The sequence below is a fragment of the Helianthus annuus genome, chromosome 15 (assembly GCF_002127325.2).
Source record: "Helianthus annuus cultivar XRQ/B chromosome 15, HanXRQr2.0-SUNRISE, whole genome shotgun sequence".
Lineage (NCBI taxonomy): Eukaryota > Viridiplantae > Streptophyta > Magnoliopsida > Asterales > Asteraceae > Helianthus > Helianthus annuus.
In genome coordinates, this window is record NC_035447.2 from 1514923 (window position 1) to 1587011 (window position 72089).

General features: G+C 36.0%; 6 protein-coding genes across 6 annotated transcripts; 2 read left to right on the forward strand and 4 right to left on the reverse strand.

The window, feature by feature from the left end:
• The first annotated feature begins 348 nt into the window (after positions 1-348).
• Positions 349-3641, forward strand: LOC110909849 (protein LURP-one-related 10). Its single transcript, XM_022154593.1, has 3 exons — positions 349-612; positions 1904-2146; positions 3240-3641. The coding sequence occupies exons 1-3, from the start codon at positions 364-366 to the stop codon at positions 3396-3398; spliced, it is 651 nt and encodes a 216-aa protein (XP_022010285.1). The 5' UTR covers positions 349-363; the 3' UTR covers positions 3399-3641.
• A 2567-nt stretch (positions 3642-6208) lies between these two features.
• LOC118487332 lies at positions 6209-8007 on the reverse strand. The gene is made up of 3 exons (XM_035984070.1): positions 7719-8007; positions 7278-7527; positions 6209-7191 (listed from the first exon to the last, which is right to left on the reverse strand). Exons 1-3 carry the CDS (start codon positions 7927-7929, stop codon positions 6441-6443), a joined length of 1212 nt encoding a protein of 403 aa, XP_035839963.1. The 5' UTR covers positions 7930-8007; the 3' UTR covers positions 6209-6440.
• A 1757-nt stretch (positions 8008-9764) lies between these two features.
• On the reverse strand, positions 9765-11253 carry LOC110909847. Its single transcript, XM_022154591.2, has 2 exons — positions 11068-11253; positions 9765-10979 (listed from the first exon to the last, which is right to left on the reverse strand). Exons 1-2 carry the CDS (start codon positions 11237-11239, stop codon positions 9814-9816), a joined length of 1338 nt encoding a protein of 445 aa, XP_022010283.1. The 5' UTR covers positions 11240-11253; the 3' UTR covers positions 9765-9813.
• Positions 11254-14075: 2822 nt separating this feature from the next.
• Positions 14076-15524, reverse strand: LOC110911182. The gene is made up of 2 exons (XM_022155785.1): positions 14994-15524; positions 14076-14192 (listed from the first exon to the last, which is right to left on the reverse strand). The coding sequence occupies exons 1-2, from the start codon at positions 15522-15524 to the stop codon at positions 14076-14078; spliced, it is 648 nt and encodes a 215-aa protein (XP_022011477.1).
• Positions 15525-28010: 12486 nt separating this feature from the next.
• On the forward strand, positions 28011-32493 carry LOC110909854 (TOM1-like protein 6). Its single transcript, XM_022154597.2, has 9 exons — positions 28011-28153; positions 28948-29026; positions 29131-29229; positions 30262-30378; positions 30477-30601; positions 30798-30879; positions 31143-31228; positions 31309-31545; positions 31923-32493. The coding sequence occupies exons 1-9, from the start codon at positions 28011-28013 to the stop codon at positions 32491-32493; spliced, it is 1539 nt and encodes a 512-aa protein (XP_022010289.1).
• A 1007-nt stretch (positions 32494-33500) lies between these two features.
• Positions 33501-45757, reverse strand: LOC110909855 (regulatory-associated protein of TOR 1). The gene is made up of 22 exons (XM_022154598.2): positions 44966-45757; positions 42944-43046; positions 42772-42854; positions 42517-42675; positions 42297-42413; positions 42064-42224; positions 41827-41981; positions 41588-41732; positions 41406-41484; positions 40792-40893; positions 40588-40671; positions 39953-40063; positions 39493-39849; positions 38215-38995; positions 36722-37045; positions 36506-36629; positions 35889-36013; positions 35654-35799; positions 35466-35567; positions 34772-34857; positions 34557-34659; positions 33501-34135 (listed from the first exon to the last, which is right to left on the reverse strand). The coding sequence occupies exons 1-22, from the start codon at positions 45407-45409 to the stop codon at positions 33797-33799; spliced, it is 4230 nt and encodes a 1409-aa protein (XP_022010290.1). The 5' UTR covers positions 45410-45757; the 3' UTR covers positions 33501-33796.
• Between the last annotated feature and the right edge of the window lie 26332 nt (positions 45758-72089).

The window sequence follows — 72089 nt, forward strand, 5'->3', positions numbered from 1 at the left end:
ACTACTAAAATAAGTTAATGATATATCTTAAGGAATTGTAACATATGTTTTTAAAACTCCTAAAATTATATAAATTACTTATTTGAGTTATCCATCCGAATCTTGTAATTATGATTCAAACAACCTATCCGAATTCAAATATTGAACTCTTACATAATTTGAAATTCGAATTCAATTCAAAGTCTAATTTATCCAATTAGAATTATGTATTTCTATCCTTCTATCCATAATGATCATATTATCAACTATGATTTATGATGACTATGGGCCGTATACTAGGCCCAAATATGTTAACCTCCCTCTTTCTATATAAATATTAACAAACATGTATCCATCTACTCACATAAACTGCAAACAACACCAATGGCTGAATCAACCAGCCCTCCGGTACGAGAGAGGACTGATCCCATTGCGGTCGTGAGCCGCAACTTGCATTCTCGGTATCCGAAAATGCTAATCATCTCCAACACAGAGCTTTCTCTAAACGATGGCGGCTACGAAGTGTACGCCAAGGACAATGTTATCTTCAACTTCAAATTCAAGAGTTCATTCTTTGGTCCAAGAGTTTTGCTCGACGCGGATGGAAACACGATCCTAACGTTCGTGCAAAAGGTTTTGGTTTCATGCTTAAGTTGCCTGTTATGATCATATGTGTGTGTGTGTGTTTTTTTTTTTTTTTTTTTTTTTTTTTTTTTTTTTGTGGTTATTGTTCTAAATTCTAATCATATGATTATATGAATAGATATATATGGGAGGGTTTTAGGGGAAACGCAGTTTTTATTAATAGAGACAGTTTATAGTTTTCATGGTTTTCTTGTGGTGTTACATAGAAAATATATAACACTTAAATATTAGAAAGAAAAAAAAAACATATGGACACATTAGTTTTAATGAATTTTTATGTGCATAACAATAACAATGATAACATACATATAACAAGTAAAATTTTAATAATGTGCACTATTACTATAAAATTAGACAATTTATGTTTATTCATATCGCTTTAACTTAGTGTTTTGTAATGAACCTGGCCCTATGATTAATACATTAATAGTTGATGTCCAATGCTGGTGAAAACCAGTGTGAGTTTCTGACACAAAATTTGTGGGTTTGGGTTAGTTTGGCCGGTTTTAAGTTGAGCAGTTGACCACAATCAGCAAAGTGGGTCGTGTTGGGGTTGCGGGTTGAACCGTTTAACCCATTTTTTATATTTTGAGTTAATTATTGTTTTCGTCTCTGTGGTTTGTCAAAAATTACTATTTCAGTCCATTAGTTTAAAATTTGCGATTTCAGTCCCTGTGGTTTCACTTTCGTAACCATTTCAGTCCCTGTAGTTTCACTTTCGTAACCATTTCAATCCATTATTTTGTTAAGTACAGGGACTGAAATGGTTACGAGGTGGACTGAAATGGTTACGAAAGTGAAACCACAGGGACTGAAATCGCAATTTTTAAACTAATGGACTGAAATAGTGATTTTTGACAAACCACAGGGACGAAAACAGTAATTAACTCTTATATTTTTAAATGGTACGTTTTATTTATCACTTAAAGTGTAAAGGTTTATGCTAAACCTTTAAATTAAAAAAAAAAAACAAATTGAATATTTTAAACATAAATATTGCATAAAATAAAAATAAACATAAGATGAAAATTTTGATTTTCAAAGTAACAAGTAAAAAAAAATCCAGGTAAACAAGTTGTGCTTCTGTTCAGGTTTGTGTAAAATTTTCGAATTCATGTTCGGGTTCCACCTACAAACATGATCCGTTAAGTTGCCCTAGTGAAAACTAATTTTTTTCAACTCTTTTGTCTATTTTGCTGGTTGGTTATGTAATTTTCGAAGGCAAGTTCTAACAAAACAAGTATATGTTTGTTTGTTTGTTAATTGATGTAATGTACAGAAGCTAACTTTTGGAACTAAATGGATAGTGTTCAGAGGTAACAGCACAAAGTCAAACGACATAATCTTCTGCACCAAAAGATCTTCAGATATCTATCCAGAACAACTTGATGTCTTCATGGGGGATGAAGAAACAGAAGATTATTGTGACTTCAAAATCAAAGGCAACTGGTTTGACCAATCATGTACCATTTATGGTACAGATGGCTTCACTAGCATTCCTGGCAACCCCGACATTGCTAAGGTAACCCTTGTTCTTGATCGTGATCTTGAAACTCACTGGCGTCGCTTTTGACTCGTTAAACCTTTCAGAGACCTAACTAGACTACCGCGTGTCGGGTCTCAATGTCTTGGTATTGCACTACAAGAAAACGGGGCAATAGATGCGACACCAATAGCAGCGACAAGCCATATGCCGCCGTTATTGGTCGATCTGGAATACGGTGTCCCAGATTAAACCCCAACCATCCATTTCTTATCTTGATCTAACGGCTGGGGTTTAACCTAGTCAATACAGCCGTCCCCTCTATTGCCCCGTTTTCTTGTAGTGTTGGAATGTAAATTTCATTTCTTATGTTGTTCGTTTCAATAAAAGAAGTAGGGCTGACAATTTTACACGAATACACGATACAAACCTACACGACGTTAACAGGTATCGTGTATGGCCTTAACAGGTATCGTGTACAAAACAGGTAGACACGAGATACCTGTTAATTTTCATGTATAAACAGGTTAAATACTTGTTTACCTGTTAATACCCGTTAGTACACGATAAGAAATTAAATAAAATAAAACTCATTAGCCATGTGCGTGGGTTCCTTAATTCCTTTCTATTTTCATTCCTCATTCAATTAAAAAAAATAAAACCCTAAACTCCCTCTGTAACTCTCAGATAGCATGTCGTGTTCGTGTCAACAGTATTAACAGGTAATTTACGTGTATAACAGTCGAACAGTCGTGTTAACAGGTAATTTTCGTGGATATCGTGTCGTGTTCGTGTTTGAAAAAAAAGGACACGATAAGTTATCGTATCGTGTCCGTGTGTGGGATTTCGTGTATCATGTCTTATCGTGTCGTGTTGTGTCGTGTCTTATCGTGTACGGGTATACATGATATGTCAGCCCTAAAAAGAAGTAATCGAAATTGAATAATAACATAAGGAACGAAATCTACATTCCATTTCCGTCTAGATTTCTTTCCATTATGTGAAACAAAGACATCTAAATTCCAAATCAAATTTCAGTTCCTGCGCAAATTCCAATTCCATTCCATCACATTTCACGGAACGATCGCTACCTTAGTTGATAGATAGTAACTAACATATGGATAAAATGCAGATGATAATGATGAATCCCAAGCATCTATCAATTGGACAAGAAAAGTTTGGTGTGTTGATTTACCCTGAAGTTGACCACGCTTTCATTGTTGCACTTGTTTTGATCATGAAATTGACTAGAGATATTGATTTAAGAAAGCATTGTTCCCATGGATGGTGAAGGGAGACAATGAAATTAGTTGACATGGAGAGGACTGTTGATATGTTTGTTTCAAAACATCTATTTATTATGTTTGAGAAATAATTGTTTTTTATTGGTGTATCAAAACTTGTTACAACATTGTATGAAGTTTGGTTCCTAGATTCAAACCCCTTTTGTGAATCATTAGAATTTGGTCTATAGACTACAATTCATGTCACATGTAAAACAATAATTGATATAACAATTTAACGTATTTTTTCATTGATGCTTATAGAAAACATTCATTTTCATTCCTAAACAAAACATATTAATACGTGAGAATCCATATTTAGGTTTTGACAAAGGAAGAAATAGAATTCAATATGCATTTTCATTGAACTCCAACAAATAAAAATGCCTAATATTTTCAAAACTAACAATAGTGAAAACTTTATACATGTATTATTAGACTATCCATTGTCACAACCTAACCCAACCCAACCCAACTAACCCAATCTTTCATTGAGATATTAATTTCTCTCTCTTTCACCTACACAATCCAACCCGATCCAATTTTTCACCCACATTCACAACTCAACCTAAACTAATATTTTATTATATAAATTTGATTTATAATTATTCTTTATAGTTAAAAAAATATTAGAAATAATAAAAGAATTATAAATTATATGTATCTTGATTGCAAACGTTGGTTGCCATCACAACCTGGTCGTCCAATTTGATTAATTATTTGATTAAAAAATTAATTCTATTTTTGTTTTATTGTCCATGTTGCAACCGTTTGAGCATATTAGTCACCATAGTGACTAGTCTTACAAAAGGTTATTAATACGATGAAATTAAATTACTTTTTTTTTATAATCTGTAACATAAAAGATAGGAAACTAAAATTTAGTTTTGTCATTTCTTATATATTTATTAATTCTAATACATTTATTGTTAAAAGTTATATATAAGTACCTAGAAGAATGTGAATGATTGTCTGTTTTGTTAATTTCTAATATTTATATGATCCAATGGACGAATATAATGAACTATCAATGGACAAATAAGTTGGTTCCAGTAAAGTGTAATGTTTTCATGTGAAAAGTCGAGATGGATAAAATTCCCACTGTTTTAGCGCTAAAAAACCGCAATATTGACATTAAAGACGTTTCTTGCCATATGTGTGATACTGGAGAAGAGAGCGTTGACCATCTGTTTGCTAGATGCATTTTTGCAGCCCGTGTTTGGCAGGCAATCTTGAGATGGTGTAATATCTCGCCCTTTATCGCTAGTTCAGTTAGGTAGCGTTCGTTTCATGGAATGAAATGGAATGGAATTAGGAAATTTTTCTTTGTAAAATTGATCTTGGTTGGGGGAGGGAGGAATTTGAAATCCCATGAATTTCTTTAATCAATGAAATTTGTGACTATTTCAACATTCCTTAGAAATCCTTCACTCTAATGAAGGGATGGAATGGAATGTTGAAATAGTCACAAATTTCATTCATTAAAGAAATTCATGGGATTTCAAATTCCTCCCTCTCTCAATCAAGATCAATTTTACAAAGAAAAACTTCCTAATTCCATTCCATTCCATGAAACGAACGCTACCTTAGAGAATTGCTTGAAATTCATAATGTGGTGGGCTTTCCAATTTAGCGAGAGCTATCCTCTGTGGGATTGTGAGGGTGGAGTGTTGGAGTATTTGGTGTACGCGTAATAAGGTACGTTTTGAGATCAAGTAAGTCAGAGTCAACGACATCATCAACGAGATAAAATCTTTAGGGTATTTATGGATTAGTAGTAGATGTAAATCGAGATCCTTGTGTTAGACCGATTGATGTAACTTCGTGAATATGTAATTTGTGTTTTGTTTGGCCGCCCCATTTCGTGGGTTGGCTGGTTTCTTAATGAAGATACTACCCATAAAGATATGATCTTAAAAGCAATAGTAAGACCATGGGGTATGGTGGGGTTTGGGTTGGGCTTGGGTTGGGGCATTTGTTGACACGTGGAATGGGAGCCCCCCACCGCCTGGTTACGTGTCCCCGGGGTATGGCGGGGCGTGGGTTGAGCTTGGGTTGGGTGTAGCAGATTGTTAAAAAAAATAATACAAAAAGAGCAAGCCAATAAGAGCAAGCCAGCTAGCATGTCCCCCCGCCCCACGCCCGGCTTGAAAGCCAAGCCCCAAGGGCCACGCCCCAACCCAAGCCCACCCGGAATGATGCCTTGGGCGTTTTCCCCCAACCCACGCCCAAACCCCCTCCCCATACCCGGCCTAAAGTGGTCAAATCAGATATCAAACCCAAATGATAAAACAAATTTATATGGCTCCGCCTATCCGGACACCCACTGCGCCTAAATCCACACTTTTGCAAACCTAGACGCCTCGTATAGACCTATACGAGGCGTCCATGCACTGAATTCGATGGGTGTACAGAGGGTGTCAGGCACGTTGTTTAAGGAACCCTATACGCAGGGTATGGGGCTATACGAGGCGTCTCTGTTTGGTATTTTTTTTTGGCTGAAATGAGGGGTGTTTTGGTGGGTTTTGGGTTGGTTTTTTGGATGGTTTTTGAAGATGTGTTTTTTTGATGAAATTTTTTTAGGTTTTAAAAAAAGTTTTTTTTTTCTTTTTTACACTATAAAAAGTTGTTGTTTTTTAAAAATTAACTATTTGCCTTTAAAAATCGTTTTTTTTTATTTTTAAAAAAGTTTTGTTTTTTTTTGTTTTTTACACTATAAAAAGTTTAAAAAAATTTTTTGTTTCAGCGTCGATTAAATCAACTATTTTAAAAATCGGCTCTTTAAATATATTATATTGTTTTTAACATTTTACTTTTTTAAATATTATTCTTTCGATTAAAATTTTATTTCTTTCAAATATTGTTTCCGTATTATATTCAGGGGTTATATTGTTTCCGTATTATCTAAATTTAAGAGAACAATCATTGAGTAACCGAATAACTGAAAACAAACATAAATATGACATATATAAGATAACTGTTTACATCCATAACAAAAATATAGAAGATAAGTTTGTACATCCACAATAACAATAAAAACAACAACAGGTCTATGCATCCAAATCCGAATCTGAATCCTGATGCTGCTGCTGCGGCTGGTGCTGCTGCTGCGGCTGCTGCTGCTGATGTGGTGCTCGAACCGGTGGAAGCGGTATCGGGGGTAATCCCTCTCTCTCTCGTCTATCCTGCTCCGCCCGTACCAACCAACCTACCAAATCGTCGAGCCTGTCAAGCCTGGCTAGTACATCCGGATGTAGTGCAGCTCCTGGGGCACCACCTCGAATAGCGTGACGTGGAAACTGAGGTGCCCCGGCAGGTGGCGGTGGCTGTGGCCCCGCTGCACCGTCTAGATCCTCCGGAGGGTCCTCCACGGGCACTACATCAGCAGGATCTGCAGGAGGATGAACGTCCTCGAAATGCTCTGGTAGGTCCTCCTCTCTCCATACGCCCCCCTCGCGGTTTTTAAACCGCGGGCCAACCGGGAACCTCTTGATAACCCTCATCCCCCATAGCGACGGCATACCCATCCGCGTCGGCATGATGGCCGGCGTCCGTAGATGTGGGTCCTGATGTGGTACGAGGCCAAATGAACGGGCAATGACGGTCACGTACGCCCCGCCATACAAAAATCCGCGCTCCTGCCGGTGATGGCCGGAGGCGAAGTACTGGGCTAGACCGTGTGCTAGCGCGCACGGCCTCCTATACAACAAACAATATAGGAAAAAAAGATCTGTGGTCGTACACCACTCACGGCTGTAGCCGCGCGCTGATATAGAAGTGGCGAGCAAATGGTGCAGATACCTGCAGATAGTGTTAGCGAAATACAAAAACAGAGATTAATAAACAGTGCATATAATCACAATAATTGCAATAATAAACGTACATACCTGTATAGTGGGTCGCTAACAAACGACACCCTCCCCTTCGACTTGTCATGCTCCCAATGATCCGCCCCCGCAATCACCTGCCAAAACCCAACAAGAGTGGGTTTTTCAACCACCACTAGCCCCGCTGTGTAGATCTCAGTCTCGATCTCCTCCTGCATGTATAAACCAGAGCGCACCGCAAACTCTGCTAGCGTCATCGAACGCTGAACGCCAGCAAGCCTGAAAGAAACCTCAGGCGGAGGGGGAGCACCTGGGTACGGAATCATAAATAAAACAATATAATAATAAATAATAAATAATAAATAATAATAATAATATTAATAACAATAACAATAATTAATAATAATAATAATAATAATATAAAGAAATAAATAAATAAATAAATAAATAAATAAATAAATAATATTAATAAATAAATAAATAAATATCAATAACATTCACCTGGGTACGGAATCGGCACTGGCTCCCCAGGAGGGTGAAATGTGAATGACGAAATGAACTCGACCAGCAGCTCCCTGTAGGTCGGCGTGTGCGCCAAATCAAAAAGACGATGCCACGGGGAATCGATAGGTATAAACCGACGCACTCTCGGCGTCTCAGCAATCTCCTCCATCGCATCCCAGTCGATCGATGCATGCGATCCAACGTGCATCCTCCTAAGCTTCTGGCAATGACGGGCGGCGTCAGTGCCGTCGGGAAACTCTAGATAGGGATGCCCCTGCAACGTATCCACAGGTGGTCGCTGTCTCCGTCGTGGACCCTGCTGAACCGGCTCTATGTGAATGTCATCGCCCGGCATCAGATCGTCCTCCATAATAAATACTGTATACGTATACAATAATAATAATATTAATAAATAATAAATAATAAATAATAAATAATAAATAATAATATTAATAACAATAACAATAATTAATAATAATAAATAATAAATAATAAATAATAATATTAATAACAATAACAATAATTAATAATAATAAATAATAAATAATAAATAATAATATTAATAACAATAACAATAATTAATAATAATAATAATATAAATAAATAAATAATAAATAATAAATAATAATATTAATAACAATAACAATAATTAATAATAATAATAATAATATAAATAAATAAATAAATAAATAAATAAATAATAATAATATTAATAATAATGTTTTTAATAATAATAATTAATAAATAATAATAATAATAATAATAATATTTAATAATATAATTAATAAATAATAATAATATTTAATAATAATTAATAAATAATAATAATAATATAATTAATAAAAAAAAAAAAAAAAAACAGACCCTCGTATAGCCCTCGTATAGGGCTATACTCAGCGTCCTGTTCCACAAGTTCTTCATCATCATCAACATCAAACCCCCAAAACCCAACCAAATTCAACTTTTAGGGCAAACCTACGGTCTAAAGGCATAAACGAGACAAAAATACTTAACTACGGGATGAAATACGTACCGGTGATGCTTCGATTCTTCAAAAATACGGTTGAAATACGTACGAGGCGTATAGATCCGAATGCACCGTATATGTGTGTGTTTTTGTTTGTGTGTGTGATCTGTGTCGTCTAGGCCCCCCCCCCTGTGTTATACGAAGCCTAGACGCCTCGTATAGAGCTATACGAGGCGTCTATGCTTTTTGCTAAATGACATTTTTGCCCCTGTTTTACCCTTAGTATAGCCTTTTATCAGGGGCAAAATGGTAATTAACCATTCCAAAAAGATATTTCTGGAATGGTTAATTACCATTTTGCCCCTGAAAAAAGGCTATACTAAGGGGTAAACAGGGGCATAATGGTAATTTAATAATACATTTTATTAATTAAAAAAAGAAATGGCAAAAAGTAACCGCCTCAACTGTACTCCTCGTACAGGTCTGTACGAGTCGTACAATTTTGAAATTACCTTTTAGCCCCTGCTAAGTGGCTATACTGGGGGCATATCAGGGGTAAAATAGTAATTAACTAAAATGATTTTCAAAATTCAAATTCAAAATTCAAATTTAAACCGCTCAAAGAGACGCCCCGTACAGGTCTGTACGAAGCGTCTACTTTCAAAAAATTCAAATTTTGAATTTCAGAAATTCAAAAATTGAATTTTCAAAATCCCGCTCAAATAGACGCCCCGTACAGGTCTGTACGAGGCGTCTGGTTGGTGTAAAATTACCTTTGAGCCCCTGGAATAAGCCTCTATTGGGGGCCTATCAGGGGCTAAATGGTCTTTTGTGCAATATTATACGAGGAGTCTAGTTCTATACGAAGCGTATAGTTTTTTTTTTGTAGAAAAATTTAAAAAAATACTATTAATTCCAAAAAAATATTATTCATTACAAAAAAAATACTATTAATTACAAAGTTACACTATTAATTCCAAAAAAAATACTATTAATTACAAAAAAAATACTAATAATTATAAAAAAATACTAATAATTACAAAAAAATTCTATTAATTACAAAAAAATACTAATAATTACAAAAAAATTCTATTAATTCCAAAAAAATACTATTAATTACAAAAATCATTCTTCCGTGTAACTATCTATGTAATTAAGACTGGGGTTTGATCTTGGTCGAGGATTCATTATCGATGTATACCATTCTAGACGTGGCAAGTACATATCTTCCCATTGTTCTGTGTGGGGTCTTCGGTGGGTCAACCATAGCCCGTGTGCTGGTGGCATAGGATAATCCCCTTCCAGCTTAACATGTATGAAGTGGTTCTCGTTAACATGTGTAAGCGTTATGAATAATGGTTGTTGATTAGCCGGAGGACTTAGTATTGGGAAGTAAGTGGAACTCGCACCCATGGTTGTCGTTAACAGGTGCACCCCGATACCGTACGTTTGTGCAATAAGAAGTCCTGCAAAGGGGAAGTCCATCCAGTGATTCTCCCCACAACCGGCCACTGAATCCCAAATTAGGCCCTGACGATGCGTGTAAAAATAACCTGCAGCCCATGCTTCAAATATTGGGAACCAGATCGATTCGTTCTGATCCATTTCTTGGACAAGGTCCCTTCTAATACGCCCCCATGAACTCTGATCCATCCCTAAGCCCACAGCCACAGACCGAAACCCACAATGACCGTCCGGCATCACATCTCGTATGCACGAGACGTACGGATGGAACACTGGCGGAATGTCAGACTTAAACCGTTCGATGATTCCCACGTACTCGTCCCCAATGATTAAAGGAAAACCGTGATCATCTCGTGTCTCTTTCTTCTTAGAACTCTTTGAACGGCTTAGGGTCGCTTTGGGTTTTTGGGACCTTATAACCGACTGTTGTGAGGCTTGAGACGGAACGTACGAGCTGTGGCGAGGTTTATCGTACTTACTTTGTCGTGAACCTTCAAAGCACGTGTTTGCATCACCGAAGGAGCTTCTCCTCAATTCTTCATCTATACGAGAGGCCTCGTCCAACCTTTCTTGTACCTGCTTTGTTGTTGGTCGGCCACGAGTATTTTGTTGGACAACCGGTGGTTTCTTGGTAGATTTCGTTGGAGTCAACACCGCTTTAATCTTTGAAAGCAGGCTTTTTTGCTGAGCTGGAGGGTGCGACTGTAATTGTTGTCTAACAACATCTAGCTCTTCGACCACGTCAAGGGAGTCGTCTATCAATTTACAACTTTGGAAGTTAAGTTTCCGCCAGAAGACGTCTATGTCTTCGAGTTGAATCGGACGCTCTGCACGGTTAAAAACAATATTGTTTAGGTAAAATGAAGGAAAGGAAATATATCACACAAGTGTTGTACGACGTTCAATAATTATTACCTTCACGCATGTACTTTTCTATCCTACAAGCACAGGGCAACCCACAGCTGTGCCACATTTGGCAACCACATGATGAATTAAAGCGCTCCAAGACATCTAGCCTCCTAATTGCCTCTCCATGCAACAAGTCAAGGGCTTTGTGGGATACTTTTCCAAGTAGGTGTTGAAACATCGGGTGTTTGTGGTGTTTCATTGTTTTTTCGATGCTTTCTCGAAAAGTCTTCCTTATTTCACCGAACTGTGTCTCAACTATATCCCGGACACAACCAACTATACGGTCCAGCGAGCTCCTATCTTCGACGTATCTCTTTAAGTTGGCATGTTGGCTCTCAACTCTGTTTGTAGTACGATTACCAAAGTTGCGCCTCTTATCAGTCCACGCAAAGACAAACATCTCCTTATAGTCTTTTAGCCAGTTATCGTACACGTATTTGAAGACTCCTAAAAAGTAAAAATAATTTAATAAAATTTGCATAGGTGAGTCGTATGTTATTAGAAAAACTTACTAGAACGTTTGCACTCCACAAGTCGCTTTCGCATGTTGCGCAAGTGGTAGTCGTAGATGGGTATGGATGGAGACTCAATCAATGAACCCCAGAATGACAAAAATTTCTTCCAGTCGTCGTCTGTGAAGGCACCCTTGCAGTGCTTCATAACATTCTGTTGTATGTGCCACCTGCAAAGAAGCCTGGAGGCGTCTGGAAATACTTTAGCACACGCGCCCATAAGGGCTAGGTCTCTATCCGTTAAAATCACACGTGGCTCCATACATTCATCCAACATTGCCTTAACCCTCTCAAGCACCCACACAAAGTTATCACCCCGTTCTTTACTAACAATGGCATGCGCGATAATAAACGATTTGTTGGTAGGCGTCATACCAACAATCTGGATAAAGGGCATATTGTATATGTTTGTCTTGTACGTTGCATCGATCATCATGACGTGGGGGAATGCACGCCACAAGACTCTCGAGTCCCGATGAAGAAAGAAGATCTCTGTTACGATCTCTGTTCCGGGTTCTTCCCGGATCTCGTAAATAAAGTCGTTCTTCATCAGCACATTTTCTAGTGACTGCATGGGAGTCAATCCTTGTCTTTGTTCGGCTCTAATCTTCGCTACAACGTTTTGAACGTCTTTCTGAACATGAAACCTGTCGGGGTCCTGCTTCCTTATCGTTTGAAATATTTTGCGCGGCTCCATGTTTTGAGCTGTCAGCTGCTCGATCAGTTTCATTTCGCTTGGAGTAAACCTTCGCACAAACGCGTGGGCCGACAGGTCCTCACAAAGTTCGTGGTTATGTTCAATTGTTCCGTCTTTTATCTCCCAGGTTTCATACGGGTGGTTTCGGACAGCCAGCAGGTAAAACGGGCAACCGGTTTTTTTGCTTCCAGCTTTTCTAAGTGTTGCTGTACTCTGGTGCTCACCACCACGATCACATTCAAGCCATACCCTCCCGGTTCTTCCCCCGATTTTCTTTGATCGACGGGTGACAATAACGAAACCATCCGCATTTGCTATTTCTTGTATCCGTTTCTTTAGTTCATCTAAGGAGTTGAAAACCTGTAACATCGACAATAATAATAATAATAATAATAATAATAATAATAATAATAATAATAATAATAATAATAATAATAATAATAATAATAATAATAATAATAATATAATAATAATAATAATATAATAAAAATAATAATAATAAAATTAATAATAATAAAATATTAATAATAAAATAGTAATTTATACCGTCTTTTTTAAGTACAGACTGTCCAGAATGGGAGGTGCTTCACTACCATATCTACCATATCCACCATAACCACCATATCCTCCAACGTCCGAATTGTTTTGATGAACATAAGGAGTGCCCGGGGAAATGAATTGCTGATGATCACCGTCTCCTCCGTATCCACCGTATCCCCCGTATCCACCGTATCCACCATATCCACCGTCCCCTCCGTATCCACCGTCTCCTCCGTATCCACCGTCTCCTCCGTATCCACGGTCTCCTCCGTATCCACCGTCTCCTCCGTATCCACCGTCTCCTCCGTATCCACGGTCTCCTCCGTATCCACCGTCTCCTCCGTATCCACCGTCTCCTCCGTATCCACCGTGTCCTCCGTATCCACCGTCTCCTCCGTATCCACCGTCTCCTCCGTATCCACTAGCAGGGTATGAGTCATCTACAGGGGCTGTTTCATCAACAGGAGGATGCTTGTTCAAATCTAGAAACGGGCTGTTTTGTTTTCCTTGTATACTAGACACAACCTCCTCTTGCTCATTAGAATCGGGAATGCCAGACTCCTCCAAAATAGACAACCGTATCATCATTAGTAAATAATAAACGAAAACAACAAGTAATTATAACATTTACGCTAATAACTGTTACCGGAACGCTTTCGTGCCCCCAGTTTTCGCTAGAATATTGCCCGAAGATATAGTTGCCGTTCCAATATGATGACATTTCAACACTCCGGGATGATAATAACGCAAACACAAATAAAAAAACAAACAGAATGTGAGTGGTTTTTTGTTGAAACCTCGGATGTGGACCAAGAACGCACTGTAGGTTGCATTTTATGGGAGCTAAAGACGCCTCGTATAGGTCTTTACTCCCCGTATGCCTTTAAGTCATGTCAGACATAGTCCCTTCATAGTCAAATCGGTCAGTCCAAGACGCCTCGTATAGGTCTATACGAGGCGTCTAAGGGCCTTCGTATTGGCCCCTCGTACAGGCCTAGACTCCCCGTATAAGTTGACTGATGTGACGTTGTACGAGGTGCAGAAGTTGGTCGGGAAAAGCAACCCTATACGCTTCGTATAGCCCTATACGAAGCGTATAGAAGGGTGTGGATTTAGGGAACAAGGTGTCTGAATATGTACACCCATTTATATTCATGACAAAAGTCAAGATTTATGTAAAAACACATGTCCGTCATATGATACTTTGGTCTTTAAACACTAAAAGAAAAACTCACAAGACGTCCTTTTAAGCAATTCCATAACCATCAATTACGAGAACTTTTAGGTCTTTTCATATTCTCATTCAGAATAATCACTTCACCAAGGAAGACATCCGTCAGCACAGTCTTAGAATTCAATGAATGCTTCAATAGTTCCAAGCCCTACATCATTTGAAGACAACTCAAATACTCATGTAAGTTATGAATTATCATCGTAGTTATAACAATTTAATCCACACGAGACTGAATTACCTCATTCATGCTATTAATAAATTTACCTCCCTTTCGGATTGCAAACGAACGGAACAAACATGAACAAGACCTTATTTGTGTTCGTTTGTTAAGAGTGTTCACGGACTGTTTATGAACATTATGGAACGAGAATTTATGTGCGTTTTCATTTGTTAAGGAAATAAACTTGTTCGCGTTTGTTTGTGTTTATTTGTTAATTTTAGACAACAAACGAAACGAACGTTGATGAGTACAAATGAGCACAAACTAATGTTCATGAGCACAAATTGAAAAAAACGAACACAACCAAGCATTCATGAACAATAAATATAATACACCGACGCTTATTAAACATTTTATTTTTCGGAATTTCGAGGTATTTAAATAAAATATAAAAAATAAAAACACTAATGAACCATCAAACACAAACGAACACGTTCACAAACATAAATGAACGAATGTGGACTCTGTTCATGTCCGTTCATTTTACAAAACGAACGAAATTTCTTGTTAGTGTTTGTTTGTTTAATAAATAAACGAACACAAACGAACTTCCCACTGAACTTCTGGTTCGTTTAAACCCCTACCTCCCTCCCTCTTCTACTTAAAAGCTCATGCCATTACTCTACATTTATTCATCAGGGTATCTTTAGTGTTTCGTACACATAGAATCATATATAGAGGGTACATTTAGCCAACTCCGCCGCGAATAACAAATGTAAATATATATACCTCATTCATGCCGATATTAATAACCTTCTCCTCTAGTGCATCCAAATCCTTGATGAACTTGTTTAGCAAAGTGGAGAATGTTGGCATTGGAGACACACCAAGATCATCCATCACCATGTACTTCACCAATCCCATTACGAATCCTCGTTCCCTTGCATTACGTCGAGCGGGATGATAGTAATATCCATCTTCGTAGCTGTCGTCGTCACGCGATGGTTTTGAAAACGCTTCAGCAGGCAAGAGAGGGACTTCATGAGGAGAAAAGAATAGAACCGAAGATGTAGGTTTTAAGATGATGTCCTTATTCTTGTTAGGTTGTATGTAGTCATTGTCAAGATCTGAGACACTTTCGTAAAGCTTAGCTAACCCATCTAACGTGTGTTGATTGCCTGAGAGTTTGATGACAGTGCCCACTGGTAAAACGAGGAGACTAAATAGAAAATCAATGAAATCTTTGCTAGCTTCTGCAAACAACACTCGTTGTTCCTTTTTGTTTATAAAAAGTTTCAAAGTTACCTTTGAAGTCGCCATTGATGATTCGATGTGAATACAAAGAAGATGAAAGACTTGGAGAAGACGATCGATACTCTTTGTAACCCTAGAGAAGATATATAATAGCTAGGGTTTTCTGTTTGACTATTTCTTATTATCTATTCGCTCCATTTAATTTATCAAAGTTTATATTTATCAAATATCTTCTTAATTTAAATAAAAAATTTTAATGTGCGTATATATCAACAAATAATTTAATTTAAATAAAAAATTTTAATGTGTGTATATAATCTCCGAAAATTAGAAAATCCATTAATTTTGTTGGACTACATTTTAAAATGATATTTAACGGCGTTGTTTTTTTTTTTTTTTTTGATAGTTTGCTTGTTCAGATGGTAGAATCAGGGGCGAAGCACACACAAGGGGCGTTGCTCCAGTCCATTGTCCAATCTCCAATGTTCAAACCCGTTACATTGCGCGATACAATCCATACTTTTTAAACTTGGTAAAAAAAATAGGGAGGCTTTTCACTTCCCGCCCAAATCCCGCTGCCCAGATCCAAAATTACATTGGTATTTCCTGTTGCAGTGCTGCCCATCGACCAAAATCCGACCACCCAAGCCACCGTATTCCGACCAAGGTTTAATTTTTTACCCCCATTCTCATGTTTTATACTTTTATTTGTTGTTTGATTTGATGAATCATTTTGGATGGTTTATTTAAATTATTCTATAAAATCTAGAGAAAAATGATATATAGAGAGTGGGATGTGAATGCTCTTAGTTTGTTTTTTTATGGGATTAGAACTAGAATTAAAACATTGTTTGTTCATGTGAATAGAATTCAGATTGAAAACTAAGGTTTGAAAATTGAAAATTGAAACTGAAACAACGTTTAAGTTGGTTAGAAATTAACATGACCTGACTTGATCTGATCCCGCTACGAACTCAAGAAAATAATTATATAACGGATTAGGATTAAATACAAAGGATCCTAATTGTAAGAAGTGTAAGAAGGATTTATAGAGTGACAAGTGTCCAATAACCTAAAAAAACCCACTACACAAAAAAACCTCACTACAAAAAAAAAAAAAAAAAAAAAAAAAAAAAAAAAACCTTAAACATCCACCACCACCAAAAACCTAACCCCCTCCCCCACCACATCACCCACCCTAAAAAAAAAAAAAAAAAAAAAAAAAAAATTCCGAGGGGGTGAAGGGGGGGGGGGGGGGTAGGTTTTTTTAGGTTTTTTGGGGGGTGGGGTGGGGTGGGGGGGTTAGGTTTTTTTTAGGTTTTTGGGGGGTGGGGGTGGAGGGGGGGGGTTTAGGTTTTTTGGTGAGTTATAGTTTTTTTTTTTTTTTTTTTTTTGCCCGGGGGGGGGGGGGGGGGGGTTAGGTTTTTTGGGGGTTTCCTTTTGCTATTAAATAATAAATTAAACTGAAAAAATAATACTAGCTTTAAGATGTTGGATATAGTCAAGTCAAATATTATACCTTGAAAATTAAATAAACAATGCTCGATTTTTTTAACTATCAATATGGATTGTCTAAGTTATCATATCCTTTAAATTTTATTCTGAAAACAATGTATAATTTATTAACTTTCTATAAAGGTAATATATTAATTTTATTAATTTTTTTATTTACTTATATGCGTATTAAATTAGATTAGATTATACAGGATAAGGGATTATACAGTTATTATACCAATAAGCTAGAATATGTATATTATTAGATGATATATAATATATCCATATAATAAAATATAAATGGATCGTTTTGTCATATAGTAGAATCAATATATATTGTTTAGTATAACGGGTTATTTATTAATATCAATTTCAATGATTATTAATATACAATTATTTTCATTTTTCCTCTTATCTCTTATTTATTTAATTTTCTTTTCTGAACTTTTTTTTTTGTTTTTACTTATCAATAACTATTTAAAATTTCATTGATTCGGCTACGTGTAACACTCAAGTTTCTAACCTATTAATAAATAAAAAAACAAAGTAAAATGTTATAACTTATGTAATACACAAGTTTCTAAGCTAATAATAAATAAATAAACAAATTAAAATATAATAAAAATTATATAGCACATCAAAGTTCATTTTCCAAAAACATATATTGACGACTATGTGTGTTAACCGATTACATTATATATATTCAAGCCGTGTAATACACGCGTTTATTAAATTTGTGCAACGCACGTGTTTTTAAAGATGTAACTTTTTATTACTTAATATAAAAAATTAATATTTATTCAACCCGTGTAATACACGGGGTTCTAACCTAGTTTAATTTGATTAGAAACCCATGTATTACACAGGATTGTACACTAAAAACAATATAATTCAATTTTTTTACCTTATATCTCATTATTATTATTATTATTATTATTATTATTATTATTATTATTATTATTATTATTATTACTATGTATTAATAAATCAAATGAAATGAATAGTGTTTTTAATATATTTTAATAATTAGGTTAGAACCCCGTGTATTACACGGGCTGCATAGATGTAATTCTATATAATAAATAATAAAAAAATATATCTTTAAAAAACTCGTATATTACACGTGTCGAATAAAATATAATGTCATACGTTAACACATATACAATCGTCAAGATTTATCTTCTAAAAATTAACTTTAATATACTATTTACTTATTATAAATAACACATGTATTATATGGGGTTGAATCCCGTTTTTATGATACATTCAAATTATGAGATACAATTATTTAAGTTAGTTGTATGCACCTTCGTGCTTATTTGTTTATTTCATTCATAAAACACTCGTCTTAAATTTGTATTCAAGAGAGTTTACGGTACAAAAAGATGGAGATCGATCCCCAAGTTTTTATACGTTTATTTATTTTTATGAATTATACCGTAAAATCAAGAATTAAATTCTCTTTGAATGGGGTGGCATTGTTATATTTAAAAACGGTTTTGTTTCTACATGTTGATGCAATGTGCAATAAATGATAGGTTTAAACCAATTATAACAGTACGCCTCCCATTATAGCGATGCGTAAAAACACTTATAATTTGATAGAAGCATTTGCTGACCTACAATAATTATTTAATTCTAGTGAAAAAAAACAATAAAACGATTATTAAGTATATATATATGAAACGGGAACCTTTAATTCCTAATTTACCTTAATTTCAACCATTTAAAAAATTATTCTTATTTACTATGATTATAATAAAAACAAATGTTTATATTCTTATCTAATTTTTTGTTTAAAATTATTATTATTATTATTATTATTACTAGGTTATAACCCCGTGTATTACACGGGGTTGAATAAATAAATTTTATTATTAAATAATAAAATAATATATTTTTAAAAACCTCATTTATTGTACGGGTTGAATAAATATAATTTTATATATTAAATTATAAAAATTTATATCTATAAGAACCATATTGTACTGGTTGAATAAATGTAATTTTATATACGAAATAAAAAAGTTATATATCTAAAACCACGTATATTACACGAGTTGAATAAATGTAATATTGTTTACCAAATAATAAAACAATACATCTTTAAAAAAACCTCATTTATAACACGGGTTTAATAAATGTAATTTTATATACCAAAAAATAAAAAAAAAATACATCTTTAAAAATATGTGCATTACACGGTTTGAATAAATGTAATTTTCTGTACTAAATAATAAAACATATATATCCTTAAAAAACCCCGTCTTTATTAAACTAATAATATTTAGTAGGAGGATTATCTATAATATAAGATATTAAACTAAATAATATTTAATAGGAGTGTACTAAAATGACAACGTTTGAAACTATTTGGTAAAATGACCAAACCACATGTACTAAAATCACATTTAACTCTATTATTTAATTATATTGGGCTTTTGAAAATTCGATTCATGGCCCAATTGAAACCTTAATAAAATATTTAATACTTTTTGAAATGCTTTTTTTTGGCTTTGAAGACTACTTGCTGAAAGTTGAAAGCACTCGGCATCTGCTGATGAGCTTAAAAATTATATAAAATTGTCAAATAAGTCTTTTTATTTATTTATTTATCTATTAGTTTCTTTGATTAAGCATAAACTTTTTTTAAAGGGAAATTGGCCTGTAATAATCTCACCTAGACATTATTGGCCATTAATAATCCCACCTCAGAATATTCCCCCCACCAGTCCCACCTTTCAACTATTTTTCCTACAATGGTCCCCCGTTAAAAAAACTTAACGGAGTTAAGCTTTTTTCCAAATTACAAATAGATTTTTTCGAGCTTTTGATTAGAATGACGATATGAGTCCATTGATGTAAAACTTGCCTCGAAACGGTGCTCCAAACGATGAAAACGACGCTTCAATTCGGGTGTTTAAATTTCCAATTAACCAAAATCAAGTCAATTGGAGCACCATTTCGAAGTAAGTTTTACATCAATGAACTCGTATCGTCGTTCTAATCAAAAGCCCTAAAAAATATGTTTTTAATTTGGAAAAAAGCTTAACTCCGTTAAGTTTTTTTTAACGGGGGACCATTGTAGGAAAAATAGGTGAAAGGTGGGACTGGTGGGGGGAATATTCTGAGGTGGGATTATTAATGGCTAATAAGGTCTAGGTGGGATTACAGGCCAATTCCCCTTTTTTAAATTCTTAAGTTTCGGTATTGTTTTATTTTTTTTATTACGAAATTTATATTAGACTTTAGATTTACAATCAAGATAAATTCAAATATAATATTTAAATTTTTTTAATTTTAAATTTAAATTTATCTATAAATTATTAATGCCCTCATTGAATGACATGTGTCTCAAATCAGGTTTCTTTTATTATATAGTATAGATTATTATTATTTAATATGATCATAAAAAAACAAATGTTTATTTTTATCTAAATATTTATTCTTATCTAGTATTTTGTTTGAAATTATTACTATTTAATATGGGAGATAAATAGGAAAATAAGGTGAGAAAGCACCAGAGAGTGACATGTATCCAAAAAAAGATTTTTGTTGATAAATAGGAAAATAAGGTGAGAAAGCACCAGAGAGTTACATGTGTCTAAAAAAAGATTTTCGTTTATTAATATAGAAAGATATATATTTTTTAATACCTTATTGTTTTAATATAATAATAATTATTATTTTCTTTGCTTTAGAAGTTGGATAAACTTGGTTTCAGCCAATACTGGTATCGAAAATACCGGTACGGTCCAGTTCATTATCGGTACATGAAGGTAAAAATCGGCAACAACCTGATACAAAAAACGCCAAAAGTCGGTACTGGATTAAGTTTGAAAATCTTTTAGTTAGGGAAATTGGTAAAAAAAAATAGGGAGGCTTTTCACTTCCCGCCCGAATCCCCTTGCCTAGATCCAAAATTCCATTGGTGTTTCCTGTTGCAGTGATGCCAAGCGCCCATCGACCAAAATCCGACCACTCCAGCCACCATATTCCGACCAAGATTTAACTTTTTACCCCCATTCATATGTTTTATACTTTTATTTGTTGTTTGATTTGATGAATGATGATTAGGGAGATTTAGAATTATAAAGAGCACCATGTAGTGACATTTTGGATGGTTTATTTAAATTATTCTATAAAATCTAGAGAAAAATGATATATAGAGAGTGGGATGTGAATGCTCGTAGTTTGTTTGTTTATGTGATTAGAACTAGAATTAAAACATTGTTTGTTCATGTGAATAGAATCTATATATAATATGATAAAAACTAAACAGAATGAACAGTGATTTTCACGTTTAACATCAACACGTGTATGCGTATACCTATCTCCACTGCTTCTTCTGTGGAGGTTCAAAGCCCAGCTTAGACAGACAGATAGAGAGAAAGAGAGAGCACAGCGATATAAGGGGAGTGATACGGGGAGGAGCGGCAGTGATGGAGGAACCGGCCGTCGTCTCTCGCCGGCCACCCTCTTCGTCTTCGGTCAGACCGATGGTGGGTTGTGGTGGTTTAGACGAATGAAACGATGGTAGAAGGCGGTGGTCCATGTTGTCGGTCGGTAGGTGGTGGATGGCGGCGCCGCCGCCTCTGCCAGACGGTGGATGTCCAGTTGCGAAGTTTCTGACGGCGGCTAGGGTTCAATTCCGACCAAGGTAAGCCTCCAGTTCCGATTGGGTGTGAGACTTGCCCATCGGTGACATGTTGAACTGTGGGGTTGAATCATGCAAATCTTGAACTCAATTCCTAGGTTTCAATTTCCGACCACTGTAGGTGTTTATTTCACCTAAATAAGCAGAATATGATTAGATAGTACCGATATTATTTAAATTGTTACACTTTCTGCACCATAGGAATGCTAAAATGGCTGGTTACACTACGGAGCACAACTGTCAAGGTGTGTCAGGTGCGTCGTAGACCAGGCAGGTTATATCTTTGATGTTGTTTTAGATGAGTGTAATGAATGTTTCGTGAATGAAAACGGCAGAACCAACCATTTCAGTATTCTCACTGGTGCAGGAAAGTGCTTAACAATTTTAATATGAATCATTGTTGTACCTGTGAAGTTTGCATAGTGTTGGTTGCTTCAAGTGTCATCTGTTAATATTAGTTGTCAAATGCATGACATTGTCTAATTTTGATGGAAGCCGCTGGGTACTTCTTTTGTCTTGAAGACAGGGCTTTACCATTAGTTAGTAGTTCTCCATCATTGTGTTGTACTTATTATAAAACTCTATTTCTTATAAAGGTTAATTATGTTCAGTTCTTGAGCAGTAAACCATTATCGTACTAGAGGGCAATTAACCAAAATGCATCGAGCGAGGACTTTCCCGCGCAACGCGCCGGGCTGTGAAACTACTAGTTCAGATTGAAAACTAAGATTTGAAAATTGAAACTGAAACGTTGTTTTAGTTGGTTAGAAATTAACATGACCTGACTCGATCCGATCCCACTACGAAGTGAAGAAAATAATTATATAATTAGGGGCCTAAAATCGTTAAAAAATATCACACACCTAGAAACAAATTCATGAATACCACTAGGTAGAATAGTTAAAATCAATGAAAAATATTAGATTGGTATAGGTTCCACAGTTCGGTGTGTTTTAAAACTTCTGAAATTGATTTAAGACAGTTACATTGAGCCTGAGGCATTCATTAATTAAAACCATTTAAAATCAACACAAATAAAGAAGGATCATGACACCTCGTTATTTTTTTTTTAATTTTTTTTTTTTGAACAGCAAATTTCTTATACTTTTGTCGTATTTGTGACTTGAACCCAAAACCTCTTACTCCCAACGTGTTTAAAGGCTTTGCCTTTGCCAATAGACCATCACCCAAATGATCAATTAATAAAAATAAAATAAATATAATCAAATCGGAATAATATCAAAAGGTTAGTTGCATTGTTATGAAAGAAAGTCGTATTTCAATAGGGGTATTTATATGTACTATATATTCACAAAATATACCTTCTTACACCATCCGTAGTGGATGAAATTTGGGGCGTTTTCTTATAAAAGCATGCCCAAACACACCACACCCTCCGCCCCTGTGGGCGTTTTTTGGAATGTTTGAATCCGTTAAGGAAATGAAATGTAGAAATGATATGTCTGAATCCGCGAGACGGGTTCAACACATGTAAGGAATGAAAGATGTGAATGATATGTTTGAATCCGTGAGATGGATTCAAAGCATAGAAAGAAGAAAATGTATGAATGGTATGTTTGGAACCGCTTGACGGATTCAAAACATAGAAGTAATGAAAGAACTCTTGACGCAATGAAACCAATCGAATTGGTGGAAGGATGTGTACAAGTGGGGACACCTTGTGTGGATAAATGAAATCTAGCCTGGTACAGCTAGTGTTCGGGAAGAATGCGGATCAACCTGGATCACGGATCGTGGATTGATGAAATGAGACGAGGTTAGTAAAAGTTTAACTTATGTCGAATAAGTATGAATTGGTAAATTGAAAACAACCTACGAAATGAATGACGGAATGGGTATGGTATAGTATGGAATGTTGATTTCTAATAGTCAACATAAGAAGAAAATTACGCTATTAAAAAGTAAATTTCAAAGGTTTTGAGTGGAAGTTTTGCATACTGATTAAACTCTCGTGCGATGAACTAGTACGGCACATTTACTTATGTAAATTAAGTAATGCATGAAGTGAAAGCGATAGTAATGTGAAATGAATGAAATGATTCAAAGGTAATGTAAAGGTACGCATAGTACAAATAACTATAGAGAACGAATAACGATGTTAACTTTGGAGTTAAGCACGAATGCACGACTATGAAATAGTAACTTCGTTGCGATAACGAAACAAAATTAAATATTATGTAATATATGTATAGAATGTGATCTTAAAGGATGAGATGAAGGTATTAGACCGGTTATAAACGGATCATATGAAAGTAAGCATTATTATAGGGTTGAATATATATGTACGTTGAACTGTTACTAACCGGTCAAGGAAATGAGAAGGTTACATGGAAGTATGGTATGGAAAGTATAGATTTGTTAGAAAGAAGTCAATTGTATAAATACTTATGAATTGAGATAGGATGATTGCTTATAATTATGATGTGACCGTGAAGTCAAACATAGATATGTGTATGTGTAAACGGAAGTGAGAAAGGTTTCGGGGACGAAACCTTGTTTAAGGGGGGTAGACTTGTAACACCCCAAAACCCGAATGTTTATAATTGTCGAATGTTCCTAAATGACTTAGCATAAAATAAATAACTAGGCTATTTAACCTAGTTAAGTGTGTGGTTAAAAGTATTAAAAGACAAAAGTTTTACCAATATTATTTAGTGGAAAACTTTAAGGGATAAAATGGGGCAAAATGAAAGTTAAATTTTATTTATGAAAAAATACACATAAACACACACACGTATGTGTGTTCGAGAAGAGCCAGGAAGCTCCATGAGAGCTCTAAAACCCTAAGCATGAAGATCATCAAATTGGAAGGGTAAATGAAGTCTAAATCCATAACCGAGTATGGATTAATGATCACCTTCTCAATGGGATCATAAGGTATGTCTTAAAAGTTAGATTGGTGATCTTTCACGAAGTGGGTTATGTTGTAATTGACGAAATTGTATGAAATTAAGAATGAGTATGTGTTAGAATCATCATATAGCTCATGGATTGTGCTTGGTTTAGGCTAATTTGATGTTTAGAGATGAAACCCGTTGATTATGGTGATGATGACAACTTGAATGATCACCCATGTCCTATTCTTGCTAAATATTGATGTTTTCTTTTGATTTTGATTTGTATGATGGATTCTTGTTAGAGGAATTGAAAGAAATGTGATACTAGTATGTTTGATGTTTATGCATGAATGATTCATGTTGATTAGAAGGAGGAATTTGATTAATTATGAATGAGATTAGAAGGATATGCATGAACTAGTTGTACACTATGCTTAGTAGGTAGTACACACATCATAAGTATGATGAAATTATGAAGAACATAGGATTAGGTCACTTGTAAGTGATTTACAAAGTAGTTATGAAGTGGGTTTTTGATGATATGAAAGAAGTAATGATATGCTTATGTTAATAATGTTGAAAATCATATTATGTGTAAGTATGTTTAAAGGAAAATTGGATAAGAAATGATAGATTAGCATGTTTTAAGGTTAAATGATAAACTTAATATGAGATCCGTGTGATAAAAAGGATTTGATGAATGATGAACAAGCTAACTATCTTGAGAATGATATGTGATAGTTGATGCGTGATAAGCGTCATGGAAGCTTGAGAAGGAAGCGGGTCAAACGGGACTAATGCGCAAGGGAAGCATATTTGGACGCTAGGTAAGTAAAGCTTACACCCTTTTTTTGTAGGATATTTATTCATGGTATAAATTAAGAGTATGATAAGTTAAATATATGAGGAATGATATTTCGGAAAGTTTCGATACGGGTCGGAACATGTGTCTATGATAAGAAACTAAGTTGAGGGTGAAAGGGGGTAAAAAGGGTATTATGGTAATTTTGATTACGAGCTAACGATAGAATATGGTACATGGATGGGATAATGAATAATTACTATCCCATAAGGATGAAACGGTCTTTTAGACCAAACCGGTTAAATGTTGAAGATATCACCATTTGACGGTGTCGACTAATGATTTTATTGTCAAGTATTATGAATTCACAGGGTGAATAGCGAAAGGATTTGCGTTGTTATTAACTAGCACTTTAGTGGATGAGGTATTAAAATGGGTCGTAGCTTTGACTCGAGTAAGGTAAGTATGATTAGAGTTATAGTTAAGTAGGAGGATTGGTTAAATATGCAATGAAGTCCTTTGTTGCAAAGGATGGAGCAAAGTTGACAAAAACGCCCTTGATGGGTATATCGGGAAAATGACCTTAAAAGTCATTTGGAAACGAGCTATTCGATTAGAGTAATGCTTTGGTCAAGTATGAAAGCGAAGGGTATGATTTTGTATGTCATAGACCATTTAATGCGTAAATACCCATAACGGGTCAAAATAAGCTTTTGAGCGAAAATGGGTTAAGAGGATGCAAGGCATCCGAGAATTTAATCTCTTATGACAGTCGTCGTTGAAATTATTGAGTTCATATGAAGTTGAGGTCAAATCAACAGATTGTTTTGATAAATGCATGACGAGTCGAATAATTCGTAAATGAATAATAAGCCGAAAACGTATAGGTCAAGAATTTCCTTAACCCGGATGTTGGATTTTAAGTTCACATGATAGAATGTTAATTTACAATCATGTAGGAAGAAACGGGAGGTTAAACGGGTAAACGGTTTAAAAGTTATGCGAGTTTTAGTGCGTACGAACGACGAAAAACAGCACAGCAGGAAAACTGATTTTCGAGAGGCCGTAGCCTACGCCCTAATGGGTCGTCGCCTACGACCCCTGGAAAGTCAGTTTTTGCTGACGGGTTATTTTGCTGCCTACGGAGGTTTTTGGCTACGTGTAAATGCAAGGGCCGTCGCCGACGCCCTCCCCATGTCCTAAAAGCTGAAATTTTGTTATTTATGTGATTTATGCATCGTAGGCTTCGGTATATTATCTGTGGACTACGGTGGGCCTCCCAAACATGATTTTTATCATTCCTTTGATGTATATGGGCTATAAATCTAAGTCCAAGTCCCATGTGATTAATGTATGAGTATGTAAGAGGTATGCAAGATATTGAACGTGTACATAGGAATGTATGTACGTATGTAGATGTGTATTTATGTATATATGAAGGTACGTATGAGTGTATGCATGTATGTAGAGACATAGGAATATATGTATGTATGTAGTTGTGTATTTATGTATATATGAAGATACGTAGGAGTATATGCATGTATGTAGAGATGTAGAAATGTAGGTACGTATGTAAATGTGTATGTATGTATGCATGAAGGTGCATATGAGTGTATGCATATATGTAGAGGTATAGTAAGGCATGTACGTATGTAGATGTGGATGTATGCATGAAAGAATGTATGTACGCATGATTTAGATGCGTTGAGTAATACGTTATTAATGGTGCGCCATGAGGATGAAAAGTAATGCAGGTACATTATTGAAGCCTCACCAGGATACGGATACGCAGATGAAATGCTTAAAGCTAGAAAGATAATGAAAGGGGTAGTGTACAGAAAATAAATTTTGTTTATGTATTGTGTGCTAATGTTATGATTGTACGTGGTGAGCGCAGGTTGTGCAAATCATGGGCGATTATCACGAGGAGTAGAGATCGATGACCGAGTCACAAGATAGATCGTACGGGATTAATTGAGTATGTACCTTAGCAAACGGATGTTATGCTTTTGTTTTGTAAAACAGACATTTTTAAAATGAACTTTCAAGTAAGTCAAGACATGTGTAATGAAAGAAATTTTACGGAACGAATTTCCGCTGCGACTTTTGTCAAATATGTACTAGGGTCTTACAACTATAATTTTTTTTAATTGGTTGACTCCGTTTAATTTTTTCCGGTGTCAAGGAGCTGCCTAACACTCGCTCATTAGTCCTGAAAAATTACAGTTTTGCCCTGAGCAAAAAATTAAGGTCTTATCATCGTTTTAGTTTTTTTTCCTAGCAAAATTATCATAATGTTTTTTTAATTGATTGAGAATTATTCGGTTATCGCCTCGCAACGCGAGCCTAGGCAACTACTAGTTAGTATATATTCACAAAATATAACTTCACAAAATATAACTTCTTAAGTCACAAATGCACCACACGTAGTCAAGCGCATTGACCCCAAATGCTCTCCCGTCCAATGGTGCCCTTCCTACAAATGCGTGCATTGACCATGGTCTACGTCTATGAGTTTTACAGTTGCCTTTCAGTTAGCATTTCCACGTGTCATTCATTTTAAAACAAGTTATATTTAGCAACCACTTTTCATTCTCCGGTCAACATTCCATGAAATTTGCCCATTCTTTCTCTTTCTCCTTTCTTTCTTTCACCTATTTCATACAAACTAACAAGTTTTTTTTGTGACAACATTCTTCTAGCAAAAACCGAATTCGAAAAAAACACGAAATCAAAAGAAGATGATTCCTATGCTCCCATTTTCACCACCAACGGGTTATGTTAATGCCTACGCTCGAGTTGATAAAGCGACGAGCGAGTTCTTAAGTTCTCCCGATTGGAGACTCAATATCGCAGTTTGCGACACCATAAATTCTAAGCCTTGGTAATTGTTTAATGTATCTTGAATCTAAATCATCAATGCTTTATAGTTCATACTGCTTTTGCTATTATTTGTTTCTAAACATTGTTTTTTATATATATCTTGGATGTGTTTTACAAAAACTTTTTGCGAATTAGTGACGAGCTATTTCTCGACACTAATCTCTGCGACAGGTTTAGTTCCGGTCATGAAAGGTCGCAAGAAATCGGTAACAAGTACACGTCGCAAAATTCACCACCAAATTAACTTTTTTATCTAATCCGTTGCAAAACATTTCGTCGCATGATCCTTTGGAAAAAAGTATTGCTCGTAAATTAGCGACGGTTTGTTCAATTGCTAAAATGCGTCGCAATTTTCTTTCCATCTTTTAAACGGTCGCCAGAAAGATAGTGACGAAGGCTTGTGCCGATGAACGTTTGCGACAGTTCCTTTCGGTCAAGATAATGGTGACGGAATTGCGACTCTTTTGCAAGTGCTCTATTGTATAGTAGTGTTTTGCCACCAAATCCATTGCAATACATTTTACTCGCAAATGCATTACAACAGCTATCGCTACACTTAGTGACGCCTCATTCAGTCGCTCATATTGCGTCTTGTTACCAGCGTAAAAATGGTCACAAAACAAATTAGCAACAACAATTAGCGACGGTATTTTTCAGTTGCAAAGGACAATAGTGACAGATTTGCGACTATTTTTTAAATGCTCTATTTTGTAATAGTGGTTTGCCGCCAAAAATTATAGGAAAAAAAAATCTGAAATGTCTTACCTTTCTTATAACTTTTTTTTATGATTTCAGGCTTGCAAGAGACCATGTTAGAGCTGTGAGAGGTAGATTACAACACAGGAATCCAAATGTTCAACTACTCGCTTTAACGGTATCTCTTCTTTTATGTAACCGTTTAGGCCTTTTTCTCAACATACATATACCATTGACATTGGGTTAATTGTACTAGTTTTTTCAATCTTTGCGGTGGTGTAGCTTTTGGAAACGATCGTGAAGAATTGTGGCGAACACGTTCATGTCCAAATCGCAGAGAGGAAAGTACTTCAAGAGATGATCAAGATTGTTAAGAAAAAGGTTTCTGTGTTCTTTTGTTATTGTAAACATTTGAGCAGGAAAAACATGTTGTGTTGCGTTAAATGTGTCGTGTTTAACACGACTATTGAACCTGAACATGTCATGTTTAATGAGCCAGACACACTAATGACACGTTTAACACGATTAAATAACCAATTCAATGACACAAATGACACCACATGCCACGTTTAATACAATTAAATATTGGGATAAGGCTTATGACCATTAGGTCATGGGTTCGATTCCCACAAAGGGGGTTTTTCCTAGATTTATTGGGTTTCCTCCTGAATTGGTGTATAGGCATTATATTGCCTAGTGGAGATAGATATGATCGGGTGGTTCTGCTGGTGGCACGATGATACTCCAGTGATCCAAATTTGCCGTTCAAAAAAAAAATACAATTAAATATCAAAAGAATAGACATGACACGTTTACACAATTATTGACTCAACTCACTAAACATGGTTAGGAAATAATTAAAAAAATATAAAATATAAGGAACCAAAAGTTGAAATATATATTAAATAGACTATGAAAGAACAATCAATAATATCAACTAACAACCTTGAAATAAAAATCCATCAAACACAAACTTTTATAAAGAATTTAAAAGAAAAGAAGATTAAAATTAGTGTTAGTTGATTGTTGGAATTTAATTATAATACATTACATTTGAACTATAAAACTACTTCATTTTGATATAAAAAAAAAGGTCATAGAAGTTGTGCCTGGAATGTTAACCCATTTATCACGATTAGTTAAACGTGTATGTGTGTTATAAACTCGTTAAGCAGGTTGAACCCATTTAAACGTGTCCTTAACGCCGTTTATGACCCTAACCCATTAGTATAAACACTAACCCACTTAACTTCGTGTCACGCCATGTCTTGTTAACACATCGTGTCATATAAAATTCTCGGCTCTACTAAACATGTTTAAATTGATTACTAGAGTGTAATAAAAATAAAAATTTCATGAAGCTTGATTTTGCATAAATACATTAGAAAATCAATGGAAAATCGGTTTTAGCAGGCTAATACGCGTGTAAGAGAGCGGATCTTAGCACTTATAGATACTTGGCAAGAAGCGTTTGGTTGTCGCGGAGGAAAAATGACTGCTCAATATTATCATGCTTATGAAGAACTAAGGGTAAGCATATGATCACTTATGGAACCTTAAAAAACATATGCATTGTTATTCTAATGAGTGTTTCATTCCTTTTTATGTTCTTGTTTATTTGGGAACAGCGTTATGGAGTTGACTTTCCCCGCCGGTCACCAAATACGGCTCCTGTCATCACACCTCCGGCCACCAATGGAAACTATCACGCAGGAGCGAGTTCCTCAAGGCATGAACCCGTTGAGAACGTGAGGTATGTTTATTAGTGATGTGACGATAGGATGGTTATGTGGGTCAGGTGACTGGTCAAAACGGGTTCATGTCAAAAAAGATAGTTTTTGGTACTCGTCAAGTTGAGTTGACCCGGAACACTTTATGAGCCCGTTAGACCCGACCCTTTGTCTTTTTACCTTTATATTTTGATTTACCAATTTTATATGTTTCATTAGTTTGTCAGCTTTGGACTCTATGAGGAACACTTTGGATCTCTTATCTGAAATGTTGCAAGCAGTCGACCCGAAAGACCGTAAGGTATAGTCAACCATTGCGGCTTCATCGAGGTATCAAAATGGTCGGATATGACGGGTTGGGTAACATATCAAGATGGGTGATTCTTTAATGCATGTCAAAATGGGCCAGCCCATCTTCATACACTTTAACAAAGGCTATATAGCAGTTTTTATGGATTCGAATACACTTTGACCCGGCCCGTTTGGCCCATTTGCCCGATCGACTAATTTATAAGTAAATGAATCAAAATTAACACGTTTTGAACTTTTCGTTTATGTGTTCAGGCTATGAAAGATGAGGTTATCATCGATCTTTATGACCAATGTCGATTGAACCAGAAGAAGTTAGAACATACACTATCTTCGACAACGTACGTTTCACCTTAATCTTAACGAAATCAAACTAGTGTTGTTTACGAAACAAATTTAAAAGTTTTCGTGTTTATGGCAGTGATGAGGACATTCTTCGTCTAGGGATTCAGTTTAACGATACCCTACAATATATCATCGAGAAACATGATGCTATCGCCTCTGGTTCTCCGATCCCAGTCAAACCACCGAGTTTGTTGACTCATCAGCCTCGGGGCAAACAGATCGATAGTAAAGGAGTCAACCCGGAATCAAGTGTTGCAGCTTTGGCAAGAATAAGCAATGAAATAGTCGAAGAGCCAGACAATCTAGCTAGTAGGTTAGTTCTTTAACTTTAACTTTAACTTTAACTTATTATTAGAGGTGACCAGATTCCGGGCCGGGCCAAGCCGGAGGTCGGGTTGAGTAGACTCAAAACGGGTTCGGGTTGAAAGAGAAGTAACAAGTTGGTATCCAGTTGGGTTTAACGTTTAGGGTTTAGGATTTAGGGTTCAGGGTTAAGAAGTCGGTATCCATCCAGATTCCGGGCAGGGCCAAGCCGGAGGTCGTGTTGAGTAGACTCAAAACGGGTTCGGGTTGAAAGAGAAGTAAGAAGTTGGTATCCAGTTCGGTTTAACATTTAGGGTTTAGGGTTTAGGGTTCAGGGTTAAGTATCCATCCAGTAACTAAACTTTGCTTCTTTTTACATATTTGCAGGCGTAACGAAATGCAAACCGGCAAGGTGGTTATGGCTCCCGAAAGTGAGAAAAAGCCCGTAACGGATCCATCATTGGTTATGGCTCTAGTTCCATCAGACCCGCTACCAGCGGCCAATAAGAACACTATAGAAGGAGACTTGATTGACCTTTTTAGCCTTCCATTGACTCCAACAACACCTTCCACATCAAACCCGTATAACCAAACACCAACCGGTCCAACCATTATGGAAAACCAACCACCGGTTCAACAAATGAACAGCTACGCGGTGCCATGGGCCCAGACTCGACCACAACTAGAATACGAACCGCAGCCACCAGTTCAAACCATCGAACAACAACCCAACTACATTCCACCACCATGGGCACCAACTCCTGGCTATTATTGTAACCCGTACGCTTCCGGTTATTCAACCTCGTCGTATTATAACAACGGTTCTTCAACTGGTGCGGGTTTGAACCCGTATATTCCTTCGTATAGACTGTTTGAAGATCTTAACGTTCTTGGTAATGTGAGAACAGGCGACACACCAGGGACTTCCGGGCCGTGTATGCTAGGTGGCCGGAAGTGAAAGGGCCGAAATCTTATGGGTTAGTTTGGTATGTTTCGACGAATAAGATTCGGTTTAGCATTGGTTGATATTTCAATAATCAGAACTAAATCAACTGTAATAAAACAAGTTGTATAAAACACTGTATCAGGATTAATATTATTGTTTGAAGGGTGTAAAATTCTGATATTATTAATTTATTATTGTTGAAAAATGAGTTTCAAGTAGAACTCGGGCCTCGAATTCGGGCTACTACCTGTCAATGTATCAAACTCGGTTCCTGAAGTTGAGACTGAATGTCGGCGGGTTTATAATGAAGAAAAGAAAACCAAGAATGGGTATTTTTGATGGGTTGGATAACGAATCAAATGGGTCGGGCCGAGTCCAGAGTTTATCTTGGAACATTTAGCGATCCGCAGGAAACTTTAAGGCAAATTGGATTTAAATAATCCCAACTTGCTCAATTTGGCCGATAATAATCCCAACTCAGTTATTGGCTGATAATAATCCGAACTGGTCAACTTTTGGCCGATAATAGTACGCCGTTAAAAATAGCTTAACGGAGTTAAGCTTTTTTCCGAATTACAAACCGATGTTTTATGAATTATGATCAGAACGAGGATACGATTCGATTTATGTAAAACTTACCTCGAAACGGTGCTTCAAACGACTTGATTTTTGTTAATTGGAAGGTTAAACACCCGAATTGAAGCACCGTTTTCGTCGTTTGGGGCAGTATTTCGAGGTAAATTTTATATCAATCAACTCGTATCCTCGTTCTGATCAAAATCCATAAAACATCGGTTTGTAATTCGGAAAAAAGCTTAACTCCGTTAAGCTATTTCTAACGGCGGACTATTATCGGCCAAAAGTGTACCAGTTCGGATTATTATCAGCCAATAACTGAGTTAGGATTATTATTGGCCAAATTGAGCAAGTTGGGATTATTTAAATCCAATTTGGCAAACTTTAAAGACGTACCAAAATATGATAACAGAAGTACATAATTTGTTAGAATATAAACAAACTTGATCACAACTTCACAAGGAATTTCAATTATATATAATTGCAAAGATTTACAAATTTGAGAATGCAAGACTTTAAAAAAAGCATAAAAACACACTAAACCAATAAAAATTAAATATTTACAAAGTTTTATACCTATGTATCATCAAATTATTTGCTGAAAGCCTCCACCAATCATACTTTAGTTTTTCCGGCTCACGAACAGCCAGGCGAGGCTTAAACGAATGTATTTTATCTTTCAACAACTCCCCATGAAAACGGGCCTGGATTTCGGGCCAGAATGTAGAGGCGAGTTTGTTTATCTTGGTGGTGAGATTTCATCAGCATAGATGGAAACACAGGCATCAGCGGAACCGGCCGCTAGTAATATTTGGTACGGGTGGAACGCTAGACAACTAACGGGCCCTATTTTTTGGGCCATAAATGTTGGTGAGTAGCGAATGGTGCCCAGTTGTTCACCTTCAAGATTGAAGACTTTGATGAGTTGTTTGGCTGAGCCGCTGGCTATAAGTGGTGCGTGCCGATGAATGGCTAATGCGGTTAATGAGCCACGGTGTGCGTCGATGGTTAAGTAGGCGTCGCTTTGGTTTCTGATATCGAGAAACTGGATGTCTCCTGCTTGAGATGCACTCACAATCTGTAAAAATAGATTAAGTGGGAGTTAATAGATTATAAAAAAAAAAAAAAAATGAGTAAATTTCTGTTTTCGTCCCTAAGGTTTGTCAGTTTTAACTAGTTTAGTCCAAAAATCTAATTTATAACAAATCCAGCCCTGAAGTTTGCATTTCTTAACGCTTTTTATCCCTAAGGGTTGCTTTTTCATTTATTCTTAGGGATGAAAAGCGTTAAGAAATGCAAACCTTAGGGATGAAAAGCGTTAAGAAATGCAAACCTTAGGGATGAAAAGTGTTAAGAAATGCAAACTTCAGGACTGGATTTGTTATAAATTAGATTTTTTGGACTAAACTAGTTAAAATGGACAAACCTCAGGGACGAAAACAAAAATTTACTCTAAATAAATAAATAAAAATATTATAAAGTTGTTTTGTTTTGTTTACCTTTGCGGGATCAAGTCCCGGTTGAAAGCCGATTCCGACAACTCGTCCTACACCACCGCTTCTGTCTACCCCCAAAGTGTGTGGTCGGGTAACACAAACAAGCCTGAATTTTGCAAGATGACAACACGGAAATTTAGCAAAATAATTGCATGAAAAAAAAACATGTTATTAAACCATAAATTATCATATGATATAAAAAAGAATTAAATCATTACCCTTCAGGCGTTCTGACATCATACAGTCTGACAGAACCATCGACAAATCCAGCTGCAAATTGACCCCCGTGAACTTGAGAAGCCGCCTAAAATCAGCAAATAAAATATTACAAAAATAACCATGACAAGTAGGGCTGCAAACGAACCAAACGTTCAGAGAACAGTTCGTTAACTGTTCAGCGAAAAGTTTGTTTGTGTTCGTTTGTTTAATAAACAAACGAACACGAACAAGGAACTTCGTTCCTTTAGTTAAATGAATGAACATGAACAGAGGCCACGTTCATTCATTAATGTTCGTGAACGTTCGGTAACGTGTTCGTTTATGTTCAATAGTTCATTAGTGTTTTTCGTTTTTATATTTTATTTAAATAATTCAAAATTCCAACAAATAATACATCTAATAAGCGTCGGTGTATTATATAATCTGTTTATGAACGCATCGTTAGTTTCCATACGTTCGTTTTCGTTCGTTGCCTAAAATTAGCAAATGAACACGAACACGTTCATTTCCTTAACAAACGAACACGAACGTAAAATCTCGTTTGGTAAGTGTTCATGAACAGTTCGTGAACACGTACGTATATTTCTTTCTTAACAAACGAACACGAACAATGTCTTGTTCCTGTTCGTTCGGTTCGTTTGCAGCCGTCATGACAAGATTATCAATTTTGAAAGTAGATAAAATTTAGCCTACCAATGCTGAAATGCTGCAGTCTGATGCTAGAGGAATAGAACTTAGAAGTTGTTCTTTATCGAGGTCCCATACCATGGTTGATGAAATTTCACCCGAAGCATACTGCAAGCACAAAACGCGCACGTTATATATCAGATTAAAAAAACAAAATTATTCAAATAATAATCTTTTTTAATATATAGATTTACCATATAACCAGACTGCTGCTGCCAATCAACAACAGCACTAACACTCCTGGCACCAGGTCTATGCCCATGAATAGAAGAAAACGCAGTTACGAGTTTTTGTTTGCCTCTAGAAATGTAATCTTTCCATATTCGCACATTTCCGTCACCTGCAAATAATTAAGGCAACAAAGATCAAGTAAAACGTTTAAAAAATGAAATTATATGAGTTACGTGAATTTAGAGATTGAAAACTTACTTGAGGCTACAAGCAACAAGCTTTCATCAAGCTCGTTCACTAAGCATAGTTTTGATATCCCTTTATTCGGATATTCATGATTGTTAAAACTATTTAGTAACGTTGCTTCCTCGTAATTCCATATCCTATAGAGAAATAAAATAAAAAAAAATAACGAAGATTATTAAAAGAAGAGTAAATTACAAAAATCGTCCTTTATGTATGTCACCTATTGCAAACTGTGTCCTTTGTTTTCAGTAATTACAGAAAACGTACTTGCTGTTTGCAAACTCTTGCAAGTTATGTCCTTTATCTCTAACTCAGTTAATTTTCGTGGTTAAATATGAACAAATAGACCCCACATGATGGTATTTTTATGGTTAAATTTGACCAAATGGACCCCACATGAGAGTAAAATGACCAAAATACCCTCACTTGGGTTCCATTTGGTCAGATTTAACCACAAAAATTAACTGAGTTAGGGCTAAAGGACATAACTTGCAAGGGTTTGCAAACATCGAGTACGTTTTTTGTAATTATTGAAGACAAAGGACACAGTTTGCAATAAGTGACACACATAAAGGACGATTTTTACTCTTAAAAGAAAAGTGAATTAACGAAGATTAAGCCAAAATTACCTGATACATTCACCCTCCTCAGCAGCAACCACTATTGGCGAAAAAGGTTGCAGCAACGCAGTTTTAGCACCAGTTTCGAATTTTGTATCCCATCGAGCAATTGGATTATGAAGATTGCTACCAGCTGAAAACATAAGCGGTAGACAAATTAACGTTAAGTCAACTAAAGATGGTCAAACTTATATCACTATATGTTAAAGAAAGTAAGAAACTCACAAGCACGTTGGCATTTTGTGATGTGGTTTAGAGCAAGATTTTCCCTTTCTTCACGTTTAATTGCAATTTCGTCAGCACCATCAGTTGCTGTAAGAAGTGGTTTCGAAAAATGACTGCAGCTCCAGTTGTAGATTGTTGATTGTGGAAGAAAACTGCGGTCTGATGATGATCCGGAAACCCCGGGTGAGCCCAAAAGTGGGTCAGCTAGCCCTGAGTCCATTAAATGTGGTCTGAATTCAAGAGAACAGACCCTTCGCATTCCGGTTAAGTAACTTGGTTTTGGAGGGCTCACAGGAGGTGTTCTAAAAGTTAACGGTAAATGTCCTGTTCACAGCACAAAAAGAAAAACAATATTTAATTAAAAAATAATTATTTTAAAATGTAGACTTCAAGTTGCAACAATTAGAAGTTAGTGCCTGGATAACCAACCGAACTCCGACTAGATGCATTCAAGCGGCATTGAACCCGGCTTGTCGAACCCTAACTAGAAACTCTAAACCCAAAACCCTAAAGCTAAACCGTACGACGAAAACCTAAGCTAAACCATAAAATCTAAACTATAAACCCTAAAGGCTGAAACCTAAAGCTAAACCCTAAATCCTAATGATAAACCCTAATATAGAACCCTAAAAGCAAAACCCTAATATAAACCCCTAAAAGCAAAACCCTAAAAACTAAAAGCTAAGTCCTAACCCTAAAAGCTAAAGCCCAAAAATATATATTATAGGGTTTGACAAGCTGGTTCCAATGCCGTCGAATAGGGCTGCAAACGAACCAAACGTTTGGCAAACAGTTCGTGAACCGTTCGGCGGGAAGTTCGTTTGTGTTCGTTCGTTTATTAAACAAACGAACACGAACAAGAAATTCCGTTCATTTAGTTAAATGAACAAACATGAACAGAGGTCGTGTTCGTTCATTTATGTTCGTAAACGTTCGGTAACGTGTTCGATAGTTCATTAGTGTTTTTAGTTTTAGTATTTATTAAAATACTTCAAAATTCCAACAAATTAAATATCTAATAAGTGTCGGTGTATTATATATTATGTTCATGAACGATTGTTTGTGTTCGTTTGTTTCCATTTGTGATTATGAACATTAGTTTGTGCTCATTGTGTTCGTCAACGCTCATTTTTGTTCGTTGCCTAAAATTAACAAACAAACACAAACGAACACGAACAAGTTCATTTCCTTAACAAACAAACACGAACATAAATCTCGTTCGATAAGTGTTCGTGAACGGTTCGCGAACACGTATATTTCTTAACAAACGAACATGAACAAGGTCTTATTCGTGTTCGTTCGGTTCGTTTGCAGCCCTACCGTCGAAATGAGTCCAATCTGAGTTCGTTTGAGTCGGTTCCCTACTTTTTTAGTGTTCCCCATTGAACCTCCCATTATATATATGTGTGTGGGTATGAGATTATTCTGTTTTGGATAACTAATTTCATACACGTTGCAACAAAACTCATTTTGAATATTTAGTAATAAGGTACCTCCATTCATGTCAAACCATGATGATGAACGAGCTAATCCAGCAAGACTATTGGCAGTACCCGAGGATTCTCCCGCTCGTACACCGGTAGTGGTGGCGGTTTTAGCAGACTTGGTCACCACTTGTTCAATCCCAATAATAGAGAGAACCCGTCGACCCAAACCCGAAATCCGTGGAGACGCGTCCTTCGCTAACGTACACATGGCGGATACACATTGTGAATACAACCCGTTGTCTAACTGTCTAGGTTTTGCATGATTAACCACCCCGTTTGTAACGCAATCGTTTAGCATCCCAGGGTCGGAGTTGTGCGATGAGTCATCAGAGAGCGGTGACCCGTGCATTATACTGGATGTAGCAAGCGGGCTGCTGGAGGAAACAGAAACCCGCCCGTCTCTTGTAGCTGATTGGTTGTCACCACCGACCCGTGACAACGGGCCGATTTTAGAATACTGATTAGGAGTGCTGTAACCGCTAACTGAATTCCTTACGGTAAACGAAGGTAAAGAACTCAGCACGGAGTTAGGTTGCGGTTTCCAATATGCGGCAGCAATAGATTTCAGGTGTCGGTTGTGTCCAAATGCAAATCGTGCAAGAGCTACTGCCAGCTCAGCTCTAACTAAAGGGCTCCCGTCTGAAACAACGTTTAAAAGACTTTTAACGATACTAAATTCTGCCACAGCTTTTTCATCATCATCACGTTCATCATCTCCAACATCCCTAGATGAGTCGAATCCAACGTCAAGTAGAGTGCCCAACGCAAATACAGCAGAAGCCCTAACCTGAAAACAAAGGTTTTTAGATTTAACACAAACTTAACGAAAACTCAAATTATCTTAAAGAGTGAAATGTCATTTTGGTCCCTGAGGTTTGGCCACTTTTGTGACTTTCGTCCAAAGGTTTGTTTTTTCAGCATTTGGATCCAAAAGGTTTGAAATCTTGACTTGTTCATCCGTCTCGTTAACTCCATCCATTTTTCTCCGTTAAGAGATATTTCCATTTTTTTTGCTAACTTAGGAGACAATTTGGTCTCTTACACTTTATGTAAAAAGCCCGAATACCCCTGAAAAAAATCGAATTGCCCTTTAAGTTAACAAAAAGACGGAAATACCCCTAACTTAACGGAGAAAAACGTATGGATTTAACAAGCCGGATGAAAATGACAAGATTTTAAACCCTTTGGATAAAACAAACCTTTAGACGAAAGTTGCAAAACTGGCCAAACCTCAGGGACCAAAATGGCATTTTACTCTATCCTAAAATATAATGATTAGTGAACCTCAGGTTGGGGCTCTGATAGTAGAAGTGAAAATACGGTAGGAGCATTAGCCTGCAAGCCGATAATTTGTGCTTCGGTGAAATCTTCCCATAGCTTACCCAAACAAAGACATAACCACTGTAGAAAAAGTGGTTCGGTTTGGGTGTCGTTGGGGGGTGAGCCACCTTGAAGATGTTTTAAACAGACGTGAATTAGGTCAGCTTCGATACAAGCTTCTTGACCCTTTCTGTGACCGTCGACAATGACGGTTAACACAAATGCAGCCATAGCGCGTTGTTCAGGGTATGCTTCCACACTGTCTAGAAACCTGATGAAATATGTGTGGCCCCCATCCTTCACCAGATCCACTTGGCAAGACTGTCAACACAAAAAAAGTGACTTTTAGAGTTTAGTCAACAGACACGACACTATCATGCTTCTACCGGTCAATGAAAATGAAGAGGTTAGGGGTATGACATACTTTATCAAGCGCTAGGATCTTTGTCCAGATGAACACAAGAATTTGTCGAAGTTCAGGTGTAGTCGTCTGCAACAGCTTCAAGACGTATGGAAAAATTCCAACCGACAAAGCCTGCCAGAAAATAAGTTATCAGTTTAAGACGATCCAACACGAAAAACAAGAGCAAAATGCCATTTTCTTCCCTGAGGATTGGACAGTTTTGCGACTTCCGTTCAAAGGTTTGTTTTTCGCATCTGGATCCAAAAGGTCTGAAATCTTGCCATTTTCATCCGGCTCGTTAACTTCATCCATTTTTCTCCGTTAAGGCAGGGGTATTTTCGTCTTTTATGTTAACTTAAAGGGCAATTCGGTCTTTTTCACTTTATGTACAAGCATTTAGCATAATGTACAAATATTCAAAACATCGAAAATACCCTTAAGTTGACAAAAAAGACGAAAATACCACTACCTTAACGGAGAAAAACGGATGGAGTTAACGAGACAGATGAAAATGGCAAGATTTCAAACCTTTTCGATCCAGATGCGGATAAACAAACCTTTGGATGAAAGTCGCAAACTAGACAATCCTCAGGGACGAAATGGCATTTTACTCCAAAAAAGAATTCAAAACATGTCAAAAGCCATATTTAACCTACCAAATCAACAGCCCATGGACCCATATCAAGAAATCTTCCCAAAAGTACAAGGGCACGAAACCTATGGCATTGACTCAGCAAAACCTGAACAATCAAAACATCTAAAATAGTCAGCAGTGAACAATAAGGCATTACGTTTTCATATATAATTTACTAAACCTTGAAAGTAACGTATAAATTATTCGTAGTTTACACTTTACATACCTGAAGAACGATAGGCAACTGTTCTGGTGGTTTCTTATGTTCAGACCCATGATCAAGCCACACCTCAAATGCTGTCAATTGTTCCGTGAAAAAAGGGCTTGGCTGTAGAAATCCAAAAGTTGATCAATTATTTTATGCAAATTTCACAGAAAATCAATCGAGTGAAATGCCATTTCCGTCCCTACTTTCGTCCAAAGGTTTGTTTTTTCGCGTCCAGATCCAAAATGTTTGAAAACTTGTCATTTTCATCCGACTCGTTAACTCTATCCATTTTTCTCTGTTAATGAGGGGCGTTTCCGTCTCTTTAGACATTTTTTTTAAAATAAAAAACACTATAAGAAATAAAGATCCACCTGGACCACCTCTGTTGACTTTCTCCCCCCACCCAAACCCTTTAATCATCACAAAAATGTCTAAAAAGACAAAAATACCCCTGACTTAATCTTAAAAAATGGATGAAGTTAACGAGTCGGATGAAAATGGCAAGATTTAAACCTTTTGGATCCAGATGCGGAAAAACAAACCTTTGACCAAAAGTCGCAAAAGTAGCCAAACCTCAGGGACAAAAAAAATGGCATTTTACTCAAATCAATCTCGTTATGAAAATCACAAACCTGAAATTCTGCATTGGGGTCCTCAAGCAATGTCGGAAGCTGAGAAAGACAGATTTCAGCAGCCATGTCCCATGCATCCCTGCAATGCTCGTAGATCACATGTGTGAGTATTTGCCAATTTGAAAAAAAAAAATACTAAAATACAATAATGGCGTATATAAAGTATAAGCTAATGTGCCTACCACATATGATGCTGGTGAGTTGGAGGCAACATTGGATAAGAAACAGGTGAGCAGTTTGCAGAACGCATAATTCTCTCTGCAAGTAAAAAGTTCCGAAACAGACTGGCAACCAACAGATCTTGCCGGAATAATCTCTGAAATAAATCTGCAAAGATATTAAAATCAAGTGCTCATTTAAACTTTCATGAAAAAGGAGCTAGAAGCATAATACTAGTATTGTTGTTATCAAATATCCAAACCATGTGGAAGAACGTTCCAGGCGATTGTGTCAGTGACGGCAGTGAAAATCCAGTTCAGCTCACCAAGAAGTGTTTTACGGTCAGTTTGACGACCGGGAATTCTGTCTATAAGTGAATAATCGAGTGACTCGTGTAATAAAGAACGGGTGCAAAACCTGTAGAGTTCAATTATATCAGAGATCTGCATGCAAAATATATTTATCTAGTGTAAATAAAGACATTTGAAAGAGCATTCACCATCTCAATGCGATCTTGATGGGCGTTGTAAGGCAAGAAGTAAACACATCAGCAGGAAACTCGTGACTTTGCGGTAAAGTCTCGTGTGCTTCACAAGCCGCAAGTAGAATACAGTCACGTGGTGTGGTTCCCGAGGTACTCGATGGATTCCAATCTTGAAGCTATATAATAATTATAATTAAATAATTTGCCATACTGATAAAAAGATCATAAAAACTGCTAATTTATGATACCTCAATGAAGGCATTGACTATCATTCCGGCTGCTGAACAATCAAAAACGTAAATTGATGGAGTCTTCAACCACGAATCAAGGTCACTGATAGGCAAAGGAATATACTGTGTATAACTCTACAACGTTTAAGAAAACAAAACAAAAAAGATAAGTCTAAGAAAATCAGTTTAAAAATGCACGAAAAGTCGAAAAGACTCAAAGATAAGAATTATGTATTACCCTGTTAAAAAACCAAATTTCGCCATTGGCAGTTGGCTTAGGCACACCATGCCCATTGTAATGAAATAAAACTCTTTCCGATTTGGCGTATTTGCGACATGAGGTACAAAGTTTCTTCACTTCTTCGACTGTGGGATCTAACTGAAACTTGTATCTGGCCTGTTCTCACGGTTTATTAAGTTTAGATGACACTTGTATGGATATTTTTGAGCGCTATATATAGTGTAATACAGTAGCAATACTTCATAACCTCACCTTTGGTTGCCACCTTTCATACTGAAAATGCAACGTTTTGCCAATTGTGTCAAGTGCTTTTTGAGGGGCCATGGAAAATGGATCTGTTTATAACATCAGGATGATAAATGATTAAAAGACATTTAAACTTATTAAAAAGAAGGAACTAGAATATCATAACGATTAACGATACCTATCCAGCACTCCATTCTGGCACAAGGTGAAATCTTTATAACATCAGGTGGGTCCACACTAATATTCAAACATAGAACAAGAGCAACACACCCTGTTTTCATCTGCAATTCAAAGCAACGTATTAAAACTAACTAGACAAATGATGTTTCAAGAAAACCTTATTTGTAGAGAACATAGGACTGGTCTAGAGAAGCTTCTTATTAGTTCCATCAAAAAATAGTGATAACATCAACAAAGATTGCATTTTTCGAACACCAGAAAATTACTACCCTTCTTCCTCTCTGACATCTGATAATAATCTTTTCCGCGATGCTTAAAAACATCAAAAATAAACTAAAAGAGCTAAAAAGCACTTATGCCAAAACGTCACATTGATGTAACCTTGGTTTTAAAAAGCACAAGACCCTACGAATCGTTAAGTCCCCAAAGCCGAGGCGTGAGGCAAAAGTTTAATGTAAGCAAGGCGTTTGGTATTACAAAATAAATTATTAAAGTATTTGTATATAATATGTTAAACTTGATAATTTATAAACACTAAAATACAAATAATAAAACAGATAAATACGGAAAAATAGCTCTAGGTACATCTAAAGAAGCTTTATGTACAACTAAAAATAGCCTAACTATTAAGTACTGCTCAGGTACCAGTAGTCTACATGAACCCTATAACTCTAAACGTAGCGGGCGTTATCTCTCTAAAGTTGGACTCTTTTCATGTCTACTTGTCTTTATCAAGTTGTTACAAATATGTGCATGATAACCTTTTGATTAGCTATATCTCATATATTACAGTTTATCACATGATCCGCGTCGTTCAAATGTTCTCGTCCATTCCTTACCGACCCGTAACTCCAAACATAGGGCTCTTTTCTTACCCACTTGTATACATGTAGTTGTTCCAAATATGAGTTTGATAACCTTGTAATTAGCTCCTGTTCATTTATCAAAGTCTGCACATGAATCGGATAGTTGAGTCGTTCATGTTCATTACTCACGAACCCTGTAACTCCAATCGTAGCAAAAGTTATGCCCTTTTATGATCAACTGTTTGTACGTGCACTTGCCTAAATCTAGTTTTTTTCCCCAAATATGAGCCTGATATAATGTTAAGTACCTCTTTATCATTTATCGCAGTTTGTCAAATGTCCTGCTTGTTGATCACATATGCTTTCAATAAGTTGATCACATACGCTTTCAATAAGTTGATCACATACGTATGCATTGTTAAGTTATTTAGCCTATAAATGAAGATTCAAATGAAGCCACTGAAGCTTGATTTTGTTTTACCGACAATTATTTATCACTACTATAAAATGGGATGCTGAGAAAAAAAAACAGCTTTTCCAAAATAGTGCAGAGAACGGACCCAAGGGATGAACATTATTTCTTCCTTCTTATTATTGGCTGAAATATGTGCACTAGAAACACACACACATATATTCCAGCTTTTGTTTAATTACCCTCTAGAGAAAAGTCCTATAAATTATCTCTATATGTTGGGAATTCCTACTTAAAAAATATACTATGAATACAAAAATTAAGAAAGTTTATTCTCTATCTTCTTAAAATCTTCACTTTCATTTATAAATCTTTGATCTTGATGGTGTGAAGATTTCTATTCCCATTTAATCTTGATTGATTATTTTCCTTAAAGATCATAGTGGGATCCTGTCCTTTCTTCCTATCGTTACTAGCTTATAGCTGTTAGTCCGTTACTTAGCAATTATGTTCTTAATTTTGAGTTCAGATATTCGTTTCTTACCCGGCCTTTGATTTCACATCATAAATTAACAAAAAGAAGCAACCTTTTTCCTAGCATCCAGCACTAATAGCATACAAAACTATAGGCAGTATACCTAGCGTTTGGCAAATACAACCTATGTAGCTAGTGGCAAACAAGCATGTATCCAAATTACCATACTTTACGTTCAACACAAACAATCATACACCTTATTTAACTAGCAAATTAACTCCAAATTACACAAAACTCAAAACAAAAACAGCAAATTACAGAAATTACCCGGTCCTTCGGCCGCCACTTCGAAACCAGCCCACTTTCAGCAGGACCAGAAGGTGTACAAGCCTCAAACCCATCATGTCTCAACTCCGACAACACAACATTCTGCGGCAAATACGCCATACTAGTAGCCGGCATCCCCATCCCCACCACATTTCCATTTCCCATTCCATAGCCAGTAGTACTAGCAACCGCCTCAGCATCCTCCCTATCCGTATTCCCATGACTTTCCACCACCGAATCCGACGAAGAACCCCTATCCCTATCCCCATCCCCATCCCTATCCCTATTACCATCCAAAACCACATCTTGAACTACAACAACAGCAGGATTCACATCCAACCGATGCGAATTCGTATTCGAATACCGATCCACATGATTCGACACCACCGCCACCATAGATTGCGACTGCGAAAACCTAGACTCCATCAAGTCCCCTAATGCCATTCAATTTCAATCACCTAAACCCTAGCACCTTAATCGAACACTTACCGGTTGCTTCTCGTTGAATTGATAAAGCGATTGAAGGAGTGATAACGGAAACCCTAATCTACGAAGCCACTGAACCAGCGGCGCATGGAGATTCGACGGAGGAACGAGAGGAGGATATCCAGCTTCGTCCAGAAAGGGGTAGGGTGATTGGATTTGAAGCGATTGTGTGAAGTGTTAAACCCTAGATGAAGATGAAGATGAAGGAGAAGACGATGAAAATGAAACCCTAGAGTTGAAGCAGGTGGTGAGGCATGTACAGTCAGAGAGAGAGAGAAGTGGTGAATTTTTGGGGTTAAAACTTAGGATATATTTGACATGTCACTTTAAAAAGATGGATTTTTTTTAGAAGAATATATTACAAAAATATGGAGAGAGGAAAGGAATTTATTGAGATGCATTAAAGATTTTAACAAATTTAGAAGGAATATTATTGTTTTATGTTTTGAGTAAACTGCTAAAATCGTCTCTGTGGTTTGACTCAAATTGCTAGATCAGTTCAAAATTAACTTTTTTTGCTAAAACATTCCCTGAGCCTAGTTTCTGTTGCTATTTCAGTCCAATAAATTAACACCGTTAGAACCTCCGTTAATAAATGGGTAAAACTGCTAAATTCGTCCCTGAGGTTTGATTCAAGTTGCTATATCAGTCCAAAATCAAGTTTTTTGAATTTGTTAATTATAAATTTATTTAGGTATATAATTTTTCTAGACTTGCATTAATTTTTTGAATTTGTTAATTATAAACTTATTTAGATTATAAACTTATTTAGGTATATAATTTTTCTAGACTTGCATTAATTTTTTGAATTTGTTAATTATAAACTTATTTAGATTATAAACTTATTTAGGTATATAAATCATTAATATCACAAGAGAAAAAAATCCTTTTGTTAGTTATTTTGAAAAATTATTTGTTAGTTATTTTGATTATTATTATTATTATTATTATTATTATTATCATTCAATGTTTACTAATTATATACTTAATTATTTAAATAACATAATACTTAATTTAATTTAAATAAAATTAGTTTTAAAAATATAAATGTAGCTTTTTTGAAGAGCATAATTTAACCGGCCCAACCTTAAATACTGATTTTATTTTGATGTTGTTGTTGTTGTTACCATGTAAATATTTAGTATTTATTTAAGGATTTAAATAAGACAACAGTTAATTTAAACAATATTTAGTTATGAAAAATACAAACATTATATGTAAATTTAAATATTAAGAAATTAACATAATTTTTATTTGTTTTTATTTAAATCCTAATATTTAGTGTTTAATATTTATCAATTATTTTAATTTAATATTTGTATTATAAAGTTCTTTTATTCATTTTTTCTACTTAATTAAGTGGTTTCTTATTTAATAATACTTATCATTCAGGTGAGGTCGGACAACATGTCGTGCCAGAACAAGTCTCATAAAAAGGATTATTTTGGTTTGAGTCAAAACGGGTTCGGGTCAAACCAGTGTTTAAGACAGGTCAAATAAAATTGCGCTCTCCAAAAGAGCTACATTCTGTTTATATTTTTATAACTAAACACAAATTTAAATTATATATTTAGGGTAGACTTGTAATTTATCTTAAATTTTAAGACATTAAGAAAATATATAATGCATTTGGTATAAATATTGATGCATTAAGAACCTGTCATTTACCATTTTTTTCTCTTCTGATATTAATGATTTATTCAACGAACATAAATATAACTGGACCCGCCTTAAATAAGTTTATAATCTTGTAATATTAATGATTATATACCTAAATAAGTTTATAATCTACATAAGTTTATAATTAACAAATTCAAAAAATTAATGCAAGTCTAGAAAAATTATATACCTAAATAAGTTTATAATCAACATAAGTTTATAATTAACAAATTCAAAAAATTAATGCAAGTCTAGAAAAATTATATACCTAAATAAGTTTATAATTAACAAATTCAAAAAACTTGATTTTGGACTGATCTAGCAACTTGAATCAAACCTCAGGGACGAATTTAGCAGTTTTACCCATTCATTAACGGAGGTTCTAACGGTGTTAATTTATTGGACTGAAATAGCAACAGAAACTAGGCTCAGTGACTGTTTTAGCAAAAAAAAGTTGATTTTGGACTGATCTAACAATTTGAGTCAAACCTCAGGGATGGTTTTAGCAGTTTACTCTTATGTTTTTGTTAGTGGTGAAGTTTGAGATTTCCGATTGAGGGGCCAAAAACGTATACATCTAATAAAATTACAAAACTGGGGGTCGAAAATGTATATACCTAAAAAATTCTATACGAAAACTAGATACCGAACACTACTTGGGAGGGGGGGGGGGTCGGATGCCCCTCAGCCCCTACAAAGTTGTGCCCCTGTTTTTGCTTATGGTGTAACATCGAATCTATAATCTATAACTAAAGTTTTGATATTGGTGGTACAATGATCCAGTGGTATGTTTTTTATCCAAATTTGCAGTTTAAAAAACTTTAGTGGTCTGTTAATTATCCAAATTTGCAATTCAAGAAAAAAACATTTTTTGTTTTTAGATTTTTATGATTGATCGGTTCATTTATAATAGCTCATTCTGTTCTCACGCCCCTAAAATCTTATTTTCACATCTTTTTCAATCTATCTTTCTTTATATGTATCTATATATAGAGAGAGGGAGATAAAGGGGAGGGGTGTGTGTGTGAATATTCAATGTTTTAAAAACCGGTAAATACCGACCGGTTATACCGGTATTGCCGTTTCCAGATGTAAATCCGGTACGAAACACCCCGGTAAATAAGTGAAACGGCATAAGGTTTGTACCGGCGGTAAAATCTGGTATACCGGTTTAAAACATATTACCGGTACCGGCCAAGGGTTATTTTAGTTTGGGTTGTTACTTATTTTTATTATATATGTTACTTATCTTACGTAATTTTTATATATTATGATTATTCGTAACTAAAAGTTCTTATTATTGTATGAAACGAAAATAGTTATCCTCTAGTTGATGAGGATGAAGATAATACTGAATTTCATCTTTTATGCGATCGTGAACTTGATGTATTCAATACTCAAATGCCTTAAACATGTCGTAAACTTTCATTTAAAAGAGCTTGTTGGAAAATTGAATGATTTTTTATTATCTTTTGGATTTTTTTATTATGAATTTACTTTTGGATCATCTTTTAATATGTAATCATGCATTTTTGAATTAACTTTTAAGTTGATGTTGTAATTTATAAAATTATAGAGTTAGCTAGTCAACCTGGTTGAACCGCTCGATACAACCTGGTTCAACCGATTGAACCATTTTTTAGCCTAATACGGTTTGATTTAAAAACCGGTTTTTAAAACATTGTGAATATTAACACCCATTATAATTGGTTAGGGTGAAGGAAATTCAGTCATCCTCATCATTCTTAAGGCTCCATCACAATTTTATTTTTCTTTGATTTCATACCAAATCAATGGAATCCATCATCACTTTCCTCAAATTATTTAGTTAAATAAATAATGAAAGAGAAAGGAGAACTAAGAGGAGTGATGAGGTTGGTCAGCATCATGGATCTAGAATTTGGATGGGTTCCTTGGTATTGAACACCTCCATCCGGTGTTCACTTTGGTACCTAGCCTCCAACTCACTAGGGCTGACAATTTCACTCCGCTCTTAACAGATTGTTTTGTTTTCATGTCTTAACAGGCCGTATGATACACTTGTAACTTTTTGGTGTGTCTTAATAGGTCGTGTTTATGTAACCTGTTTATTATCAGGTTCGTGTTCGTGTTTATGGAACAGACTGTTGGGCTATCAAGAAGACACAAGCGCGCAAGATGGAGGTAGCAGAGATGAGGATGCTGCGGTGGATGTGTGGACACACGAGGTTAGATCGGATAAGAAATGAGGTTTTTTAGGGAAAGATTAGGAGTGGCTAGTATATCGGAGAAGATTAAGGAGGGGAGATTGAGATGGTTTGGGCATGTGAAGCGGAGGGAAACGACGGCACCAGTTAGAGTAGTGGAAACTCTTACTGTCGAAGGGAGGAGAGGAAGAGGCAGACCCAAACTGACATGGGATGAGCAGATTAGGCATGATTTAGTAGAGTTGCATCTTTCTGAGGACATGGTCCAAGACAGGACTTCGTGGAGGCTTAGGATTAGGGTTAAGGACTTCTAGGAGATATTGCAGTAAGGTCTTAGGTGTATTTTAAGGAGGTAGGTTTTTCTTACTCTTTATGGGACTTTTCCGGTGATTGCCTTCTTGTGATCATGCCCAAATGATGTTGTATGCATGCTATTATACATGATTTACATTATATTGTGTCACTCGGTTAAATTTCTTGGTATGGGGGACTTCTTATTTCTATATTCTTTGACTTGGTGTGTTGGTTTGTTGGTTTGTTATTCGTTTTCGAGCTGAGGGTCTCTCTGGAAGCAGCCTCTCTATCCCTATGGATAGAGGAAAGGTCTGTCTACATCCCACCCTCCCCAGACCCTATAAGTAGCTTTGCTATTTATGAGATTTACTGGGTATGGTTGTTGTTGTTGTTGTGTTCGTGTTTAGAAAAACGGACACGATAAGATTTCGTGTCCTATTCATGGTTACTTGTTTCGCGTCCATGTCATATCGTGTTTTAACAGGTCATGTCTGATATGATATGCTAGCTTACAACTCTTCACCCTCATTTTGTCATGGATGTATTATGCCTAGCGTTATTAGAAAAGATGGTTTCGGTTAACCGTTGGCGTTATATGTGAGTGTATTAAAGCTCGTTTCGACTAATAAAGTTAAAATTATGTTTTGATTTTGATTCAAGTATGATTTTGTCAATCATTTTAATTATAGATGAGAATAAACGACAAGTATTATGCTATTATAAAGTTAAATGGTTATGATATCAATATTTTTAAACTTATTACATGTGGTATACGTTCTTGTTATCAATTGCTAAATTTAATTACATTATATTTAGTTTATCTTCTCATAATGAGGATAATTATGTGGATTTTCTGCTAAATTTAATTACATTATATTTAGTTTATCTTCTCATAATGAGGATAATTATGTGGATTTCTGCTAAATTTAATTACATTATATTTAGTTTATCTTTTCATAATTTTCATAAAGCAGCTTTTATAGTTTGAATAAAAATTAATATAGTTTGAATAAAAATTAATATCACTCAGATCTATAAACGTGTGTTATTTTTCATTGTTTATTTCTTGTATTTTTTATATTCTAGATAATAACAAAATATAGTATTTTTTTAGCAACTACAATATAAAAAATTTAGTAAAGGCATACAAACCTCTCTTTTGTCTTTATTTTTGTAAGTTTATAAAAGAAACTATAGTCTTACACGTTTAATATAAAATCTATATCTATATTTATTACAATAGTTATCCATGCTTTTGATAAAATAATACAGACTTATTTGTTTTATATTTACACTAGGTTATTTCCCGTGTGACACACGGGTGTAATAAATAAAACTTGTATAAACTTTAAAGTTATAAGTAACTTAGATTACACATAAATTTTAATAACCAAGAGACATAAAATGCATTAGAGTTAAGGCACTGACTCGGTGAGAATATGATTGTATTACGAAAATATACAAATAATTCATAAATTTGTAAATACTGTTTACTTGGTAAATAGTGTTGCTGGTGTTCTATTTTTTAGATCATACGTAATAGATTTCGAAAAATTTGATGATGGTAATATCTTGTTAGAATTTGTTGTTTTAAGTATCATATTGGATCTATAAGAATCCAACAAAACTTTTTAAATTTAGACCTCTCGGTAGCGTTGGTATAAGCATTGTCGGGGGTACAACCTATAAGAAATAGTTAACTTTTGTTTTTTTGAAAAATTGAAGTTAAAAAGCACATTAATAATGTATACGTGTATAAGATTATATATATATATATATATATATATATATATATATATAGAGAGAGAGAGAGAGAGAGTAAGGTTAACATACAAAAAGCCTTATCATACATCACGTATGAGACAATGGTAACCGTTGGATCAGGGGTATAATCACGCATGGGACCACATAATCACACATGAGATCACATAATCACGCATGGGACCACATAATCACGCATGGGACTATAATCACGCACGTTCTATGATAATAACGCACGTTATATTTTTTGTCATGTATGTTAATGTAGGTTAAGCTCTGATGTACATTATACTTTCTCTCTCTATATATATATATATATCATACCATCAAAAATGCTAGATGAAATGTTCTTTTCTTGTCACCTAAAAAATAGTTGTTTGTTTTTTTACGTGTGTTACATATATTTTAAAAATGTAAGTCGTCAATCGATGTATGGTGTTGGTAGGTTTTACAGAAGAACAACGAATTTGAGCGTTTGATTCTATTACATTTGCTTGTATATTGAGAATGCAAAACAATAAATTCTATTATAAGATTATTTATGTAATAATATAGAATATCGGTAAATATTTTTATGAGAAAGATTGATAGATGCCAATTTTTTTTTGAAAGGCATTAATAGATGTCAAATAAGAAAAACAATTATGCAACTCTTCGTATTCATTAATTTCATCAACCAAACCAATATATGATATTTCTTAAATAGTTTATTAGCTTAATAAATAATCAATATGAATAATATCTATCAATGTTTCGAGTTAAAAAGAACAATTATAAATAAAAAGTTATTAATGACATATAAACAAATTATATATTATGTTTCAAACACAGAGTTATTTGGTTGGAATATTGTCCAAAAAATGAAGATGGGTAAACTTTTGAGTAATATAATATGAAGTTTGGAAAAAGATAAAAAGCACAATAAGTTTAAAATAAAAAGAAAAACAAATTATTTACTTGTATTTAAACGAATAATTAAATAAACTGTTAAAATGGATGATTCAATGTGAAGAGAACGAATGTTCGTTGTTTATGATTATAGACGAAGATGAATATGAAAGGTAGGTGTTTGTATGTTTGTATAAAATAAAAGTGTAGTTATTTATAAATTAATATTAATTATTCAGAGTATATTTTTTTTTATTTTTTAAATTATATCATAATATAATTATCTATAAGAGATGGCCTAATATGATGACAAGTGTCCCTAAAGTGGTTTCTTTTAGTATAGATTTTATATACGCCTATAGTGACTTTGACCATTTGAGGTAAGCTTTGATGTAATGTATGATTAGTTAATTTATCCTTAACTTTATAATTACTCCAACTATGTGAATTTAATATATTGGATAATATAACCATCAAATCAGATAAATTGAAAAGACTACAAGTATTTGTGTTTGTTTTTGTACATCTCTTACCACAAATTCATCAAAACAAATTAAACTTGGGTGTAGCTACTTATCTCTTACCACAAATTCATCAATACAAATTAAACTTGGGTGTAGCTACTTCTAATAAAGAGTTAGACAATATTAAGTTAGGCATTATAATAATTGATCATAGTTAGTAATATAACATAGAAATGACATAATTAAAGGTAAAAAATAATATAAAAGAAAACCCAAGATTGGTCATTATTTTGGTGATGCACCATCTTTGTTTACCATGGTAAACATTTGGTGATATTCCATAAGGATTTCCCAAAGTGGGTGAAGTATGAAAGCGAAAAAGACAAGAAGAACAGAAGAATGTGAAAGGAGATGAAACTCACTTTCAAGACCTAATAACTCTTTGAGAAATGGCAAAAGAAAAGTGATGGGATGAAGTGGGTATTTATATGGAAGAGATTAAGGTTAATGGTGGTGAAAAATATGGAAAGTTGGAGGAAATAGACCCATGGATTTATTTATTTTTGTTTTTGGTCACTAATGTCCTGAGATTGTCTGTTTTATGCATTTCTATTATTTGTATAAATTTGAGTTTCTAACTTAATTTATAAACATAGTATGATACAATAGTTGATTGATTGGGTCTCGAATATCGAACATAAATCGGTTTTTGAATGATTTAAACGTGTATTGATGTTTATATGAATAACACCTATGTTTGATTGAACTATTATTAAAAATAGAAAAAAAATGTATTCCATGATGATCATAAGTCCGGATTACAATGGTTGAATACGAAAAAACACGGAAACGAATAATACAATAATTGCGGAATGTTACAACAATTATCCGCTAACTGGGTAATGTTGTTTAACTTATCAATGCCTAAACTCAAGTTGATTTCTTCATCTCTAGACGCCTTCACGCACGTGCATCACGAGTACAGTCAGATAATTCCCAACATTCACCACCTGAAAATTTGAGACGTATACGGGAGATCTTTAACGCCAATAACGCTTTATTTGCCTTGATTCTCTTGGAACTCCTCTTGATCTCTAGTTGTGCTTTTCGGCTCCTTCCTTACTTGAAAATTCTTGCGACCTTGTACTCGACTGGTCCTTTGGTCATAAGAACTCGCACCATTATTGACTCGTCGATAATCTTGAGTGTGACAACCCTCACTAAACCAGGTATCCGTACGACTTAATTAACTATTAATTGTTGCCTAATTACTGTGCTTAACTGAGATTTATGTTAAACTGCTACTTGATTGTTGATACTTGTACATATCTGCATCATACTTTGATTTTCCGTCACTACATTATTTACTTACTGAACTCTAGTGACAAACATGATGCACAAAAGCACAGTAGCATTTGGACGGATAACCTATTTGACATGCTGATATAGCCAGCATCAGGCAGACACTGCCTCTAAAGGCCTGAATGAGCCAGAAATATTTTACTACACCCATAGTGTGTGTAGAGATACAAGGGTTGTATAATTGCGTCTCTAGGAATAAGATACAGAGATTGGATGTGCCTAAAACGTATTCTAAGCACGAAACACAGCACTTTTATTTACATACTAGCTTCTAGCTAATTAATAAAGTGCCAAAACATGAGGAATTATTCCTGACACTTTGCAGAATAAATTGTGTCGCTAAAAATATTATTTACAACGCTTAAAGGATTACTTAAGCACTTTAACGGATTACTATCCAACTGAACAACCGGACTTAACCCGGAACATAAAAATATTGCCAGAAATATTATTGGTATTTTTCTGAGCCAGTTAGGGTCCTTGATTACCCTAACACCCGCTTTATAACGCATTAAACAACTAACGGGGTTAATCCCTAAAGTTAACCGACTTAACCAAACTAAACTCTAACTGAACGATCAAGATCCAACCGGGTGACCCCACCCCCCTTTGGGCCGGTTTGGTCCCTTTGTAACTAAGGGTACAACTTTTGATTATTTAATTTGATTTCGTGGATATCTAGACGACGTATAACCGATGGACGATAGCACTTGAATTCTCTATAAATAACCCTCTCTCTCACACACAAGAACACACACTAATCACCAACTTCTCTCTCTCTCTTGCTCCCTCTTCCTCTCGGCCGTGAGCACCCACATCCATCCATCATACTTTCGGCTCTTGTCTTGCCATTCCAAGTGCACACAAGTGTCGGGGATCACGTACGAGGAAGCTTGAAGCAAACGGAAGTTGGAGGACCACGTGCATTTGCTTTTATCCACGCCATTTTCGCCAAAGATCTTCCCTAGCCCCGAGCTAGAGGTATAACATTTTAAACTTGTTCTTGAAAGTATCTAAAGTGGTTAAAAGGATTTTTAACAGTTAAAAGTCGGTAACCCATCTTTTGAATCTAAAAAGTCTACAAAAACTCGAATATTGTTGGTTAAAAGCATATAACGCGTGTAAAAGTCGTAGTATTCGAATATGTTGGTTGTAGAGACCCGATCTACGATGTGGTGGCTCTTATCATCGTTTAACTCGACTTTGTTAAGATCCCGAATCTTGACATACACTTGTTTCTTTTGTACAAGGGTTAAAAGGTGAAACTCCACCACACGAGAAACATGAACTTGTGTAAAAGTGTTTTGACATGTAAAATAGTATTTAAAACGAGCCGATCTACGTATGTACAAGTGGTATATTCGTAGAACCGGGTGTCGAGAAAATCATGTTTTATATAAGTTGGATAACATGTTAACAAAGATGATTTTTATAAACTACAAGTGTATGAACACTTGTGAAACGAAAGATCCGACAAAATAACAATTTTTATAAAAATTGTCGGGAAGTTGTAAAGAGTGATTTGTTCCAAAAACGGGGTTTTTGCAAGACTAAACTATTTTATACATAGATCCACTAAATGTAACGAGATCTACACAATAGTTTTAGAAAAACTACAAGTTCATGTAATAATGTGATTTTACATACTAGTCTACGAGTTAATGTGTTGAAACTAGTTTGAAGTGTTGGAAATTGATTGGTTGATTTAAAGAAATTGTTGGAATAATTTTGTAAAAGAAAATGATACGCTTAAAAGCGTGGCCACCTCCAGTTACAGGGGAAACTCTGGCGAAATTTTCTAAAATCTAACACTTAGAATTATTTACAAGTGTTAGACTACTTTTGACATATTTTCAAATATATTTCGCCATGACTTTATTTACAAATATTCGGAGGTGGGGTTTTCACAAAAATAAACGTGATAAATATTTATTCGATAAATATATTTTTCATCACACTGTTTATGATTATTTTGTGAAAATATATAAATATTATTTTTAGAGTAAAAATAATATTTACAAACTTTGTCGAACCCAAAATAATACCAACGCCTACACGACAAACATATAAGTACAACGGTAATTACTATTACCACTTAATCGCCAAAACGTAACTTACGCTTTATACGGAAATATTCATGAATGCGGATATTGTCAACGTATTATTTTGGAAAGTATTATGTAAAAAGAAAATATATTATTTTTGAGAAAAATAATTATATTTTGGAATGAGAAATAAAATATATTAAGTGAGACTTAATGTTATAAACACGCATGTATTAATTCCCCCATCCTTGGGAAGGAGATTTTCTACCAAGTATATACACGGAACGGTTGTCTAACCGTTTCCCGAAAAATTAAACTATAAAGCTAAAGCACGGCCATCCGTCTAATAGAATTAGCACATGTAGGTCGTTGCGCAGCAGTTGGATATTTGGATTACTTGGTATTGTGACGCACTCACTGTGAGTTCATGTCCCCCTTTTCTCTTAACTGTTTTCAGTTTTATAAACTGCGGGGGTGAAATACATGTTACTATGATTTTGAATACTTGATACACGGTATGGTTAGCGTAAGGAGGTTTGTTACTCAGATCATGTGAGTGGGTAGGCACAACTTGAGGCCATTAATCCTCGTAGTAGGACCGAGGGACAGGAGCGGTAGATCTATCTGGGTGTAGCGAGCCCAGCCCCAGGTCCAGCATAACGGACCTCGGGGTGACTTACTGCCCGACGCATAAATCCGCTAGGTTTGAGTCATCCCTACTTGCACTTCACACATATCAATGGCCTTGCAAACCATTGGTGATCTCTTTTTTTTCCTTATTTGCTACATACCAGGTTTTTGATAAAGATAAAGGTTTGTTTACGCACTTTCGCATGAACTCGCTCAACATTATTGTTGATTTTTCAACTTACATGTATTTCAGGAAATTAACGATCTGGCGCGGTATGGCTTGTTTTCCGCTGCATTAGGCCCGAGGTCATCCAGGGTTCGAGGCTTGTGACTCTTTCCTGGACAAGTCACAGTCCTTGAATCATGTTTATGTTAAGTTTGCATTTGTAATGTTTAGACAAGTTATGGTTGTTGGGTGTTAACCCGTTAAGACAATGTTTTACTATTTTATTTTCAATGGATGATCTTGCATATTTTTATTCATATAGCTTGTTATGATTAAGCTATGGTATTAAGAAGTCACACCAAAATAACCACGCTTCCGCAAAGCCAGGGTGTGACATTGAGCACACACTAGCTTTGTTGGATCATCACATGTTCCAACATAATTTACATTCATCTTTGATTCAAACCGTGATCAAACTCACACTTGTTTAGCCCGGACAATATCTCTTAACTAAACCAACTCGGTTAACCCGAATATGTTAAACCCACAATAGTGATCAAACCTACTTGTTTAACCAACGAAAAAACTTTTCTTTGGTTTTTTTCTTTTGAATTTCAAAGCACCACCCAAAACAGAAAAAGAGATAATTAAACCTGCTTGTTTTGATTTTCGATTTGATCAAATACAACCGTGTTCGATAATTCTTAACACATATTTGTACATTTATGTTGCAAACTTGACATTGGGTGAAGAATTATTTCATCTTCAATCTTATAACTAAGAATTGCTTCTTATTTGTCTGCCAATGACAATTGTTGCAAAAGACATTTTTTTCAACATGAAAGCTTGAGGGTTTAAATTGCAATGATTTTTTAATTATTAAACTTATCTAAGATATTATTGTACTATTGAAGTATGAACAACAAATATAGAAAATAAATAGATCCATAACACCTAGTCCATTTCCCACATTATAACATGTAAATGAATGATTATCAGGGCCGTATATCAGGGGTGTAGGAGGTACCTGCGATCAGGGACCAAATCAATATAGGGCCTGAAAATTTTTTAAAATTTTATATATATAAATCCTGGATATTTGGATAAATAAGGGCCTGCTAAAATACCCAAAGTTTTTTAATTAAGGTCTTGTTTAAAAGTTAAAAAAAAACAGCCAAATTAACAAGCCCAGGTGACTAGTCGAAACAAAAATAAGGGCCTGCTAGATCAGGGAAAGGAAACAAAACGTCGCACTGTCGCATGCAGTGATGCGTGTCAGTGTGTATATGTTTTTAATAAATAATTAAGCCCTTTTTACACTTTTAACCAAGTTTTAAATTTATAAAACACGATATTCACTAACACTAAACACACATATGGGCAAGTGCACCCATCGTGGACGTAGTATAGTGTTGGTAAGATACCGAGGTCGTCCAAGGACACAAGAGCTTTTAATACCGGTTTATCCTCAACGTCTAACCAAATCAAAAAGTTAGAAAAATGTTTTAAACTAAGAAAAATAAAAACTAACTAAATGCTGAAAAATAAAATAAAATAAAAACAGATAGACAAGATGAATCACTTGGATCCGACACGTGTATTAGTATAACCTTTGATTATTTTTGCACTTTTGCACTTGTTTAAGAGATTATATTAGTTATTGTAGTAGGCCCCTCTTTTGAAGGCGACGTTACCCTCAACCCAGTAGTTTGAGTCAGCAAGGATACAATCCTAAAGGGTCGGATTATTGAAAGATAATGAATTAAGTTATTAATGCAAATTATGGTAGGCCCCGCTTTTGGCGGTGACGTTACCCTCGGCTAAGTAGTCTGAGTCAGCAGGGATACAGTCCTAAATAGCCGGGTTATAGTATTAATAGTAGTTAGCTTATGAGGGGGTCAAAGAGTTTGGATCCCCGCCATCCAATACCTATGGGCATTGAAGGAGATCCTACTAAATTTGACCCAGGTCCCAAGCAGGACCTCTAAACGCTGAACAAGGGCAAGACCTTTACCAAACCGTTCCCTTAACCCCCGACCAGGTAGCCAACATACCTCCATATAGACCGTGGAGATATGAATGGTGAAAATCTTTTATTTTATATAGACAGTAAAATAATGCCAAGACACCACGGACAAACGATAAGGAAAGATCACCTTCAACATAAGTAACTAGTTATTAAAGTCATTAATACAAAACCAAATAAAAAGTGCAAAAGATTAAAAATAAAAAGTATTATACTAAACACTTGTCTTCACCAAGTGATGTAAGAGACTTAGGCAAACATGGCCTTGATTGTCAAGAACTCTTACGATCAATCTTGGATCCCGAGACGACTCACACACTCTACGATGGACAATGGATGATGGTGGTGGATGATGGTGTTATGGTGGTGGTGGGTGGTGGATGAGGTGTGAGAGAGGTGGTGTGCCAAGGGATGAGAGAGAATGAAACCAAGCTCCTCTATTTATAGGCTGGACAGAACGCTGGACACGGCCCCGTGTCCGCTGGACACGGCCCCGTGCCCGTCTGACACTCTCTCTCTTCATTAATTGTAATTGCGAATTACAATTAATGCGCCTGCTGTACTTTCAACACGCCCCCGTGCTCGCTGGACACGGCCCCGTGTCCAGCAATGGAAGCTTCTACTGGTTTGTCTTATCTGCTGCTTCCTGGGCACGCCCCCGTGTTCGCTGGACACGGGGCGTGTTCAGGCTCTGTTTTCTTCTCTTTGTCTTGGGAGGTGCCGTTGAGGGTCCGGGCAGTCCACTTTTGTTCCTTTTCTTGTATTTATGGTAGAATTAGTGGTCTTTTTGCTTCTTTTGTGATTTTGAGCTCATTTCATCCTGAAAATACAAAAGGAAGACAAAAACACTTTTTTCCCAACATTAGTACTTAAAAAGGGTTAGTTTTATGCCTTAATTGATGTGTTTTATATGTTGCATTTTACACACATCAAATACCCCCACACTTGAACTTTTGCTTGTCCTCAAGCAAAACTCTTTTAATGTGGCTTACACTCCCAAATGGAATAGGTAGAAGAGAAGTTTTTTTTTTTAGCTTGTCCTAGAGTGTCGGGAATCCAAGGTTTGTATAGGTTTTATTTTTATTTTATTTACAATCCTATTCGTCATGATTTATTTTGAACTTTTCATAAGATAAACTACTTATTTGGGCATAACATGCCTTTTTAAAATTCCATTTATATACAAGTTCACATACCTCACGGGAGATCACTCAATCACTCGGCCGAAGGTGTATATTTAAGTGAATCGCTCGAGAGCGGCACGGACTTACGTTTTCCATAGGCTTGCCAAGCGATCAATCATCCTCCTTTTTAACTTTTTACCTTTGTAAATATCAAGAGGACTTTTGGGGTGAAGGCTTGGGTTTAAAGGTGGGTAGTTGGTTAGTGGTTAGTAAAAAGGGCGAAAATCGTAACAAGTGTCGGTTTTCATAAAATACCTTATTTTTAGTGACATTTATTTTTGAAGTATTTCTCCAAACAAGCTTTTGTAGCTTTTGTTTGTTTTTGACTTCATTATTCATAAATTTTTATTTTTTATTTTTTTTTTCGTCACGTAAAGGGTATGTTTATGAAAAACCGAGCTTGTTACTAAAATAAGGGTGAAAAAATGAAAAAGGTTTTTGGTGGGTAAAAAAAATTGTTTTGGGGGTAATGAAATGAAAGGTTTAGGCTCAAAGGGGTTTTTCTAGGGGGATTTTGGGTAGGTAAAAAAAATGAAAAATAATGGTTTTGAAAGAAAAATAGTTAGTCCTAATGCCTCCATCATTTACTTACTTGGGTTTAAGTTGGTAAGGACTGGGAATGTATCGTCGTGGCAAGTTCTAGATTTGTAAAGACCGAGCGGCTATTCACACAAGAAACGAAAAATGAGCATTTAATCTAAATATGTATATTTTTATGCTCAATAAAGGCTCAAAACTCACTTTTGTGGGAATGGGTTTTTAATGTGACCAAGCATATATAATCGAATTTTTAACTAGACTTGTTATACCGTTTCATAATTTTCTTATGTTAGTTCTTTTTATCACGACGCTATCGGTTGTAAAAAAAAAAATATAACCCTTTTATAACTTGTTATTCCCAACTTAAACTAAGACAAGTAAATAAAAAAAACGAAAAAGTTTTTGAAAAAAATTTGGGGTGTTTAGCGGTTCCAATAGAGTTTTGTGTAAGGCTTGTTTTAGGATTTTGCAAAATTTCAAGGTTTTAGCATTCCCCCCCACACTTAAATTACACATTGTCCTCAATGTGTCCAAAAATAAAGTTTTTGGTTGATTAGAATATGTAAAAGTGTGTTTAAAAACAAAGATTTGTGTTACTGGCGCTCTGGACACGGCCCCGTGTCCATTGGACACGGCCCCGTGGTGAACTGCCAGTAACGAAAAACTTACAGAAGGTGGACACGGGGGCGTGTTGGGTGAACACGGCCACGTGTCCGGCAAAAATCTGCAGGTCAGTAGCCAAACAGCAGAACTGGGAGATGGGCACGGGGGCGTGTCGGCTGGACACGTCCCCGTGTGGACAGTCTGTTAGCCACAAAAATAGGTTTTTCCCCCGGTTTCTTCATCCTAGGGCTGCAAGTGCCAATGTTTAGCACTCTAACCCTTGCATTGCACCTGTTTAATCATTCAATACCATCCAACCAAGCACAAACCATTCCTAATCTTACCATTGTCAAATATTATCCAAACATAGAGTAAAAACAAAATAAAGATAAAAAGTAGTTAAGGAAAGTAAATTGTTTGACAAATGGCACGCAGGCCATGAATTGTTCGATGGATAAGAAGGGTAATCAAACCTGTGGGCTCATCACCAGCTAGCCCCTTGTTCCTCCAAGCCTCCTACTCCATGTCTTCATCACTACCATCACCTCCACCCCCTTGCCTCGCCATGTACTCCCGGATGCTACCGATATCATCTTGTATATCGTTAATGTTGCGTTCGATAGCCCCAACCCGGTGGTGTGTGTTGTTGGCGAGGTTGTAGGTGTTCCTTGAGCACATGAGGTTTTCCTGCAAAAGATCATGTAAACTTTGAAAGTTAGGAAAACCACCTCCTTGGGAGGAGGATTGGCCCGCATCGCCTTGGGGTGGATACTGAAAATGGGGATGTGGTGCATGAAGAACTAGAGCCTCCTGCGGGTTCCATGCATAGCCTTGCGTTCTCTGAAAGCTCACCGTCCCGTCCTCCGCTTCATAAAGCAAGTTCATGGATCGGCAAATGTGATAATCGACCCGTCCCGACCATGGACTCCTTTCGAAGGACCTTGGGATATTCGTGAAGTGCTTGAAGAGACGGTACACCCATCCTCCGAAGAAGATTGGTGTAGGAGCAGAGGCAAGGCGGTTTAGGTGCATGTTTCGCAGTAGGAGGTACGGAACATCTAGAGGCTTCTGGTTGTGGATGCAGTGAAGGACAACCAAATCTTTCAACCCAACAACGCCACTACTGTTGTGGCATTGGTTCAGCGAGTACGATGGGAGCCTGTGGATGTAGCGGTATAACGGGTCCCTCAGTTTGGTGCTCTTTGTGCTGCTTGGGTTGTAGATCCCTTCACCGATTTGAGCCCATGCGGCTTGGCGTTCAGTTGCGTCCAAGTCTCGCAATCCCCCGGTATTCTCTTCATTCCCTGCTTCTTCATCTTTGTACAGCCCAATGATTGATCCGAACTGCGCCATGGAGGTTCTATAGGTCGTACCTCCACATCGAAATTCGACCGCCTCGTGATCAAACGGTTCGCATCTCGAGTTGAAGACGAACGTGCTATAGAACTCCATTGTGCATTGATGGACCGACCGAAGTCGGGCAGTCAATGCGACGTGCAGTGGACCCGTCACTATGTTGTTGAAGCGGTCCAGTTGGTTTACCATTGTCAGCAGATCAGTACATGCCCGCCTTGGATACTCTTCGGGCCTTGTTTGTAGGACCTCGTAGCGAGCCCTGGCGTCAAGTTCGCTGGCATTAAACCGTGTGAATTTAGACATCTGAAAAGAATACAGCAAAAGTTAGTGCGAAACATGGAAATTCAGGTTGAAAACTGCAAACAGTGAGCTGGACACGGCCCCGTGTCCAGGCGTCTGTAACACCTAATTTTCATTTTTTCGTCCCGGTTTCGAAAACCTGAAAATTTTTAGCCTAGTAGCAGCGGTTTCCCCCGAAAATGAAACCCTAAGTGTCATTTTTCCAAAATCAAACCATTTACCCTTTCAATTTTGTGTTTTTCGGTTCAAGAACAAGGGTTTGTGTTTTTAGTTGGAAATCGGACAAATCTATCAACAATACATGTCTATTTACTTCCTACTACTCTACTCTAAACTACTACTAACAATTTTCATCAAAAATTTTGAGTTCGATCATGAAGAACCCTAGATTTCCCCCAATTTTTGATGTTTCAACTACATGCAAGTAACTAATCTAACTACTAAGAAGGATAGAATCATACCTTGACGTTGTTAGGTTCGGTGGTAACGTTCGAAATCTGCAGAAAATCGCCTCTAACCAGAGGATTTTCGGTGAAACGGGGCGTGTGGAATGGTGTAACTGATAGAAAAAGAGGGTTTTATCCCGACAGTCGCCTCGACACGGCCCCGTGTCCAGCGGACACGGCCCCGTGCCGGGTGAAGTTTTTTTTTTTTTTTTTTTTTTTTTTTTTTTTACGTGTTCGTGTGCATGCCCCTTATTTCCGAAAAATGGTTAGATGATTTTACCGGTTTTGAACGTATACTTACCTGTAACATGTCGGGTATGAGTTTATTCGTTGACCGTTTGAAGTGCGATTTCCTCTTCCTCATCCTCGATGGATCCTCTGTAGAGTTTCAGCCGTTGGCCATTGACTTTAAATGGTGTCCCATTTCGAGTTTTAATTTCTACTGCACCGTGTGGAAAAATATGGGTGACTAAAAAAGGTCCCGACCACCTAGACTTTAACTTACCAGGGAACAATCGAAGTCGCGAATTAAACAATAGAACTTGGTCTCCAACCCGAAATTCATTAGATTTAATATATTTATCATGCAAATTTTTCATTCTTTCTTTATAAATTTCGGAGTTAGAATATGCATAATTCCTAAGTTCTTCTAATTCGTTTATTTGACAAAATCGATTTTTACCGGCAACTTCTAAGTCTAAGTTTACGTTTTTTATTGCCCAGTAGGCTTTGTGAGCGATTTCTACTGGCAAGTGACAACTTTTTCCATAGACGAGTTTATATGGGGTTGTGCCTATAGTGGTTTTATAAGCGGTTCGAAAAGCCCATAAAGCGTCGTCTAGTTTGTCGGCCCATTCTTTTTTATTTATTCCTACGGTTTTCTCAAGTATTCATTTTAAACCTCGATTAGTTACTTCGGCTTGCCCATTTGTTTGAGGATGATATGCTGTTGAGACCCGGTGATAGACCCCATACCTTGTTAATATTTTTTCGAGTTGATGATTGCAAAAATGGGTACCTCTATCACTTATTAATGCCTTTGGTGTCCCGAAACGAGAGAACAACTTTTTCAGGAATTTTACCACTACTCTTCCATCATTTGTTGGAAGAGCCTCGGCCTCTGCCCATTTAGACAAGTAATCGACTGCCACAAGTATATATTTGTTTCCCTTTGAAGGTGGGAAGGGTCCCATGAAATCGAGTCCCCACACATCAAAGATTTCACAAACGAGAATGCCATTTTGAGGCATTTCATTTTTGGAAGAAATATTACCTGATCTTTGGCAGGCATCACATGTTTTTACAAGGTTTTGTGCATCCTTGTAAATGGTTGGCCAGTAAAATCCCGAATCAAATACCTTTCTTGCGGTACTTGCGGCACCATGATGTCCTCCGTATGGACCTTCATGACAATGACGGAGTATTCTTCGTGCTTCATTACCATGGACACACCTTCGGATGAGTTGGTCGGCACACATTTTGAAAAGATAGGGGTCTTCCCAAAAGTAATGCTTTACATCAGCAAAGAATTTTTTTTCTTTGATGATGTGGCCATCCTCTGGTGACTATACCGCTGGCTAAGAAATTAGCGTAGTCGGCATACCATGGTTCTTGTCTGCTTTCCATCATTTCCAGGGACTCTGTGGGAAATTTTTCGTTGATTTGCTCGTCCCTGGTTGTCTCCAAAGCTGGGTCTTCTAAGCGCGAGAGATGATCCGCAGCAGTGTTTTCTGCTCCTCTTTTGTCCTTGATTTCAATGTCGAATTCTTGGAGGAGTAGAATCCACCTTATCAAACGGGGTTTTGCGTCTTGCTTCTTGAAGAGGTACCTGATGGCTGCATGGTCTGTATAAACTATTGTTTTAGAAAGAACAAGATAAGAACGAAATTTATCAAAAGCAAATACCACCGCTAGTAACTCTTTCTCAGTAGTTGTATAATTTTCTTGTGCATCATTTAGAGTTTTACTAGCATAATAAATTGGGTGGAAATGTTTTTCTTTTCTTTGTCCCAAGACTGCTCCAACAGCAAATTCGCTTGCATCGCACATGATTTCGAAAGGAAATTTCCAATCTGGTGCTATCATGATAGGTGCATTGACTAGCATTTCCTTGAGGGTTAGAAATGCTTGATTGCATTCCTTGTCAAAGATGAAGGGTGCATCTTTTTCAAGCAATTTTGTTAGAGGTCTTGAAATTTTTGAAAAGTCCTTGATAAACCTTCTATAGAATCCGGCATGCCCTAGGAAACTTCTGATGGCTCGCACGGAGGATGGAGGAGGTAATCGAGAAATAGTCTCTATTTTTGCTCGATCAACTTCCATTCCTTCGCTTGAGATTTTATGCCCGAGTACTATTCCCTCTGTTACCATGAAATGGCATTTTTCCCAGTTAAGGGCGAGGTTAGTTTCCTCACATCGGGATAGCATTCGTTCAAGATTATCGAGGCATTGATCATATGAGTCTCCAAAGATGGAAAAGTCATCCATGAAGACTTCCATGGTTTTTTCAATCATATCATGGAAAATGGCGACCATACAACGTTGGAATGTTGCAGGTGCATTACATAGACCGAATGGCATGCGTCGATATGCAAAAGTTCCGTAGGGGCATGTGAAAGTTGTTTTCTCTTGGTCTTCTGGTGCTATCGGTATTTGGAAGTAACCTGAAAAACCATCTAAGAAACAATAAAATTTATGACCGGATAATCTTTCTAACATTTGATCAATAAAGGGTAAAGGAAAGTGGTCTTTCCTTGTTGCTTCATTTAATCTCCTATAATCTATACAGACTCTCCATCCTGTGACGGTTCTCGTGGGTATTAATTCATTTTTCTCGTTAGTTATTACCGTCATACCTCCTTTCTTTGGGACTACTTGGACGGGACTTACCCACGGGCTATCGGAGATAGGGTAGATTAGTCCGGCGTCGAGTAGCTTGATGACTTCATTTTTAACCACTTCTTGAACATTGGGGTTCACTCTTCGTTGTGGTTGAATCACCGTTTTGTAGTCATCATTCATTAGAATTTTGTGCGTGCACATGGAAGGACTTATTCCTTTAATATCTACAAGCTTCCAAGCGATCGCATTTTTGTGTTTTTTAAGTAGGTTAACTAATTTTCCTTTTTCTATGCTAGTTAATTTAGACGAAATAATTACAGGTAAACTACCATCTTTGCCTAGAAAAGCATATTCCAAACCTTTAGGAAGTTCTTTGAGCTCAATGGGTGGGTCTTTAGGAGACACCTTATTTTGTGGCTCATCTAGATCAAGAACTTTAAAAGTTTGTTCTATGGCTACCTCTTCATCGACAAAGTGGTCTTCTTCGTCGGTTGTATCGGGTGGCTCAGCTTCATCTTCAATTAGGGGGTCATTATTGCCAAAAGGGTATTTCATTGAGCGCTCAAGATCTATGCTCCTTTTGAATGCCCCTAATTGAAGAGGTAGATTGTTGAATTTCCGGTTTTTCAAAGCTTTGTGAGTTTGCACAAAAGGTTTTCCCAAGACTAGGGGGCATCATCTAAGATGACGAAGTCGGTTGGGATTACCATTTGATTTGTTTGAACCAAAACATCTTCAATTACACCGATTGATTTCATTACTTTTCGGTCGGATAGAAAAATGGGTATTTGAAGTGGAGTGAAATCACTAATACTTAACTTTTCAAAAATGTAGTTAGGCATTATGTTAACACAAAGATCTTTATCAATAGTGATATTGCTAATAAACGAATTTTGAAAGAAACATGGAACCGGTGTAATGTTAATTTCAAAAGGATCTTCTTTTATTAGCGAGGTTTGATCATTAGTTAACTTAACACTTACTAAGTCATTGATTTTAGCATTAGTATTTAACTCTTTTAAAAACTTGGCATGAGGGGTTATTAAACAATGATTTTCGAAAGTAGGTGACAAGAGAATAATTTCCTCAAAATTAGACTCTTCTTGAATTTTAACATTATCGGACTCACCATTTTCGTTGTTTAACTCATGTGTCTGTTTTTCACTTTCTTGTTCTTCCATTTTTACACTTTCAACTATCTCTACGTTATTATCATTTTTTAACTCTTCTCTTGCGCAGGATTCCTCTTCCCTTGCGCGAGATTCTTTTATGCAACGTTGGATAGTTTTAATGTGTTCTAATATCCTATTAGTTACTTCGGTGAGATTGAAAGAATTTGGATCCTCAAAGCTTGAATCCGGTTGTTCGATCCTTGGTTCCTCATAGTACTCATATGAAGTAGATGGTTCACACCATTGTTCTTCATTGTAAGTGTATGATGGATAAGGGTCGAAACTTTGTTCTTCATAGTACTCATATGAGGTGGGTTGTTCACGCCATGGTTCCTCATAATAAGAATATGAAGGTGGTGGCTCATATCTTGAGTCCTCAAAGTATGAGTATGAAGGCTCATACCTTGGTTCGTCAAAATATGAGTATGAGGGAGGAGGTTCATACCTTGGGTCTTCATAGGATGTGTATGAAGTTGATGGCTCGTACCTGGGCTCCTCATAATGGTTGTATGAATTGGATGGTTGATATGAAGTATTATATTGAACCGAGCGTGCGTTACGACAATTAGTGCAATAATTACCTCTATAATCATCCTCATCATAGGTGTAGTTGTAACCTCTTGAGTATTGATCCATAAGAATCACTCAACAGATCACAACTGAGTCTCGGGACCAGAAAACAAAAATAAGACGGAAACAGAAGCTGGACACGGCCCCGTGTTGAGTGAACACGGCCCCGTGTTCAGGGACTGTATCTGGGCGTTTTAATTAAATTTACTGGTCACGTTGAGCACGGGGGCGTGTTCAGCGAGCACGGCCCCATGTTCAGACTCTGTATCTGGGTATCTACTCTAAAATATGCAGCACGGGGGCGTGTTCAGCGAGCAGGGCCCCGTGTTCAGGCTACTGTAAATGCAAAACTAAACTAAAATGCAGAAAAATGCGCGCGTTTTGAAAAGGTTTTGAAAAACTGATTAGGCCGTCGATTCTAAGCTTTCTTAAAATCCTTGTGTCCCCGGCAATGGCGCCAAAAACTTGATGCGTGTCAGTGTGTATATGTTTTTAATAAATAATTAAGCCCTTTTTACACTTTTAACCAAGTTTTAAATTTATAAAACACGATATTCACTAACACTAAACACACATATGGGCAAGTGCACCCATCGTGGACGTAGTATAGTGTTGGTAAGATACCGAGGTCGTCCAAGGACACAAGAGCTTTTAATACCGGTTTATCCTCAACGTCTAACCAAATCAAAAAGTTAGAAAAATGTTTTAAACTAAGAAAAATAAAAACTAACTAAATGCTGAAAAATAAAATAAAATAAAAACAGATAGACAAGATGAATCACTTGGATCCGACACGTGTATTAGTATAACCTTTGATTATTTTTGCACTTTTGCACTTGTTTAAGAGATTATCTTAGTTATTGTAGTAGGCCCCTCTTTTGAAGGCGACGTTACCCTCAACCCAGTAGTTTGAGTCAGCAAGGATACAATCCTAAAGGGTCGGATTATTGAAAGATAATGAATTAAGTTATTAATGCAAATTATGGTAGGCCCCGCTTTTGGCGGTGACGTTACCCTCGGCTAAGTAGTCTGAGTCAGCAGGGATACAGTCCTAAATAGCCGGGTTATAGTATTAATAGTAGTTAGCTTATGAGGGGGTCAAAGAGTTTGGATCCCCGCCATCCAATACCTATGGGCATTGAAGGAGATCCTACTAAATTTGACCCAGGTCCCAAGCAGGACCTCTAAACGCTGAACAAGGGCAAGACCTTTACCAAACCGTTCCCTTAACCCCCGACCAGGTAGCCAACATACCTCCATATAGACCGTGGAGATATGAATGGTGAAAATCTTTTATTTTATATAGACAGTAAATAATGCCAAGACACCACGGACAAACGATAAGGAAAGATCACCTTCAACATAAGTAACTAGTTATTAAAGTCATTAATACAAAACCAAATAAAAAGTGCAAAAGATTAAAAATAAAAAGTATTATACTAAACACTTGTCTTCACCAAGTGATGTAAGAGACTTAGGCAAACATGGCCTTGATTGTCAAGAACTCTTACGATCAATCTTGGATCCCGAGACGACTCACACACTCTACGATGGACAATGGATGATGGTGGTGGATGATGGTGTTATGGTGGTGGTGGGTGGTGGATGAGGTGTGAGAGAGGTGGTGTGCCAAGGGATGAGAGAGAATGAAACCAAGCTCCTCTATTTATAGGCTGGACAGAACGCTGGACACGGCCCCGTGTCCGCTGGACACGGCCCCGTGCCCGTCTGACACTCTCTCTCTTCATTAATTGTAATTGCGAATTACAATTAATGCGCCTGCTGTACTTTCAACACGCCCCCGTGCTCGCTGGACACGGCCCCGTGTCCAGCAATGGAAGCTTCTACTGGTTTGTCTTATCTGCTGCTTCCTGGGCACGCCCCCGTGTTCGCTGGACACGGGGCGTGTTCAGGCTCTGTTTTCTTCTCTTTGTCTTGGGAGGTGCCGTTGAGGGTCCGGGCAGTCCACTTTTGTTCCTTTTCTTGTATTTATGGTAGAATTAGTGGTCTTTTTGCTTCTTTTGTGATTTTGAGCTCATTTCATCCTGAAAATACAAAAGGAAGACAAAAACACTCTTTTCCCAACATTAGTACTTAAAAAGGGTTAGTTTTATGCCTTAATTGATGTGTTTTATATGTTGCATTTTACACACATCATGCAGTATAGTATATCGCACAGGGAATTGGGACGAGGGAAACTGGAAACAAAACGTCGTTCATATGTTTTTGTTGTTTGATTTCATATGTTTTTTTTATGTCATGCGTTTTTGATTTCATAATATATTAATACTAGGTTAGAACCCCGTGTATTACACGGGTTGAATAAATATAACTTTATAAAAAAATTACATCTTTAAAAACGTGTACTGCATGAGTTAAATAAACACGTGTATTACACGGGTTGATTAAATATAATATAATTTTTTAACACATATGGTCGTCAAGATATGTTTTTGAAAAAAAAAAATGAACTTTGATGTATTGTAACATTTTACTTTGTTTTTTATTTATTTATTGTTATGTTAGAAACTTGTGTATTATACCAGTTAACATTTTTACTTTATTTTTTATTTATTTATCATTAGGCTAAAAACTTAAGTATTACGCATGGTTAAATCGATTAAATTTTCAATTAAATAGTTATTAATAAGCGGAAAAAGTAAAAGAAAACGTTAAAAGAAAAAATGTTAATTTTTTTTTAATTTTCATGTATGATGTTATAGTTTTACTTTCATATTTGATTAGGTTAGTATAGTAGTAGCAGAGGAATTAACAACAAATATTTTTTTTTTGCTCCTTTTGAACTGATTGATTGGAGGTTATAAATATGATGTTATAGTTTTACTTTCATATTTGATTAGGTTAGTATAGTAGTAGCAGAGGAATTAACAACAAATATTTTTTTGCTCCTTTTGAACTACTTGTGATTGATTAGAATTTGGAAATAATTCTTAACTGAGTTCGGTTCGTCATCATTTTCATTACCCATCGGTTATTAGATAGTAAATAAAGATAATGATTATAAACTTTAATACAAACAATTAAAACTATCTTTATCTTTATAAATAATAAAAGTTTTTAATTTTATTAATTAATATATGGTTATCATTTATCCTTATTATTATCATTAAAATCTTTTAATTTTAATAATTAATATATGGTTATCAGTTATCTTTATCTTTATCATCGAAATCTCTTCTATAATTTTAATTGAGAACACCTCATAAAGCGACATGTGTCCCCAAAGTGGTTTCTTTTGCGGCGGGGGGATTCATTGGTTATATATCATGTTAGGTGAAAGGCAAATGTTTCTCACATGATCACGAGCCTGTGTGTAAAACCGAGAAAAAAAATAACTAAGTCGATCTCTGACTCGCACGTTGCGACAGACCTATCAAACGGGGAAAAATAGACGCTCTGCGACAGACATTTCAAACAGGAAAAAAATAGATGAAAAACCGTTGAACCCCACACGCACGTTGTGGTGTGTTAACTCGGAATTTTAGAACGACACGTTAAACGGAGAACTTATGAAAGATGAAAAGTATATAAGAGACTAAAATTGAAAGTAAAAAAAAAATGTTGAGATTAAATTGTAAAAGATGAAAATCTTTGGGTTGAAAGTAAAAAAAAAAATTAAAGGTGTTAAATTGCAAAAGATGAAAACTTTTGAAATTAGAAGTGAAAAACCAAATTAATTAAAGGGGTTAAAATACGAAAGATTGAAACTTTAGATTTAAATTTGCAAAGATTGAAACTTTAGAGTTAAAAGAAATCAATTTCAAATTATGAAAACTAGAGAGATAAATAGATTTAGTTAAATTGATATTTATTATTATTATTATTATTATTATTATTATTATTATTATTTTATAAAAGAGATAAATAAAAATTAAAAGGTGAGAAATTACCAGAGAATGACACGTGTACAAAAAGGATTTTTGTTTATTAGTATAGAAAGATGTGTTATTCTGATTTCATATACTATAAAACTTCATGTGATTGAATGAATGTTTTTAGTTAATATTTAGAAATTATGCCTCCTATTCCTAAATACAAAGACCTATCCGACCATCAAAAACGTAAGAAGAGGAAGCTAGAGGAAGAGAAAAGAAAGGGGGACGAAGTAAAACAAAACCGAATAC

Bases quoted from the DNA above. Each gene is read 5' to 3' on its own strand.
- LOC110911182 (XM_022155785.1), bottom strand. From the start codon at position 15,524: ATGGCGACTTCAAAGGTAACTTTGAAACTTTTTATAAACAAAAAGGAA. The intron at 14,193-14,993 runs GTATATATATTT...CAAATGATGTAG, and splicing joins TTAATATCGGCATGAATGAG to GGCTTGGAACTATTGAAGCA.
- LOC110909849 (XM_022154593.1), top strand. From the start codon at position 364: ATGGCTGAATCAACCAGCCCTCCGGTACGAGAGAGGACTGATCCCATT. The intron at 613-1,903 runs GTTTTGGTTTCA...TGTAATGTACAG, and splicing joins TCCTAACGTTCGTGCAAAAG to AAGCTAACTTTTGGAACTAA. The intron at 2,147-3,239 runs GTAACCCTTGTT...GATAAAATGCAG, and splicing joins GCAACCCCGACATTGCTAAG to ATGATAATGATGAATCCCAA.
- LOC110909847 (XM_022154591.2), bottom strand. From the start codon at position 11,239: ATGTTTCAACACCTACTTGGAAAAGTATCCCACAAAGCCCTTGACTTG. The intron at 10,980-11,067 runs GTAATAATTATT...TTAACCGTGCAG, and splicing joins AGAAAAGTACATGCGTGAAG to AGCGTCCGATTCAACTCGAA.
- LOC110909855 (XM_022154598.2), bottom strand. From the start codon at position 45,409: ATGGCATTAGGGGACTTGATGGAGTCTAGGTTTTCGCAGTCGCAATCT. The intron at 42,676-42,771 runs GTGAGGTTATGA...CCGTGAGAACAG, and splicing joins ATGAAAGGTGGCAACCAAAG to GCCAGATACAAGTTTCAGTT. The intron at 41,485-41,587 runs GTAGGCACATTA...CGAGCATTGCAG, and splicing joins ACTCACCAGCATCATATGTG to GGATGCATGGGACATGGCTG.
- LOC110909854 (XM_022154597.2), top strand. From the start codon at position 28,011: ATGATTCCTATGCTCCCATTTTCACCACCAACGGGTTATGTTAATGCC. The intron at 29,230-30,261 runs GTTTCTGTGTTC...CGGTTTTAGCAG, and splicing joins TCAAGATTGTTAAGAAAAAG to GCTAATACGCGTGTAAGAGA. The intron at 30,602-30,797 runs GTATGTTTATTA...ATGTTTCATTAG, and splicing joins GAACCCGTTGAGAACGTGAG to TTTGTCAGCTTTGGACTCTA.
- LOC118487332 (XM_035984070.1), bottom strand. From the start codon at position 7,929: ATGCACGTTGGATCGCATGCATCGATCGACTGGGATGCGATGGAGGAG. The intron at 7,528-7,718 runs GTGAATGTTATT...TTCCGTACCCAG, and splicing joins AGTGCCGATTCCGTACCCAG to GTGCTCCCCCTCCGCCTGAG. The intron at 7,192-7,277 runs GTATGTACGTTT...CACTATCTGCAG, and splicing joins GTTAGCGACCCACTATACAG to GTATCTGCACCATTTGCTCG.